The following is a 72,089-nucleotide window of genomic DNA, read 5'->3' as shown; positions in this document are numbered from 1 at the left end:
ATTAATGGGTATGACTGTGATCCAGTGAAACTTATTTTACAAAAACAGGCAGCAGGCTAAATGTGAGCTGAGGGCCATAGTTTACTGATTGCTGGTATGGACTATTTATATTTGTTTTAACTATTGGTATGGTTGGATTTAAACCTAACATCTTACTTTTCATATCCTATTTGTCCCATTTATTCTTTATTCTTTTTTTCTGGCTTCTTTGGAGTAGCAGTATTTTTATTCATCCAGTTTATCTCCATTATTGTCTTGTTATTCATGACTTTTTAAGTGGTTACTCTAAGGTTTATAATATACATCCTAAGCTCATTATACTCTACCTTGAAATAGCATACCAATTCATGTTTAGTTGAAGATCCTTGCAACAGTACACCTCAATTTCCTCTCCTAGCCTTTGTGCTGTTGTTGTCATATATTTTTAAAATAAATTTATTTATTTTATTTATTTATTTTTGGCTGCATTGGGTTTTTGTTGCTGTGCGTGGGCTTTCTCTAGTTGCGGAGAGCGGGGGCTACTCTTCATTGTGGTGTGCGGGCTTCTCATTGCCGAGCACGGGCTCTAGGCATGCAGGCATCAGTAGTTGTGAAACTCGGGCTCAGTAGTTGTGGCTTGCGGGCTCTAGAGTGCAGGCTCAGTAGTTGTGGCGCACGGGCTTAGCTGCTCCGTGGCATGTGGGATATTCCCAGACCAGGGCTCGAACCCATGTCCCCTGCATTGGTAGGCAGGTTCTTAACCACTGTGCCACCAGGGAAGCCCTGTTATATATTTTAATTCTACATGTTATAATTCCCATAATACATTGTTACTATTTGTACTTAGTAAATTTTCTTTTAAATAGATATTATATAAAATAATAATAAGTTATTATAAATATAAAAAGGAAAATGTCTTTTATATTTACCTTCATTTTATCCATTAATCTTCATTTGCGTATGTCCAAATTTCCACTAGTATACTCTCTCTGCCAAAGGACTTCCTTTAACATTTTGTGTAATACAGGTTTATTAGCAATTAATTTGTTCAATTTTTGTCTGAAAAAGTCCATATCATTTTCATTTTTAGCAGATATTTATATTGAGTATAGAATTCTAGGTTGACTTTTTCCCTTCTGCACTTAAAAACTGCCCTCCCATTCTCTTCTGTTTTGAACAGTTGTTGATAAGAAGTTTGCTGTATTCTTATCTTTCTTCTTCTGTATGTTATTACTCTTTTTCTCTGGCTGCCTTTGAGATTTTCTTTCAAAAAAGGGAAATCTTTAGTTTTCAGCAAATTGACTATTAGCATATAGGCATACTTCAGAGATATTGTGGGTTTGATCCAGACCACCACAATAAAGTGAATATTGCAATACAGCTAGTCACACGAATTTTTTGATTTCCCAGTGCATATAAAAGTTATGCTTTGGAAGATGGCGGAAGAGTTAGACACGGAGATCACCTTCCTCCCCACAGATACATCAGAAATACATCTACATGTGGAACAACACCTACAGAACACCCACTGAACGCTGACAGAAGACCTCAGACCTCCCAAAAGGCAAGAAACTCCCCACGTACCTGGGTTAGGGCAAAAGAAAAAAGAAAAAACAGAGACAAAAGAGTACGGACGGGACCTGCACCTCTGGGAGGGAGCTGTGAAGGAGGAAAGGTTTCCACACACTAGAAGCCCCTTTGCTGGTGGAGACGGGGGTGTGGCGGAGGGGGAAGCTTCGGAGCCACGGAGGAGAGCGCAGCAACAGGGGTGCGGAGGGCAAAGCGGAGAGATTCCCGCACAGAGGATCAGTGCCAACCAGCACTCACCAGCCCGAGAGGCTTGACTGCTCACCCGCCGGGATGGGTGGGGACTGGGAGCTGAGGCTCGGGCTTCGGTCTGATCCCACGGAGAGAACTGGGGTTGGCGGCGTGAACACAGCATGAAGGGGCCAGGGCACCACAGCTAGCCGGGAGGGAATCTGGGGAAAGTGTGGAGCTGCCGAAGAGACAAGAGACTTTCTTCCCTCTTTATTTCCTGGTGCACGAGGGGATTAAGAGTGCCGCCTAAAGGAGCTCCAGAGACGGGCGCGAGCCGCGGATATCAGCGCGGACCCCAGAGACAGGCATGAGACGCTAAGGCTGCTGCTGCCGCCACCAAGAAGCCTGTGCGCAAGCACAGGTCACTATCCCCACCTCCCCTCCTGGGAGCCTGTGCAGCCTGCCACTGCCAGGGTCCCGCGATCCAGGGACAACTTCCCCGGGAGAATGCACGGCGTGCCTTGGGCTGGTGTAACGTCATGCTGGCTTCTGCCGCCAAAGGTTCGCCCCGCACTCCGTGTCCCTCCCTCCCCCTGGCCTGCGTGAGCCAGAGTCCCCGAATCAGCTGCTCCTTTAACCCCGTCCTGTCTGAGCGAAGAACAGACGCCCTCCGGCGACCTACATGCAGAGACGGGGCCAAATCCAAAGCTGAACCCCGGGAGCTGTGGGAACAAAGAAGAGAAAGAGAAATTTCTCCCAGCAGCCTCAGGAGCAGCGGATTAAATCTCCACAATCAACCTGATGTACCCGGCATCTGTGGAATACATGAATAGACAACGAAATATCCCAAATTGAGGAGGTGGACTTTGAGAGCAAGATATATTATTTTTTCCCCTTTTCCTCTTTTTGTGAGTGTGTATGTGTATGCTTCTGTGTGAGATTTTGTCTGTATAGCTTTGCTTTCACCATTTTTCCTAGGGTTCTGTCCATCCGGGTTTTTTTGCTTGTTTTTTACTTAAAAAATTTTTTTTTCTTAATAATTATTTTTTATTTAATAACTATATTTTATTTTATCTTACTTTATTTTATTTTATCCTCTTTCTTTCTTTCAACTTTTTCTCCCTTTTATTCTGAGCCATGTGGATGAAAGGCTCTTGGTGCTGCAGCCAGGAGTCAGTGCTATGCCTCTGAGATGGGAGAGCCAACTTAAGGACACTGGTCCACAATAGACCTCACAGCTCCATGTAATATCAAACGGCGAAAATCTCCCAGAAATCTCCATCTCAACACCAACACCCAGCTTTACTCAACGACCAGCAAGCTACAGTGCTGGACACCCTATGCCAAACAACTAGCAAGACAGGAACACAACACCACCCATTAGCAGAGAGGCTGCCTAAAATCATAATAAGGCCATAGACACCCCAAAACACAACACCAGACGTGGACCTGCCCACCAGAAAGACAAGATCCAGCCTCATCTACCAGAACACAGGCGCTAGTCCCCTCCACCAGGAAGCCTACGCAACCCACTGAACCAAATTTAGCCACTGGGGACAGACACCAAAAACAATGGGAACTACGAACCTGCAGCCTGCAAAAAGGAGACCCCAAACACAGTAAGATAAGCAAAATGAGAAGACAGAAAAACACACAGCAGGAGAAGGAGCAAGATAAAAACCTACCAGACCTAACCAATGAAGAGGAAATAGGCAGTCTACCTGAAAAAGAATTCAGAATAATGATAGTAAAGATGATCCAAAATCTTGGAAATACAATACAGAAAATGCAAGAAACATTTAACAAGGAACTAGACGAACGAAAGAGGAAACAAGCAATGATGAACAACACAATAAGTGAAATTAAAAATACTCTAGAAGGGATCAATAGCAGAATAACTGAGGCAGAAGAACGGATAAGTGGCCTGGAGATAAAATAGTGGAAATAACTACTGCAGAGCAGAAGAAAGAAAACAGAATGAAAAGAACTGAGGACAGTCTCAGAGACCTCTAGGACAACATTAAGCGCACCAACATTCAAATTATAGGGGTCCCAGAAGAAGAAGAGAAAAAGAAAGGGACTGAGAAAATATTTGAAGAGATTATACTTGAAAAATTCCCTAATATGGGAAAGGAAATAGTTAATAAAGTCCAGGAAGCACAGAGAGTCCCATACAGGATAAATCCAAGGAGAAACATGCCAAGACACATATTAAGCAAAGTATCAAAAATTAAATACAAAGAAAACATATTAAAAGCAGCAAAGGAAAAACAACAAATAACGCACAAGGGAATCCCCATCAGGTTAACAGCTGATCTTTCAGCAGAAACTCTGCAAGCCAGAAGGGAGTGACAGGACATATTTAAAGTGATAAAGGAGAAAAACCTACAAGCAAGATTACTCTACTCAGCAAGGATCTCATTCAGATTTGATGGAGAAGTTAAAACCTTTACAGACAAGTAAAAGCTGAGAGAGTTCAGCACCACCAAACCAGCTTTACAACAAATGCTAAAGGAACTTCTTTACGCAAGAAACACAAGAGAAGGAAAAGACCTACAATAACAAACCCAAAACAGTTAAGAAAATGGGAATAGGAACATACGTATCGATAATTACGTTAAATGTAAATGGATTAAATGCTCCCACCAAAAGACACAGACTGTCTGAATGGATACAAAAACAAGACCCATATATATGCTGTCTACAAGAGACCCACTTCAGACCTAGGGGCACATACAGACTGAAAGTGAGGGGATGGAAAAATATATTCCATGCAAATGGAAATCAAAAGAAAGCTTGAGTAGCAATTCCCATATCAGACAAAATAGACTTTAAAATAAAGGCTATTACAAGAGACAAAGAAGGACATTGCATAATGATCAAGGGATCGATCCAAGAAGAAGAAATAACAATTGTAAATATTTATGCACCCAACATAGGAGCACCTCAATACATAAGGCAAATACTAACAGCCATAAAAGGGGAAATCGACAGTAACACATTCATAGTAGGGGAATTTAACACCCCACTTTCACCAATGGACAAATCATCCAAAATGAAAATAAGTAAGGAAACACAAGCTTTAAATGATACACTAAACAAGATGGACTTAATTGATATTTATAGGACATTCCATCCAAAAACAACAGAATACACATTTTTCTCAAGTGCTCATGGAACATTCTCCAGGATAGATCATATCTTGGGTCACAAATCAAGCCATGGTAAATTTAAGAAAATTGAAATTTTATCAAGTATCTTTTCCAACCACAATGCTATGAGACTAGATATTAATTACAGGAAAAGATCTGTAAAAAATACAAACACATGGAGGCTAAACAATACACTACTTAATAACAAAGTGATCACTGAAGAAATCAAAGAGTAAATCAAAAAATACCTAGAAACAAATGACAATGGAGACACGACAACCCAAAACCTATGGGATGCAGCAAAAGCAGTTCTAAGAGGGAAGTTTATAGCAATACAATCCCACCTTAAGAAACAGGAAACATCTTGAATAAACAACCTAACCTTGCACCTAAAGCAATTAGAGAAAGAAGAACAAAAAAATAAACCCCAAAGTTAGAAGAAGGAAAGAAATCATAAAAATCAGATCAGAAATAAATGAAAAAGAAATGAAGGAAAAGATAGCAAAGATCAATAAAACTAAAAGTCAGTTCTTTGAGAAGATAAACAAAATTGATAAACCATTAGCCAGACTCATCAAGAAAAAAAGGGAGAAGACTCAAATCAATAGAATTAGAAATGAAAAAGGAGAAGTAACAACTGACACTGCAGAAATACAAAAGATCATGAGAGATTACTACAAGCAACTCTATGCCAATAAAATGGACAACCTGGAAGAAATGGACAAATTCTTAGAAATGCACAACCTGCCAAGACTGAATCAGGAAGAAATAGAAAATATGAACAGACCAATCACAAGCACTGAAATTGAAACTGTGATTAAAAATCTTCCAACAAACAAAAGCCCAGGACCAGATGGCTTCACAGGCAAATTCTATCAAACATTTAGAGAAGAGCTAACACCTATCCTTCTCAAACTCTTCCAAAATATAGCAGAGGGAGGAACACTCCCAAATTCATTCTATGAGGCCACCATCACCCTGATACCAAAACCAGACAAAGATGTCACAAAGAAAGAAAACTACAGGCCAATATCACTGATGAACATAGATGCAAAAATCCTCAACAAAATACTAGCAAACAGAATCCAACAGCACATTGAAAGGATCATACAACATGATCAAGTGGGGTTTATTCCAGGAATGCAAGGATTCCTCAATATACACAAATCAATCAACGAGATACACCATATTAACAAATCGAAGAATAAAAACCATATAATCATCTCAATAGATGCAGAGACAGCTTTCGACAAAATTCAATACTCATTTATGATAAAAACCCTGCAGAGTGTAGGCATAGAGGGAACTTTCCTCAACATAATAAAGGCCATATATGACAAACCCACAGCTAACATCGTCCTCAATGGTGAAAAATTGAAACCATTTCCACTAAGATCAAGGACAAGAAAAGGTGGCCCACCATCACCACTATTATTCAACATAGTTTTGGAAGTTTTAGCCATGGCAGTCAGAGAAGAAAAGGAAATAAAAGGAATCCACATCGGGAAAGAAGAAGTAAAGCTGTCACTGTTTGCAGATGACATGATACTATACATAGAGAATCCTAAAGATGCTACCAGAAAACTGCTAGAGCTAATCAATGAATTTGGTAAAGTACCAGGATACAAAATTAATGCACAGAAATCTCTGGCATTCCTGTACACTAATGATGAAAAATCTGAAAGTGAAATCAAGGAAACACTCCCATTTACCATTGCAACAAAAAGAATAAAATATCTAGGAATAAACCTACCTAAGGAGACAAAAGACCTGTATGCAGAAAATTATAAGACATGATGAAAGAAATTAAAGATGATACAAATAGATGGAGAGATATACCATGTTCTTGGATTGGAAGAATCAATATTGTGAAAATGACTCTACTACCCAAAGCAATCTACAGATTCAATGCAATCCCTATCAAACTACCACTGGCATTTTTCACAGAACTAGAACAAAAAGTTTCACCATTTGTATGGAAACACAAAAACCCCGAATAGCCAAACAATCTTGAGAACAAAAACGGAGCTGGGGGAATCAGGCTCCCTGACTTCAGACTATACAACAAAGCTACAGTAAGCAAGACAGTATGGTACTGGCACAAAAACAGAAATATAGATCAATGGAACAGGATAGAAACCCACGCACATATGGTCCCCTTATCTGTGATAAAGGACGCAGGAATGTACAGTGGAGAAAGGACAGTCTCTTCAATAAGTGGTGCTGAGAAAACTGGACAGTTACATGTAAAAGTATGAGATTACAACACTCCCTAACACCATACACAAAAATAAGCTTTAAATGGATTAAAGACCTAAATGTAAGGCCAGAAGCTATCAAACTCTTAGAGGAAAACATAGGCAGAACACTCTATGACATAAATCACAGCAAGATCCTTTTGGACCCACCTCCTAGAGAAACGGAAATTAAAACTAAAATAAACAAATGGGACCTAATGAAACTTCAAAGCTTTTGCACAGCAAAGGAAGCCATAAACAAGACCAAAATAAACCCTCAGAGTGGGAGAAAATATTTGCAAATGAAGCAACTGACAAAGGATTAATGTCCAAAATTTACAAGCAGCTCATGCAGCTCAATAACAAAAAAGCGAACAACCCAATCCAAAAATGGGCAGAAGACCTAAATAGACATTTCTCCAAAGAAGATATACAGATTGCCAACAAACACATGAAAGAATGCTGAACATCATTAATCATTAGAGAAATGCAAATCAAAACTACAATGAGATATCATCTCACACCAGTCAGAATGGCCATCATCAAAAAATCTAGAAACAATAAATGCTGGATAGGGTGTGGAGAAAAGGGAACACTCTTGCACTGCTGGTGGGAATGTGAATTGGTACAGCCACTATGGAGAACAGTATGGAGGTTCCTTAAAAAACTACAAATAGAACTACCATATGACCCAGCAATCCCACTACTAGGCATATACCCTGAGAAAACCATAATTCAAAAAGAGACATGTACCAAAATGTTCATTGCAGATCTATTTACAATAGCCAAGAGATGGAAGCAACCTAAGTTTCCATCATCGGATGAATGGATAAAGAAGATGTGGCACATATATACAATGGAATATTACTCAGCCATAAAAGGAAACGAAATTGAGTTATTTGTAGTGAGGTGGATGGACCTAGAGTCTGTCATACAGAGTGAAGTAAGTCAGAAAGAGAAAGACAAATACCGTATGCTAACACATATATATGGAATTTAAGAAAAAAAAAGTCATGAAGAACCTAGGGGTCAGATGGGAATAAAGCTACAGACCTACTAGAGAATGGAGTTGAGGATATGGGGAGGGGGAAGGGTAAGCTGTGACAAAGTGAGAGAGTGGCATGGACATATATACACTACCAAATGTAAAATAGATAGCTAGTGGGAAGCAGCCGCATAGCACAGGGAGATCAGCTCGGTGCTTTGTGACTGCCTGGAGGGGTGGGATAGGGAGGGTGGGAGGGAGGGAGACACAAGAGGGAAGAGATATGGGAACATATGTATATGTATAACTGATTCACTTTGTTATAAAGCAGAAACTAACACACCATTGTAAAGCAATTATACTCCAATAAAGATGTTTAAAAAAAAGTTATGCTTACACTATACTGTAGTCTATTAAGTGTGCAATAGCATCATGTCTTATAAACAATATATGTACCTTAATTTAAAAATACTGTATTGCTAAAAAATGTTAACCATCATCTGAACCTTTCACGAGTTGTAGTAGTAACATCAAAGATCACTGATCAGAGATCACTATAACAAATATAATTTGTTTGAAGCAAGTTTGAAACATTGTGATAATTACCAAAATGTGACACAGAAACATGAAGTGAGCAAATGCTATTGGCAAAATTGCACTGGTGGACTTGCTTAATGTAGGGCTGCCACAAAATTTTAATTTATAAAAACTGCAGTATCTGCAAAGCACATACAAAATGACATATGACTGTATAGGTAGATTTTATTTTGATTTTGTTTTGGTTTGGCTGTTTTTATGCTGCTTGAGATTCTCTGTGCCTCTTGGATCTGCAGTTTGTTGTATTTCATTACTTTTGGAAAATTCTTGGCCATTATATCTTTAAATATTTCTACTGCCCTATTCTCTATCTTCTCCTTGATATTGTCCTACCATTTCAGTATTTTGGGCTTTTTTTTTTTTTTTTTTTTTTTGGCCATGCCACACAGCTTGAAGGATCTTAATTCCCTGACCAGAGATTGAACCCAGGTCCAGCAGTGAAAGCACTGAATCCTAACCACTGGACAGCCAGGGAATTCCCTGTCCCACAGTTTTAAAATTTTCCTTTTTGTACCCTTCTCCCCCACTTTTTCCTCCTTGTGTTTCATTTTGGATAATTTCTAATGTACTATCTTCAAGTTATCTAGTCTGTTTATGATTCTATTACAAGAATTCTTTTTTTTTTTTTTTTTTTTTTTTTTCTTTTTGCGGTATGCGGGCCTCTCACTGTTGTGGCCTCTCCCGTTGCGGAGCACAGGCTCCGGACGCGCAGGCCCAGCGGCCATGGCTCACGGGCCCAGCCGCTCCGCGGCATATGGGATCCTCCCAGACCGGGGCACGAACCCGTATCCCCTGCATCGGCAGGCGGACTCTTAACCACTGCGCCACCAGGGAGGCCCTACAAGAATTCTTTATCTTTGATATTGTATATTTTTATCTCTCACATTTACTTTTTATAGTTTCCATCTATCTGCATAACTTTCCAAATGTGCATACATGTTTTCTGCCTTTTTCCACTAGGTCTTTTAACACATTTTTGACAAGAGTCGTATTATGGCCACAGGCGTTAGTGTCTGCAAACTCCCCCAGTCAATATGTGTTAATATATTAGTCATAGTTATTTAGAAGTTTCTGTCTGATAGACACTGCTGAGATCTGGTTCTGTTGATTGCTTTATCTCTTGATGATAAGCCTTCCCCTCTTTCTCTCTCTCACCATTTCCTTTTTGTATTGTCATAATTTTTTATTGAATGCTGGACATTATGTGTAGAAGCCAATAGCGTCTTAGGTAAACAGTATTTATGCCTGGAAAGAATCATGCTTCTTCTGTTAAGCAACTAGTGTGCTGATTGAGTTGATCTAGTCAGTAGTTAGGCTGGTTTGAGTTTAGTTGTTGCTATCATTACCCTTGGTGCACCAGCAAGTGTCATTACCTTGTGCTTAGTGTGGGATATGGATTGCTGCAGGATTTTCTCTCACAGTTTTGTCTCGCCCTCAGCAATAGGCTGCTGTTGCTTGCTGCTTATTGCTAGACTGTGGTGGAGGCAGGTGGTGGTTATTGATTCTCCTGGTACAATCTCAGTCTCAGATAAGGCCTGTGCATCTGGGCCTGGGGAGTGGGACCTTCTTAATGTTCCTACCCTCCTTCCCTTACTTCCCCCATGGTAGCCAAACTCTGCCTTGTATCTTTGGTGGGACTTGGCAGGAGAGAAGTACCTGTTTCTCTCCCAGTGGTAGTCTACCTCTGCTTTATACTGGTGTAGGTTCTTGGACCCAAGAGGTTCCCATGATTTCTCCCCCCTTCTCCCGCTCTGCCGCAGGAGCAAACATCTTTTATTTCTACCCTTCCTCCTGAAGCAACAGATGTCCGCTGGGCTCCAGGGAGTGAGAAATGGTTTCCTGCCCTCCCCATATGCAGACAGATTTTGCTTCCACCCCTCCCCTGGTCACTCTGGGGGCAGGTGGGTCTACAGCCCCTCCCCTGGTGGCTTAAAGCTTTTTTTGCTTTAATAAAGTAGGGCCAGATGATATGGTGGTGGTTTGTGCCTAACCCAAGCAGCAGCCAGTCACCTCTACAAACCTACACCACCAAGGGAGGCTCTCTCTGGTCTCCTGTCCTGCCCCCAGTCTTTCTCTGGAGCACCCATTAGACACCCACAGAAAAGACCTTGCAAGTGAACATAAACTCCCCTTGTGTCTGGGACTCTGTGCTAGTCAGGGTTCTCCAGAGAAACAGAACCAGTATAAATACTTATAGATACAAATGTATATCTATATCTATCTGTCTATACATCTAAGAGAGAGAAAGATTTATTTTAAGGAATTGGCTGTCACAATTATGGAGGCTGGCAAGTCCAAAATCTGCAGTGTAAGCTGGCAGGCTAGAGCCCCAGAGAAGAGCTGATGTTATAACTCTGGTCTAAAGGCTGTCTGCTGGCAGAATTCCCTCTTCCTCGGGGGACCTCAGTCTTTTTCTCTTAAGATCTTCAACTGATTGGATAAGGCCCACCCACATGATGGAGGGCAATCTGCTTTATTCAAAGCCTACTGATTTAAATGTTACTCTCATTAAAAAACAAAACAAAACAGGGACTTCCCTAGCAGTCCAGTGGTTAAGACTCTATACTGCCACTGCAGGGGGTGCAGGTTCGATCCCTGGTCTGGGAACTAAGATCCCATAAGCCGCACAATGCAGCCAGAAAAACAAAACAAAACAAAACCTTTTCAGAGACATCCAGAATAGTGTTTGACCAAATATCTGGATACCGTGCCTAGTGAAGTTGACACATAAAATTAACCAACACAGGTTCCCGGTTATTCTAAACTGATCTGCTAGCCGAAACTCAGTATTTAGGAATTAGTGAAAATTGTAGCTGATTACTTCTTACCCACTTCTATGGCAGTCACTTTTTCTTCAGTAATCTGCTAAACATGAAACAGTTTGCATGTCTCTTCTCTCTGCAGTAGAGCTTGTCATTTCTTGGAATTTGGTTATTTGGTTGCCTTGTGATCTCAGCTCTCTGAAGGATTCAAGAAAACATGATTCTGTAGACTATTCATTTTTTCTTATTGTTAGGATGTGAGTGATGTCCTTTGCTGCTTCTTACATCCTAAATGGAAGCAGAACTTCCACTAATGTTTGTTGTTTTTACCATGGGTATGATCTTGATTATTTAAAAACTGTGAAAGACAGGAATTATATTTGCAGAGTGTAGTACAGGGGTTGCAAACTAGTGGCCTGTAGATTTCACATGAAAACCCAGGTTTCTAGATTATTTTGAGAAATGTGACCATATGACACACTTGAACCACTTTTACTGGCCTTTTTATGGGGCACAAGCTCTCCAACTGACCATTGTGCCCAGAGTGACACAGGTACCTCCCAACACTGATTCCTCCTCTGTCCCCTTGGGGTGGACCATCCCGGGACCTACGCTGGCTCCTCAGAGTTCCTCGGAGCTAGTTCTGTGGCAAAGCATTGTTCTATGCAAATCCCAAGCCAGAAGCAGAACACAGCATATAACAACCAAATGCCCTAGGCTCACAAGTGGTAAAGAAGCTTTTAGATCTCCCTGGGAGGAGACATTATACATTCTTTCTACCACAGGTAAGAGTCTTACGTGGCTCTCAGAAGTGGCCACAGAACTGTACATGTGGGAATGCCAATCCCATCAGGTATGCAACCAGCATGCCAATTTCTTTGTTTCACCAGCAAGCAGTGTAGCCTGTAATGGTCCCAAAGATATCCTGGGAGGTAGGTATTACTCCCCTGGGAGGGGCTGCAAGTATGGTTGATGTCTTTGGGCCCAGGTCAAGTACTTCAACTCTGTCCTAAGCTGGAGGAGGGCAAGGGTCAGCTCTCCACTCAGAGGCTAACGTGCTCCTTCCCTGGCACATTCCACCGCCAGGTAGAACAACATCAAATTGTTATCAGAACTGCAGAGAATTATCACTGCATGGGGCCTGTGGATCTGTGGGTTCACTGCCTCAGGAGCAGTTCCATTTCTGGGGGCTCAGGGAAGAGACCCAGGACTGGACTGGATTGGGCAGAATTATTTCCTTAAACATCTAGAAGTGCATGTCATTTAGGGAATGAAGGTAAATGAAGCTGAGGAAGAGAGCCAAGGCCCAAATCCCAGAAGCAATGTCATGAGACAGGTCTGAGGGGAGGGTGCTGGGCTCTGAGCAGGAAACCAGGCTGAGAGCCGAGGGTCAGGGGATGAAGAGCTAATTGGTGTGAGACTGAAGGAGAGGAAGGATTCAGCATGAAGGCGGGGAGACAGGGTCCAGAGGGTTTTAGCTCAGAGAGGGCCAGTCTGCTTAATACCCAAATACCCAACTAATTGCTGGGGAAGGGAGGCTGGGGGGAGGGGACTGACCAAGCACAGGGGCACCTAAGACACTAACTAGCCCTAAGCCAGCCACACTTAGCTATCTGGGACTCCCACTGACTCTGTAGGGACTAAAAGATTTTTAGAACACATACAGGGTTAAAAAGAAGACATCCAACAAATGGAAGTTCACAAGAGCACTCCTAACTTCATGAAAAATAAGATTAATCAGTGAAAGTAGGAACTTTTAAAGAAAAGAATTAGAACTTCTTCTCTTACAAACAAAGCTTGAACCTCTTAGCAATCAGAACTCTGATTGCAAGGATCTTACTCAAGTGCCTGGAGAGTCTTTTACTGCCAAGAATGGGAGAGCTATAGCACTTCAGAGGGCAGAATTACACGGAATTCAGCTCGGCTCTAAATCAGCCCAGACAAAGACCAGAGATAATTTTCAGGCTGAAGTCAGAATCAGGTTTTTTGTTTCTTAGGGGGAGAATTTTTTTTATTAAGATATAAAATTAATTCATAGTCCCTGAAGCAAATTTGAAAAATGTACAAAGTGTAAAGAATAAAACAAATGTCTCCATTCCATAATCCTAAGATGGTTTACATTTTAAATATTTTTTTGTCAATTTTTTTTTGTGTGTGTGGATACCTATGTTTTTCCCCACACAAATCAGGATTCTATTAAATAAAAAATTCTTTCCAGCTCTTCCCTTTACTCCATCAGGAACAGTTAGTTCTCCATTACCTTAATTATTCCTTGAAACATATTTTTTAATGGTTCCATAAAATTACTCATTATGGATATGTCATCATTTATTTTAATCATTTTTAAACTAATGTTCAATTAGTCTGTTTCAATTTTTCATCATTTTAAATAAGATTCCAATAAATACCTGTGTGTGTAATCTTTGTGCATCTCCCTGATTATTTCCTCAGGAAGAATCCTCAGCATATTAAAATTTGAGGGCCCACTCTTGCATTATTTTTCACTTCTTTTCACACTAACAATGTATAAGCATGCTTGTTTCATGAATCATTAGCCAACACTTAGCATTATCATTAAAAAAAGAGAGAAAACCCTTTTCTATTCATTAGTTGAAAAATGGGATCTAGTTGTTTCATTTTGTGTTTCTTTCCTTATTAGTCAGACATTTCTTCATAAGTTTATCACATGCTTTTCTTCTATGAATTATCATTTTGCGCCATTTACGTACTTTTCATATTGGCGATAAGAACTTTGCTTTAATTTTGATGCAGTTTTACTATAGCAGGACCCAAAAGGAATCCTGAAGAGAAACTCATGATGTTGAAAGCCTTTTGACTTATAGCTTTAAGCTTTCCAAGGATTCCACTGAGGTAAAATATGAAGGAAATGGGAGGCTCTTCTAGTCTCTCAAGGTGTGGCCCTTGGATCCTATGCATCAGAATCACAGGTGGCAGCTGGGGAAGTTGCATTTAAATTACAGATTCCTAAATTCCCACCCCAGACACAAAGAGTCAGCATCTTTGACAATTGGACCCAAGAAGCCACATTTCTATAATATCTCTGATTGCTTTATATGCAGCCCAAATTTGACAATCACAATGACTACTGAGGCAAAGAAACCTGATATTCCCATAGGCTCTGGAACAAAAGGCAGTCAACCATAGAGAGAAGTGAGTCCCAACATTGATAAATGGAAGTTGAACTTCCAGCTCATTGGGCTGTTGGGTCTTGTACTTTCTGCTCTTTTTTTTTTTTTTTTTTTTGCGGTATGCGGGCCTCTCACTGTTGTGGCCTCCCCCGTTGCGGAGCACAGGCTCCGGACGCGCAGGCTCAGCGGCCATGGCTCACGGGCCCAGCCGCTCCGCGGCATATGGGATCCTCCCAGACCGGGGCACGAACCCGTATCCCCTGCATCGGCAGGCGGACTCTCAACCACTTGCGCCACCAGGGAGGCCCCTGTTCTTTTGATTTCTTGACCTCCATTGTACTTTAACTTGATTAATGCATTATCACTCATCTATTCAGTCCCCGAGTTAGAAAAATTATAACCATCCTTGGCGTCTTCCTATTCCTTGCATTCCTTACCTCTTCTCATATATATAACAAATGTTCTTTTTACCTCCAAATGTCTTTAAATCTCTTTACCTGTTTCTCACCACCCCTTAGTTTCGTCCCTATTGTCTCCCTCTCTGCTTTCCTTTCTCCTGTTTATACTACCTATAATCTGTATCATCACCCCACTCCAACTCTGCACCAGGTAAGCATACATTCTAAGTCGTAATGTGTCTAGAAGCCCTGGTTGCTATGCAAAGCCTTCTAAATATCCCCCCCACACCCCACCCCTTCTAATTTTCTGCAGTCTCTAAACTCTTCCTTATTCTAGTGGAGGGGAGCGGAACTGGGAATTGCAGAGAGTTGAAGGATTGGAGAACACAGGGGAGTTAAAACAAAAATCAGGAGGCGTGAACTTGCCAAGAGACAGCTGTGATCCTTGAGGGCAAGCGGCTCTGAGTGACAACACGATTCAAGATTTGACCTGAAGGGTGAGTTTCTGAGGAGTCTGAGAGGACAAGGGCATGTCAGGCCATGTTGTTGAATGGGTCATCTGCACAGACCCTGAAGCAGCTCAGATGTATGCAATTATTCACAAGCAGAGAGCCAGCCACTATGAACAGCTCAGGGTAACCTTTCTCCATTCCTGGAAAAACAACTTAGAGCAAAGGGCAAAGGGTTACTGTATTGTTCCTCCCATGTAAAAGGAAATAATAATTTTGATGGATTTGGCGGGACATTTTGGAGCCAAGTCAAATTGTGTGTGCGATTGTTTTGTAAAGGTGCTAGGACTTAATTTTCAGATCTGGAATAAGAACAGGTGGTGGGTGATGGCAGGAGTCACAATGGTTTCCATGACAACGGGACTGGGTCTTAGTCATCCTCCCATCCTCCCATCCTCCACAAAACCTACTGCAGCTTTTCTCATAAGGTGCTTATTAAATATTTGTTAAATGAATGATGAATCACAGAATGATGTGTGTGCTTTGCAATTAAGGCTGCCGTTCTGTTGCTAGCTAAAAGCTTTTAAAGCAACAATAATTACTGTATTTCCACATGATATTTTGCATAATTTGCATACTAACTTAACCTGAAAATAATAAACTACAGATTCTCATCCCTGCTGAACAACCATATCCCATATCTATCCCCTGTTGTGTAAGAAGTATCCAGATGTTTGGCTAAAACGGCCTTAAAGGGGGATGGCCCTGCGCGGTATTTGTGCTTCCACATTAGCTAGAAACACTTGTTTTTTTCCACACTTTCGAGCCCCTCCCCCCTCGAGCTCTCCGCAGCCGCCCACGCGCAGTCGGCAGCCTGCCCCTCCCCCCCACCCCCGCGCCCCTCTTCCCGCGCTGAAGCTGGCGTCTTCAGGCCCAGCGGAGAGCCCAAAGGGCCGGCGTCCCGCGTTGCCCTTGGCAACCATTGAGTGGCGTCTCACTCTCCCTTAACCCCTCAATAAGAGAGTAAACAGGGCATCCATTGGCTGGCAGGGGAAGGCAGGCCAATCGGAGAAGAGGTTGTAGGGAGGCGCCTGAGCTGGGGTGTGGGAGTAGGAAGCTAGGGTTAGAGGTTACCGGTGAGGCTAGAACCCCGAGCGTGGTCGGTTGGAGCAAATATGTCTGTCCGGAGGCACATTGGGAATCCTGAGGTGAGGGCCAGGTCCGGATCGGAGAATCGGAGGGGGCGGTCGTACCGGTAAAGGCTCCACGTGGGCAGGGAACAGTAACCTGCCACTTCCGCCCTCCGGAAGCCGGGAAGCGGCGGCGTGAGGAGGGGTCTGGAGGGGGGAGGGGGGAGGGGGGAGGGGGGAGGGAGGCGGGGCGGGCCTGGGGCACTCGGAGCTTGGGTAGCCTGCACACCATCCCGCGCAGGTTTACTGTATTTGTCGCTCAAAGGAGCGAAGTGCATGAAGACACAAGTCCCTTCCCTCAAAGGGCTTACAGTCTAGGAGTGGCAGTTACAAAATATAAGTAATATCTGGATGAAGCCCAAAACGCTAAAGGAACGGAACCAAAGGAGCCATCATTTCTGATTATTGGGGTACAGAAAGAGGAGGAATAAGCAGACCAAGCCATTTGGAAAGGACGCAAAATATGACATTAGTTTTACCCTCTGCTCGATTAAGACGTTTTACTTTTTTGTCTGCTTCACCTCCAGTGCCCTGCTGCATATGTGGTCATTTCATCTCAACAAATGTTTACTGGATTCCTAAGGTGCAGGGAGTGCTAGAAGTACAAAAAGATAAGACAAGGCCTTTTAGTCCTTTAATAAGTTCAGTCTAGTGAGGAAGACTTATAAACAAAATTTGAGTTCAATGTGGTTGGGAAACAGGATGTTAGGGGAGCACAGAAGAAAGCTAGGACTCAACTGAGGGAGTGAGAGAAGGGTCCTGGAGATGGTCTGAAATCCGAAGTTACTAACCAGGTGAAGAAGCATCCCAGGTAGAGAGAACATCTTGAGCCAAGTTTAGGAGCTGGGAACCATGTAAGTGGATAGTTCCTTGTAGAGAGGCAGGAGTCAAGTCTGGAAAGGCCTTCTGTGCCTTGCCAGCGTTCTTGGCCTTTATAGTGAACAGGAGTTGCAACGTGTCTCATCTCAGGATGGATGCCTGTGAGCTTTGCTGAGAAAGTTGTGGGGCTGAGTTTAGGCTCTGTAGGGGAGTGCCATGATGGATTATAATGTCTACCGTGGATGTCGGGGAGGTATGTGTGGAGAGTAGTGGTTTGACCACTGTGTATTTATTTTGCCTGCTGGTCAGAATTTGAGAAGCTTTGGAGTTTTAAGTAGCCGAGTTGCATGGTCAGATGTGCATTTTAGGCAGTGGTTGTAGCCACATTGTGGAGAATGGATTTGAGGAGTCCAGAACTGGGGATAGGGAGATTGGTTAGGTGGTTATTATGATATGGACCTAAAGTAAGGCCATGGAACTAGGGACAGAGAGAAATACTTAGGGGATAAAATCATCATGACTTAATAATGAGCTTTGAGAAATGAGAGTGTGATGGATGACTTAGGTTTCCAGCTTGGGTTACTCATTGGTGCTGATGCCATTACTGAGATCAGAAATATGGGAGAAAAAGGAGGAATAGTCTTAGGAGTGTAGGGGTAGAAGAGCCAGGTTGCCCTGTGCGGTTGTCCATTTGTGCTCTGGATAAAGATGTTCAGCTCACTCTCTTGTTTTCATGGGGCACAATTACCGGTAGTTTCTTGAGAAAGAGTGCATAAGAAATAAATATTTTAAATTTATGTCTACGACATTAGGCATGTCTAAAAATGTTATTATCCTACCTTCATATTTATTTGCCTGAGAGTTTGGTTAAGTATAGAATTCTTGGTTGGAAATCATCAGCATATTGAAAACATTGCATTGTGGTCTTCTACTATTCAGTTTTTGTTGTGGAGAAGTTCAAAGCCATTGTGTTCCATTGTATGCGACTTGATTGTTCCTTTCTGGAAGCTTGTAGAATTTTCTGTGTCACCAGTGTTATGATGTTTCACAAAAAATTCCTTGTTATGTGTCTATTTTCACTTATCTTTGTGGGCGCCAGAAACTCATGTCCTTTCTATTCTGCAAAATTTTTAAAAATTGTTTGTTGTTGACTTTCTTCCTCAATTTTCTCCATCCTCTCTTTCTTGAATTCATTATTCTGATGTTGCTTCTATATGACTGGTTCCCTAATTTTCTTAAATTTTATCTCCTGTTTTCCAGATCTTTGTCTTTTTGTTCTCTTTGTGAGATTTAACTTTATCTTCCAATCCCTCTATTGGTTTTTAATTTCTGCCATCACGTTTTTAATTCTTAAGAACTGTGTTTTGGACTCTAACGTCCTTTTAAAAAACCTTTATTTTGAAATATATATAAATTCACAGGAAGTTGCAAAAATAGTACAAAGTGGCCCCATGTACCCTTCACCCAGTGACTATATTTTATGTAAATATAGTACAATATAAAAACCAGGAATATGACATTTGTACAGTGTGTGTATAGTTTGAGGCTATTTTATCACATGTGTAGATTTGATATAATCAAGATTTGCAAGTGTGTCAATTTACAACTAAGAGAACTATTCCTTCACCGCAAATATCTCCCTCAGGCTACCCCTTACTAGTCACATCCACTTTCCTCCCCCTCACCATCCTAACCCGTGGCAACCATTAATGTGTCCTCTTATTTCTGTAATTTTGTCATTTTGAAAATGTTACATAAATGGAATCATACAGTATGTGACCTTCTGAGACTGGCTTCTTTCACTCCGATAATGTCCTTAAGATGCATCCAAGTTGTTGCCTGTAGCAATAGTTCATTCCTTTTTATTGCTGATTAGTATTCTGTGGTATGGATGTATAAGAGTTTGTTTAACCATTCAACTATTGTAGGATATTTTGGGTGTTTTCTGTTTGGGGCATTACAAATAGAGATTTGAACTTTGGAGTACAGTTCTTTGTATGGACATTAATTTTCATTTCTCTGGGATAGATGCCCAGGAGTGCAGTTGCTGTGTTGTATGGTAAGCTTATATTTAGTTTTTTAAGAAACTGTCAAACCATTTTTCAGAGTGGCTATACCATTTTACATTCCCAGCACCAGTGTATGAGAGATCCAGTGTTTGCACATTCTTGGCAACATTTAGTACTGTAAATAATTTTTATTTTAGTTGTTTTAATAGATGTGTAGTGACATCTCATCATGGTCTTAATTTGCATTTTCCTAGTTGATACTGAGGTTGAACATCTTACATCTTCTTATGTGCTTATTTACCCTCCGTATATCCTCTTTGGTAAAATATCTCATTATGTCTTCTGCCTAATTTCTAATTGGATTTTTTTTTCACAGTTGAGTTTTTCCTATGACTGTAAATATTGATTACTGCCAGAGCAGTGATCAGTAGGGTTACATTTTCTTTCTTATTGTTTGTTGTTTTTCCTGGAGTTTATATCTTTATTTTTATTCTCTACTATTTATAAAATTTTATAAATAATGTCTATATCATTATTTATCATTTTTTGCATAGTTATCTTTTCCAAAACTTTATCTATGCATTTGCATATGTGTGTATATATATATAGAAAGAGTTCTATTTGGGGGTTTTGTTTTACACAAATGTTATAACATTGTTTATATGGTTCTTTAACTTGCTTTTTTCACTTAATATGTCTCGGACATCTTTCTGTGTCAGAAAAATATACCTCAACTTAATTATTTTCTTTTAACTCTTACCTAAGTACTTGGTATAATTGTAGAGCAAAATTTTTTATATCTTTTTACTTGTTTTATATATGTATTTATTTATTTTTGATAATGGCATGACAGAAATAATTCACACAGCATAAATCCACCTGTTTAAAGTGTGCAATTCAGTGGTTTTAGTATATTCACAGAGTTGTGCAGTCATCACTAAAATCAATTTTAGAACATTTTCATCAGCCCCAAAAGAAATCTTGTAACCTCTAGCCATCACTCCCCAGTCCTCTCATGTCTCTTCCATTCCCCCACCCCTCAGTCTTGGCAACCATTAATCTACTTTTTGTCTCTGTGGATTTGCCTGTTCTCTACATTTCATGTAAATTGAATTATGCAAAATCTGGTCTTATGTGACTGGCATCTTTCATAATGGTTTAAAGGTTCATGCATGTTGTATTATGCTTCAGTATTTCACTCCTTTTATTACTGAATAATATTCCTTTGCGTGGATATACCACATTTTACTTGTGCATTCTTTTATTGATGGACATGTGGGTTATTTCCACTTTGGGGCTATTATGAAAGATGCTACTGTGAGTATTCATACAGGCATACCTAGTTTTATTGCATTTTGCAGATACTGCATTTTTCACAAATTGAAGGTTTGTGCAACTCTGTATCAAGCAAGTCTGTTGGCACCATTTTCCCAACAACATTTGCTCACTTTGTGTCTCTGTGTCACATTTTGGTAATTACCACAATATTTCAAACTGTTCAATTATTATTATATTTGTTATGATGATCAGTGATCTTTGATGTTACTACTATGACTTGCTGAAAGCTCAGATGATGTTTAGCATATTTTAGTAAGAAAGTATTTTTTAATTAAGATACATACATGTATTTTTTAGACATAATGCTATTGCACACAATAGACTACAGTTTAGTATAAACATAACTTTTATATGCACTGGGAAACCAAAAGATTTCTGTGACTCAGTTTATCACAAAAATCACTTTATTGGGGTGGTCTGGAACAGAACCCACGATATCTCTGAGATATGCCTGTATAAGTTTTTGTGTGGATATGTTCTCTAATGATAATTTTTTAAAATATGTTTTCTCCATACATAGTCTCAGTTTCCTCCATATTGCTATTTTTCTTTTTGTTTTGTTGGTGATGTTTTTATTAGTCAGCTTGGACTGCCATTACAAAATGCCACAGAATGGGTGACTTAAACTACAGAAATTTATTTCTTATAGTTTTGGAAGCTGGGAAGTCCAAGATCAAGGTGCTGGCTGATTTGGTTTCTGGTGAAAACTCTCTCCTGGCTTGTGGATGGCCACTTTCATGCTATGTGTTTGGATGACCTCTTCTTTCAGTGTGCACTTGAGGGAAGAGAATGAGCTCTTTGGTGTCTATTTTTATAGGGACACTAATCCTATGGGATTTGGGCCACACACATCACTTAACCTTAATTACCTCCCAAAGAGGTACAGTCCTATCTCAATACAGTCACATTGAGAGTTAGAGCTTCAACATACAAATTTGGAGGGGACGTAATTCAGTCCATACATAGAAATGTTCTCAGACTTCTTTTAATCTTAAATTGTTAATCTGTGTTTTTGAGTAGGAGACTTAAAAAGGTGATTGAGATCTCTGTATATTTGGGAGGAGTTTGCTGATGTGAGCTTAATTACGAGAAGATCTCAGTGGGCCATGATTTGGGGACTCCCTTTCCCAAATCTGTATCTTCAGCTCTTTCCTCTCAGGCTGGTCATTTTCTCCAGAGGACTCCTCCCCTCTCCTGAGAGTAAAGACCTAGTTGAATTCTTGGAAGAATTAAGGTTAGGGGCTAAATTTCAACATCAGTATGCATCATTCACCTAATACCCCTATTTTCAGTAATGATATCCTTTCCCTGTGTCTGGAGACACCCCCCAGTCCAGAAACCCTTTCCAGGGAATAAATCTATAGATACCTGCTATGGTGGGGAAAGGGCAATCACCTAGGGGCACAGAGGGAGAAGGTTTTGGAGATCCTGTAGCTTCTCATTCAGCCTTCAACCAATCTGCTTATTTCAGTCACTCCTTTTACTCCCACTTCTGGAGGTGCCTGGGGCTGCCAATTCCTGGGCCTTTTAATAATTTTTCTTGGCTTTCCCTTCGATTTTCTTGAGTCCATCAAGTCATTTTCACTTGTTGATGTGCTTTCTAGACTTCAGAAATCACTTGTTATCACTTCTCCCGCTCTTACTCTCTCTTTTTTTGGACTTTGTGTCTGTAAAATAGTATCCTTTTAATGAGGTTTTACTGAGGTTTTGGAAGGAAGTGAAATTAGATGCATTTGTTCAATATGCTGTCTTCACCCAGTAGGCCATGACCTGTAATTATTTTATTTGCTTGTTTATTTTTGGCATACTTACAGGAAGATAAGATAGGACCTTGTCTGTACTGTGCCACTGCCTAGCACACAATAATTGTTCCTTAAATATTTGTTAAATGAGTAAATGAATATATCTGCACTGGGAGAAGTCAAGGCTAGAGTTCACTATTTGGAAATTAGAAGCATGTAAATGGAATTAAACCTAATGGCTGACAGAGAACCTATAGATTAAGAAGATGGAATCCTGGGGAACACAGTGTTTAAGTGACTGACAGAAGAATCATCCGTATGTGATTGGAGCATTAGGAGAGAAAGCTGTTACTGAAGCCAAGTGAAAGCTGAAGGTGGGACTATATAACAGTGTACAGAAAGGTCAGGTAAGTTAGAGACTGAAAAGCAGCCATTATATTTAGCAATTAGGGGATCTCTGACATTGGCTAGCTCCTACAGGAGCCACAGTAGAATGATGGGGACAGTAGCCACATTGCAGTGGATGGAGGAGTAAGTTGCAGTTACTCAGTGTAGTTTTTGTTTTTTTGTTTTCTCCCAAGGAGCTTAGCTAGGGGGACCTCCCTGGCAGTCCAGTGGTTAAGACTCCACGCTCCCACTGCAGGGGGCACAGGTTCGATCCCTGGTGGGGGAACTAAGTTCCCATGTGTCGTGCGGCATGGCCACACACAAAAAAACAAAAACAACAAGCTTAGCTAGGAAGTAAAAAGGGTGGGTTGGCGTTCCAATTATATATTGGTTTCTTATGAGTCTCCCCCATATTTAGTGGCTTTAAACAACAATAGTCATTTATTTATTATCGCTTACAGTTCTGGAGGTTGACTAGGCTCAGCTAGGCAATTACTTGGGCTCTCTCATGTGGTTTTACAGGCAGAAACTCGGTCTAGAGTTATCTTGAAAGTTTCTTCATTCACATTAGGCTGCTGATATAGTCTGCTGGCTGGGAACTCAGCTGGTGCTGTCAGCTGTATCACCTACAAATGGCCTTTTCCATGTGACTTGGCCTTCCTTGTAGCTTGAGCTGGGTTCCAAGAACAAGTGTCCTGAAAGAACCAGGTGGAAGCTGTATTGTCTTTTATGATCTAGACTCGAAGTCATATGGCATCACTTCCATCATTCACAGACCTGTCCAGATTCAAGGGGAGGGAACATAGGCCCCCACCCCTCATTGGGAGGAGTGTCAGCATCACAGTGTGAGTGGTTGGGAAGTTCTGTTGTGGCCATCTTGAAAACTACAGTCAGCCCCAGATGGTAGCTGCTGGCAGAGTAGGGGCTGCTGCACACGCAAACATGGGTCAGGGTTGGTGTTTGAGATTGGTAGGATTGGTCCAGATTAAAACTCCCATAAACAAAAATCCCTTTTAAAGTTGACACCTAGTCCCTTTATATTTTATTGACGTCCTCTTTATACAAATGAGAGAAGTAGAGAAATTTTGAACAAAATATATAATGGAATTTTTTTTAGTCCTTAAATGTAAATCTTACTACATAGGTTGCAATTTCAATGTGAACAACCTTGTGAGTTCCATTTTAAAAGAAGTGGGAAGTCAGAAAAGCTCATTCATTTTTGGATGACTTGTGATTCAGACAATCTCCCTCCTTTTTTTAGTGATTTTCCTTCAGAAAAATCCCACTGTTGACTTCTCATTCTTCTCCCTTTTCTACAACATCCATGTATTCACAAAGCCTGGTCTCACTTTGCATATATTAGTAATCTACCAAAATACTCCTTTGATTGTGTGGCTCATATCTCAGTGTTTCTGATATCTTCCATTGTCTTCAGGGCCTAGTCCAGACCCTCAGCCTAAATTCAGGGATCTCCACCTGGTGCCTACGTATCCATGTCCAACCTTACAGCACAGGATTCCATATACCCACCGTTCTTAAACGTTTTGGGGTTATAGACCCCTTTGAAAATTTGGTGAAAGTCAAGGACCCTTTCCCTAGAAAAATGTACATATACTCAAAGTTTTACATACAGTTTCATGGGACTCATGGACCTCCTAAAGCCCATCAGTAGACCCCATATTCAGAACCCCTGCCTGAATGAGGCTGCACAGTAAAGTGTTTAAGAGTTCAAGCTCTAGAGCCAGACTGCCCAGTTTAATTCCAGGTTCTACCACTCTTACCAGCTAACCTCAGGAAGTCACTCCACCTCTCTATGCCTGCTTCCTAATATATAGAATGAGGATAATACTAGTATATACCTTATTGGTGGTCATGAGGATTAAATGAGATAATGGAGAGAAATGCTTAGCTGAGTGCCTGACAACATAGTTAAGTGCTCAATAAATGTTAGCAGCAATTTCCTTTATTGTTGTTGTTGGATCTTCTCCAGCAAATAGAACAATTTGCCATTCTTTAAACATGCTTTTAAAGTGGCCTTGCTATTATAATTTCCTCCACTTAGAATACTTTTTCCATCCCTTTTCCCCATCTTTTTATCCACAGAAGCTCAACCCTTAAAACACAGCTCCAGTGCCATTTCTTCCACGCAGTCTCCCTTATCACCCGCAGTGTGAGAGCTATCTTTTTGTTTCAGGTTCCTCGAGCCCTCGACGTCTGTGCTGCCCACGGGGCCCTAGCACGCACACTGCGTGTTGCTCAGCTCTCAGAACCATTTCCACCCATTTGGTGTACTTATTGTTCTCACACTGGAGCAAGGCCTTGTAGCAGGTACAGAGGTAGAGCCTCTGTCCCAAGTGCAGGCAGTGAGGAGTGTTAATGGTACAAAGTGCTGTGACAGTCCAGGCAGGGAAGAGATTTCTATCTGACTGGGCCCCCCAGAGGAGGAATCTTCCTGGAAGATGTGTTTGTGCTGGGTCTTAAAAGCCAACCAGAGGTTAAAGAGCAGGGATGGGGTGGGTAGACAGGGAGGGCATTATCTTTTGACCCTCCCTAGAGATGTAAGCCCCCAAAGGGCTTCTGTCATTTTTGGTTGCTTTAAAGAGCCTGTACGAGTACCACAAACATGAACTTTCTCAACTTTCTCCCTTCTCCTGTTGAACTTCTTCATGACCACCTATCTTATTTCATTATCTTAAATATACGTCCAAAGCTGCACCTTCCACCTGGGCTCTGGGCCTCATCCTTTCCCACTCCCTTGTTTTCATACCTGCCTGCTTCATTTGCAACCTCTTATCCAGCCCATTAGCTTATAAACATCCTCAAATCTCTCCTTTCTTCAAACAACAAAAACTATTCCTTAGCAACTCTGAAGGGGGAAAAAAAAGACCATCTGGCTACTATCCTCCCTTCTCATAACACTCAACCTGCTGTTTTTGCTTCTGCTCCTGTCAATTTACTGTAACTGCATCCAGCAGGGTCATCAGCAGTGTCCTGGTGTGTTCAATCCAAATTCACTTTTCTGTTTTCTCTTCCCTGACCTGCATTCTTGTTCACTTGTTCATATTTGACCTCTTGTTCTCTGACTTGAGAGCACTGATCACTGTTGACCATTTTCTTCTTCCTGAAACTCTTCTTTAATTCTCATGACCCACTTTCTTCTGGCCTCTTGCAAGTTTCACCCACAGTGCTTTTCTCCACCTGACCGTAAATGTTGTTGTTTTTTTTTTTCTCAGCCTATACACTCTCCAATGGTGATTGTGTCCATTCCCATGGCTTCCCCCAAATCTTGTTTTTTCTAGTCCAGAAATCTCTCCTGATCTCCAGACCCCCCAGATAGCCAGCTTACCACTTCCGTTTTGGATAACCCACAGATACCTTATATTCAAAATGCCCCAAACAGAACACATCATGTTTTTCAATATATGCTTCCTCCATAAGTGCCTTTTTTGGGGAATGGTATCACTGTCCTTCCCCTGTTACACTAGTCAGTTTTAAAGATTTTATATCTTAAAGACTTCTTAAAACTGTCTCCCTCTCCTCATCTCTACTGCTGCTTTCTTAGGACCACAGATCCTCCGAGCACAACCTCTTACCTGATCTTTGTGCCTCCATTCTTAACTATGATCCTGTTAGTTCTCCAGAGTGCTGCCAGAGTGGTCTTTCTAAAATGGAAATAGAATCCCATCCCTTCTCCCTAACCTTCTTCAGTGACTCCCATCATCTACACCAGGGTTCCTCAACTTCAGCACTATTGACATTTGGGGCCAGCTAATTCTTTTTTGGGAGTTGGGGGTCTTCCTGACATTGTAGAATGTTTAGCAACATCCCTGGCCTCTACTTACTTGATGTTGGTAGCACACCCACCACCCAGTTCTGACAACCTAAAATGTCTCCAGACATTGACAGGTGTCCCCATGAGTTGGGGGAGCAAAATTGCCCCTGTTTGATCCACAGGATAAAATCTAGGTTTCTTAGCATGGATACAAGGCCCTCTGTGTTCTGCCCCCGCCTGTCTCTTCAGCCTCATTTGACCCCATATTGCCCACTGTCCTCCAGGTCTATCAGTTACCAGGAACCGTGTAGCTCCCAGCCAGCACTCCCTTAACTTGACTAACTTTCTCAGCCCTCGGATTTCAGCTCAGAAGTCACCCCTCAGGAAACAGTTCCTGACTCTTTTAGTCTGGATTAGGTGCCAATCTTACATGCTCCTGTTGCACCCCCTGCTTCCCTCTGCTTGTTCATCATGCAGTGTGACGTCTGTTCACTTGTCTCTCTTCCCAGCATCAGCGAGAGCTGGATGGGAAGGACTGTATTTTGTTACCTCTGTGTCCTTAGCACGGTGGCTTACTCCTAGTAGGCATCCAGTAAATGTCGACTGAATGAATTGTTGGTGCTCAATAAGGCTTTGTTGAGTGAATGAATAGTCCTCCTTGAAACAGCTGCTTTTCTCAGCTCTTTCACTTTCCACCATTCCATCCTGTTTATGTAATTGAAAAAAAGCTAGTTGGTCAGTAGGTCAAGAAACAGTCACCCCCAAAGCAAGGATTTTAAGGAAAAAAGTCTGGCAGTTCCATAAACTCTGTGGTGCACTGCGTAGAGTGGAACACAAATAGTTTTACGTTATGGTTGGTACCAGAAAGTCAGGAACAAGAATTTGGACCAAAATGGGAAAATGGGAAAGAAACACTACATTTTTGTACTGTAGCATATGGATTTCTCATTAGTCTATGTAAGGGAAAACCGGGGGTGGGAAGGGCTCAGCGACTGCAGCTGTCCACACTCTCTCCCCCCATCATTCTGCTGCCACCACACCTGGTCCCCAGAGACACCCTCACTTCTTAGCTATGTTGGCTGAGGTATGGACAAATCCCCTTGGTTCAGCAGAGACTAGCCTGGAATCTTTCAAAGGAGCTTTGCTAGGAAACTAGTGGGAAAAACAAAGCAAAAGTAAAAACAGGAAACAGCATATAGAAACTACAAAAATACAGAGGGGAATTATAAAAATACAAAGGAAGGAAGGAAAATGAAAGAGAAAAAAGAAAATCCCTTAGCTTAAGATAACTAAATTCTAGTTTTAGCTTTCCTAAATTTACCAGGCACACGTTTTCCCCTGGGTTTTTTGTTTTTGTTTTGCCACAATATTGCCTCCCTCTGAAGAACTCATCCTACAGTCCCCCTTTTCAGTCTTTTGAGTATTTTCCTTTTCTCACTTAAGAATCTTCTCTTTCTTCATCTAAGAGGGAGTTGGAATTGGCATTGGTCACTTTCTCTTACCGATGGCGGATTACTGATCAGAAGGAGAAAGGAGCTTTCCAGCCTTTCTCTGAGGATAAAGAAGCTCAGGGGTTCTACTTCTGAGGACCAATGCTAAGCGTCCATGACAAAGGTTTTACTTGCCTGGGGTGAAATGAAAAACACAGACAATATCAATGAGTTTTTTAGTAGCACTAAATGACTGACCTTTTTATTCTGGGTTTTTTTTTCTTTATTACTTTGTAAGTATTAAAATAGCAGATGGTAGTTGTGAGGTTTTGCTTTGTTTTTGATGTCCTTGTCAAAATTAAATGTTGATAATTCTCTGTAGGTACCCCAGTTTTAAGAAATTCTTCCTGGTCTCTGAAATCCAGAACTCTGACCAATAGATATTCTGTAAGACATTGAAGTGTACCCTATTTTTTTTTTATGCTTTGTGGGTCATTTGAAAAGGTATTTTAATATGTAAATTTATTTTTCAGTCCTCCAAAAGGAGGTGCTGTAGTTAACTATGTTTTCAAGGGCAAGTGATACAGGTTTTAAAGTTTGATGTTCTGTTCTAAGGAACTATGTAGTTGCTGTAATATAATCCTCATTCTGGATATTCATTTATTGGTTGAATATCAATAAATGTGCCCACCATGTGCTAGGTACTGGGTGAAAACAAATTTGAGTAAGTTATTGTCCCTGACTTCAAGGAAATTCTAGACTATGGAAGAAGGTCGAGGTGTGAACAATAGTACAAGATGTCAGTACTCTAGGAACCAGAGAGAAAGTACCTAATTCCACCTTGGACAGCTTTATAGAGGAAGCGAAGTGTTACCCATGAACAAGTTGAGGAAAGGCATTCTAGGCAGACATTTGCTATGACTGGAACCTGAGTGAGTGTGGCATATTTAGGGAACATTTGGGCAGCTTCAACTTGGGAACATGTGGGAGAGTGGCAGAAGATGAAGCTGGAAGGCTTTGCCCAGTTTTAATTTCCTTTTCCACAGCTACCTGTTACTGAACATATACTTTTCATACTTGTAGTCCAGAAAAAAGCCTGAGCCAGAAAACTGTATTTTGTAATGTTTTTATTCATTAGCCTTCCCTCACTTAATGCCTTTTGAAAATACCACTGAAATTTAATATGGGTAAATGCCTCATACTGGGATTCAGAGTTTACTCCCAGAGTGTAGGACAGGGGAGACCTGACATAGCATTTTGCTGACCATAAACTTTCCTTGAGCCAATGATACGCCCCAGCTGCCCCGAGAGCAGATGCCATCGTGGTGACTTCTGTGGAGCATCAGACTCAAGGCAAGCAGCGGGTCCTGGCCTGGCAACATCTGGGCACTGTGCTCAGGTCTGCGTGCCACTTTTTAGGGCATGTGTGGATAAAATCTAGAGGGTATCCGAGAAGATGGCCTACAAACCATCATGTAAAGAGTAAAATTAAAAAGAACAAGAGAGCTGCCTTTAGTTATTTTAATGGATTGCTTAAGGCAGGATGGAATGGCTTATTCTGGGTTGTACCAGTGGACTGGATGGAAAGTAGATCAATTTTGACTCAGTGTTGGAAATAATTTTTAAGAGCTTTTTTTCCTAATTACATAGCGCTATGAGATTATTTTGACAAAACATGGAAATGTTTTGACAGAAACATGATAACCATCTTCACCTGTGGAGATACTGTAGTGTGAAGTGTCCTATTTGAAGGAATGGTTGGACCTCTAGAGCTCCTTCCATCTTTAAATTCAATGAAATGTTAGCATTTGTTCTAATTTTTAAAGTATCTTATCTCTTTCCCAGCTTTGCCACCCTTACCCTTACATTAACCCAATTATTTGTGAATTTTCTTATTTTTTAGTATCTGACCAAAAGGATACCACAAAACCCAAGATATCAGCATATCAAGTCAAGACTAGACACTGGTAAGTAAAGACAAGAAAATAAAAACTTAAAAAAAAATCTAATAGCCGATTATTGACAAAAAACATCATGTCATGCCTGGTATAAATCATAGCTAAAAGTTTCTTACTGTCTTGGCTGATGTTTTTCTGAGCTCAGGACTTATCTTTGAAAGCTATTTTTCAGATTATCATTAAAAATCTCCATTCACATAATTGAGCTTACTATAAATTGAGAAACTGATAAAAACAGTGTTTAATAAGTTCCAGGACTGAGGCTAATAAATATCAGGACGTCAGCCTCTATTTTGGAACACCTTAAGTATCTTCCTTAAAACTGGGATCAGTAGATTATACTTGCACATGTTTGTTCAATTCCATATTTGCACAGTGCAACTACATGCAAAGTTATGGGCTACAGGACATGTAACGATGAGTGTGAATTGTGATTTTTGTAATCAACGAGCTTAGATTCAAGTGGAGTCAGACAGACTTGAATGAGTAACTAAAATACCAGGCAAAATTAAATTAGTGCTGCAATTCAGGTAAAATGAAATTTAAGAGTGCATTACTGCTTATTTCCATGCTGTTGACATTTTTCAGTGTCATGATGAAAACCACTCCCCAGATCCCTGGTGGATTTTCAGTCTTGTGAGATTTTGGTTGGTTGTTTAGTTTTTTTCAACATCTTAAAGTCTGCTGTGGAAAATCCATCCTATTAAGATGGTTTTGCTAGTGGATGGGGTACCACATGCCTTTAGCAATACTGAATTTTCTACCAGTAACCTCAAGACAACTGAGAAAATAAACTGGGATGTTGACTTTGTTTAAATCTCATTCATTTTGTCTTTCTCTTTCTCCAGCCTCCTTCAAAATTACAGTCTTCTGTTATGCATGTTTCCCCAAATAAAATAGACTTAAATGTTTTAAATGAACCACATTTACAGATACTATTTCTTGGGACCTTTCTTTCAAACATTTTTGTGCTGTACAGATATTTATCCTTGCAAATATCCTGTTTGATGGGAGGTAAAAAATGTTATCTCTGTCTTTGAGGAGGAGGAAATTTTAGTCCAGAGACTATGTGATTTACCTGAAGTTCAGTAAAGGAGATAGAACTAGGATTTGTGTGCAGGATGAGGAAGTCGATGTTAGAGACCTGGTGTGAAGTCCTGGGTACTGTCACTTCGGCCACGCTGTCCCAGTGCTTCCTCCAGCCTCATTTCTTCTATCACAAATGCCTTCAGCTCCTGCCTCTCTGCCTATCTCCCTTTGTTTGCAACTGTGACCCACCTTTCTGGAATAAGTTATTCTGAGAGGGAAGTACTTTGATTAAAAATACCATATTTTCTCTGAGCAGTACGGACAACGTTTTAAAGACTGCTTAATGCATTTCTTTTGGAACCTTCTTAAAATTAAAATTTGTAAGAGCTGAAGTCTTTTTCAGATATATAGATTTGTCTATAGCTTCATTTTTTTTTTCTCCTGGAAGTTGAATTGAGTTTTGTGAGTGAAAACTGATTTCTTTCCCTTCAATTCCTCAGTTCATAACCAAAGTTTGACTCAATAATGGTACCTGAAATTAATTTCAATTTTTTGGAAATTGAGATATTTCTATTTGCTTTTTATAATACAAAGTAATTGCCTATCTCCTTTTATATTTTGAGGTTTTTAATCTAGTATTTTTGCTAATTAAACTTTTTATTTTGAGGTAATTGTAGATTCACATGGAATTGTAAGAAATAAAACAGAGATTCCTTGTACCCTTTACCCAGTTTCCTATAGTAACATCTTGCAAAACTGTGCTGCGCTATCCCAACCATGATATTGACATTGATAAATACAGTCTGGCTACAGAACATTTCCATGACCACAAGGATCCCTCATATCCACTTTCCACCCTCACCTGTGCCTTAACCTGTGGCTACCACCAATCTGTTCTCCATTTCTATAGTTTTGTCTTTCACAAATGCTATATAAATGGAATCATACAATATATAAGTTTATGGGTTGGATTTTTCCATCAGCAAATTCTCTGGAGATTCTTCCAGGTTGTTGCACGTATTAGTAGTTCATTCCTTTTTATTCCTGAGTAGTATTTCATGGTGCATTCCATACATGCACCACAGTTTAACCATTTTCCTGTTGAAGGACATTTGAATTGTTTCCCCTTTTTGATTATTACAAGTAAAGGTGCTATAAACATTTGTGTACAGATTTTTGTGTGAAAATAAGTCTTCATTTCTCTGGGATTAGTGCCCAGAAGTGCAATTTCTAGATTGTATGGCAGTTGCATTTGTAGTTTTTTAAGAAACTGCCAAACTGTTTTCCAGAGTGGCTGGACCATTTTACATTCTCACCAGCAGTGTATGAGTGATCCAGTTTCTCTACATCCTCACCAGCATTTGATGCTGTTGCCATTTTTAATTTTAGCCATTCCGATAGGTGTGTAGTAGCATATTATTGCCCTCGTGATTTGCATTTTCCTAATGACTTACGATGTTGAATATCTCTTCCTGTGCTTGTTTGCCATTTGTGTATCTGTATACCTTCTTCAGTGAAATGTCTGTTCATGTTTTTTGCCTGTGTTCCAATTGGATTGTTTGCTTTTTAATTGTTGAATTTTGAGTGTTCTTTATATATCCTAGCTACTAGTCCTTTGTTGGATACATGGTTTGCAAATAGTTTCTGCCAGTCTGTAGCCTGTCTTTTCATCCTCCTAACAGGGTCTTTCAAAGAGCAAAAGGTTTCAATTTGGGTGAAGTCCAGTATATCAGTGTTTCCTTTTATGGATCAAGCTTTTGTTGTCAAGTCTAAGAACTCTTTGCCTAGCCTAGGTATCAAAGATTTTCTATGTGCTTTTTTCTAAAGGTTTTATATTTTAGGTTTTACATTTAAGTCCATGATACATTTTGGTTTAGGTTTTACATTTAAGTCCATGATACATTTTGGTTTAGGTTTTACATTTAAGTCCATGATACATTTCTGTATAAGATGTGCAACTTAGATTGAGATTAATTTTTTGATTGTGGATGTCCAATTGCTCTAGCACCATTTGTTAAAAAGGTTACCTTTCCTCCATTGAATTGGTGTGTTCACCTTTGTCAGAAACAAGTTGGGCATACTTACGTGCATCTATTTCTGGGTTCTGTATTCTGTTCCATTGATTTATGTGTCTATCCCTCTGCCAATACCACAGTCTTGATTACTGTAGCTATATAATAAATTGGATACTTAAAATTGGTTAGACTGATTAGTCCCACTTTATTTTTCTTTACAAAATTATTTTAGCTACTCTAATTCCTTTGCCTTTCCATGTAAATTTTAGAATAAACTTGTTTACATTTACAAAGAAATATTGCTGTACTTTTTTTGTATTTATTTTATTTATCATTTATTTTTGGCTGCATTGGGTCTTTGTTGCTGCGCATGGGCTTTCTCTAGTTGTTTCTTTCATCAGCATTGTATAGTTTTCAGCATATAAATCCTATACATGTTTTGTTAGATTTACACATAAGTATTTACTTTTTTTGAGCAATTATAAATGGTATTGTATTTTTAATTTTGGTGTCCATGTGTTCATTGCTAGCATATAGAAATATAGCTTATTTTTTATATTTATCTTGTATCCTGAGACCTTGCTAACTCATTTATTAGGTAAAGGAGAAATTTTTTTGGTAGATTCCTTGGGCTTTTCTATGCAGACAATCATGTCATATAAAAAAAGGCAGTTTTATTTCTTCCTTTCCACTCTGTATATGTTTATTTCTTTTTTGTTTGTTTGTTTGTTTGTTTTTTGCAGTACGTGGGCCTCTCACTGTTGTGGCCTCTCCCGTTGCAGAACACAGGCTCCGGATGCGCAGGCTCAGTGGCCATGGCTCACGGGCCCAGCCGCTCCGCGGCATGTGGGATCTTCCCGGACGGGGGCATGAACCCATGTCCCCTGCATCGGCAGGCAGACTTTCAACCACTGCGCCCCCAGGGAAGCCTGTTTCCATTTTATTGATCCTTTCAAAGAACCAGCTTTTGGTTTCATCAATTTTCTCTTTGTTTTTCTGTTTTAAATTTTATTGTTTTGCTCTTATCTTTATTTTCTTCCTTCTGCTTATTTTGCTCTTGTTTCTAGATTCTTGATGTAGGAGTTTAGATTATTGATTTAAGAGCTTTTCTCTTTTTTCATGCATGTAGTTAGTGCTGTAAATTTCTCTCAGCACTGATTTAGCTGTGTCTCACAAATTTTGATATGTTGAGTTTTCATTTTCATTTAGTTCAGTGTATCTTTTTATCTCCCTTAAGACTTCCTCTTTGATTCATGGATTATTTAGACATGTGTTGTTGTTGTTTATTTATTTATTTATTTATTTATTTATTTATTTATTTTTGGCTGCGTTGGGTCTTCGTTGCTGCGCACTGGCTTTTCTCTAGTTGCGGTGAGCGGGGGCTACTCTTTTTTGTGGTGTCCAGGCTTCTCATTGTGGTGGCTTCTCTTGTTGTGGAGCACGGGCTCTAGGCACGTGGGCTTCAGTAGTTGCGGCACACGGGCTCAGTAGTTGTGGCTCACGGGCTCTAGAGCGCAGGCTCAGTAGTTGTGGTGCATGGACTTAGTTGCTCTGTGGCATGTGGGATCTTCCCGGACCAGGACTGAACCTGTGTCCCCTGCATTGGTAGGTGGATTCTTAACCATTGCGCCACCAGGGAAGTCCCGTGTGTTGTTTAGTTACAAGTGTTTGGAGATTTTCCTGTCATCTTTCTGTTATTGACTTCCAGTTTGATTCCATTGTGGTTGGAGAATGTACTCTGTATATCTTAACTTTTTAAAATGTATTGATGTTCATTTTATTGCCCAGGATATGGTCTATCTTGGTATATGTCCCATGGGCACTTGAAAAGAAGCATAGGTTTGCTTAGTGTGTTCTTTGTTTTGTCCTGATAGTCCGAGACTCCTTTTATCTTTTCCTTTCTAATTAGAGAACTTCCTTTAGCCATTCTTTAGGATAGGTCTGCTGGTGACAAATTCTCTTAGTTTTCATTCATCTGAGAACATTTTGATTTCCTTTCATTCCTGAAGAGTATCTTCTCTAGGTATAGGATTCCAGGTTGGCAGTTCTTTTCTTTCAGCACTTGAAAAATATTGTGCCACTTTCTTCTGGCCACCTGATTTCTGATGAGAAATCTCCTGTTATTCAAACTGTTTTTCCCATATGGGTAAGGTGTCATTTATCTCTTGCTGCTTTCAAGATTTTTTTTTCTTTAGTTTTCAGAAGTTTAACCATGATATATCTTGGTGTGGATTTCTTTGGGTCTGTCCTGTTTGGCGTTTACTCAGCTTCTATATAAATCTGAAGTTCATGTCACTTGCCAAATTTGAAAAGTTTTCAGCAATTATATTTTGAGTACATTTTCAGCTCCAGCCTCTTTCTGGTACTTTGATGACATCTCATCACAGTCCAGCAAGGATGGAAATCAAGGCTCCCCATCTGGCCTTTGCTGGCAGTTAAGGGTAGGACATAGCTTTTCTGTGGAATGTGGCTGGAAAAAGGCAGTTATTATCTAATAGTTTTCTGTCTTGCTGTCCTTTGGCTGGAGACAGCAGTCTTTTGTTAGGGATATTTTTGGTCTATTCGTTGGTATTTCTGGGTTTCTGGCTTCTTCAGCTCCAAGTCTAGTGTATATGAGGCAAAAAACAAACAAACAGACAACACCCAGGTAACTCAGCCATTACGTCATTCCTCGGGTCCTGAGGTCCCTAACCAGTCTGCCTTCCTCTCTCTACCTATTAGAGTCTTCTTATGTTTGTTTTATGTATAATGTACAGGATTTTTTTAAATTGGAGTATTGTTGATTTATAATGTTGTGTTAGTTTCTGGTATACAGCAAAGTGACTCTGTTTTATATATATATACATATATATATATATATATATATATATATATATATATATATATATATATATATATACTATATATTCTTTTTCAGATTCTTTTCCATTATAGGTTATGACAAGATATTGAATATAGTTCCCTGTGCAATACAGTAGGACCTTGTTGTTTATCTATTTTATATATAGTGGTGTGTATCTGATAATACCAAACACTTAATTTATCCCATCTAGGATTTTTTTTTTATTCAATCTTTTTTTCTAATTGGTGTGTTTTCTTAAATTGAGATATAATTTACATATCATAAAATTCAACCTCTAAAAATGTACAATTCAGACATTTTTAGTACATTCACAAGGTTGTGAAACCATCACCATTATCTAATTGCAGAATTTGTCATCCCATAAAGAAATCCCATACCCAAAGTAATCATTTCCCATTCCTTACTTTTACCAGTTCGTGGTAATCACTAATCTATTTTTTGTATCTATGAGTTTGCCTCTTCTGAACATTTCATATAAATGGAATCATACAATATGTGACCTTTGTGTCTGGCTTCTTTCACTTAGCATAATGTTTTCAAGGCTCATCATTGTTGTAGCATGTATCAATACTTTATTCCATTTTATTGCCAAACAATATTCTTTTATACAGCTATTTCACATTTTGTTTATCTACTTATCATTTGGTAGATGTTTGGTTTGTTTACGCTTTTTGGCCATAATGCTGTTAAAACATTAGTGTACAAGTTTCTGTGTGAACATACGTTTTCAGTTCTCTTGGTTGATGTACCTAGGAGTTGAACTGTTGGTCAGACGTTAACTCTGTGTTTAATTTTTTGAGGAACTGCCAAACTGTGTTCCAAAGTAGCTGCACTTTACATTCCCACCAGCAGTGTAGGAGGGCTCTTTTTTTCTCCACATCCTCAACAATGCTTGTTATTGTCCATCATTTTGATTATAGTCATCTTCGTGGGTGTGAAGTGGTATCTCATTGTGGTTTTCATTTGCATTTTCCTAATGAGTAATGATGTTGAGCACCTTTTAATGTGCTTATTGGCATTTATATATCTCCTGTGGAGAAATGGCTATTCATATCATTGGTTTTTTACTTGGGTTATTTGTCTTTCTATTATTGAGTTATAAGAGTTCTTTTATATACTCTGGATAGTAGACACTTATCAGGAGTATAATTTGCAAATATTTTCTCCCATTTTGGGGGTTGTCCAGGGATTTTGTTGTACTTAGCTGGAGGAGTAGAGAAAAGTACATCTACCTCATATTCCTGGAAGCAGAAGTCTCCCAAACTAGTTTTATAATACCTTTGGAAGGGCCAGAGTATGCTTCATTGCTTAAAACTCAACATATTTTATTTTATTTTATTTTTTTTTTTTTTTTTTTTTTATTTATTTTTTTTTTCTTTTTGCGGTACGCGGGCCTCTCACTGTTGTGGCCTCCCCCGTTGCGGAGCACAGGCTCCGGACGCGCAGGCTCCGGACGCGCAGGCTCAGCGGCCAGGGCTCACGGGCCCAGCCGCTCCGCGGCATATGGGATCCTCCCAGACCGGGGCACGAACCCGTATCCCCTGCATCGGCAGGCGGACTCTCAACCACTTGCGCCACCAGGGAGGCCCTCAACATATTTTAAAGTCAGTGTGTGAGAAATCTAATTCTAGTTTCGATTTTTTGTTTGTTTCAGATTTAGAAATTATTTTAAAGTCAGTTTAAGGGAAAGATTTTAATTTTTTTTCTATTTATTTTTGTGACTTTCCTCCCTGTGTATTCAGTACAGTGGCCTATGGGTTATGAGCCAGGATACAGATCCCTTTAACCCTCTGGAGAGCCATCAGGGCTTGAGACAGCTGAAACCTCAGCATTTTGTCCAAATATTATCACTTATATATGTCTGCCATGAGGTGAAAAGTGTGAGGAGTCCTGGTTATGAAAACACCAGAGTGACTTTAAAGGTCAAGTAAAAGTAAGAAACTCCTGTCTATGGTATGATTTTAAGCTCTGCAGTCAGAGCAGTGGAAATAGGCACGGTAATGAGTGAGCATTTCTCATTTCTAGGCTAAATAGATGGGTCTTTAATCTTTTCTTACCAAACAGTGAGCAATTCAGAGTTAATCACAAGAAATCAAGAATTTCGTGGCATCTCCTGTCTTCACCCAAATCACCTTCTACTGAGCTCTTCAAAGACTGATATCTTCTTCCTGGGTAAAGATAATTTTTTATTTCTATCCTTCTGATGCTACTTCTCTTATAAACTCAAACACCAGTGTATAGCCATGGCTAGAAATATCAGAATTATTTTGAACTTCAAATATTTCTTTTGTTCCATAGGTGCCTGATTGTATCTTACCAGCTCCCCAGCATTGCCAGACTGTGCCATGAATGGATTATGCTTCCGATGAAATCCCTGACGGCGTTTTGTTCAGTCTCCACTTCAGGGCTCTTGTGTATTCTCAAGCACCCTCTCTGGGTTTCTGCTCTGTAGCACTGCAGGCTGATTAAGGGACACTTTCCAAACCACAGGGCTCTCCCTTTGTTAGTCTCCTACACTCTTTCATTGCTGGCATTATTCTCTCATTTCAATCTATATTCAATCTAATTTCAGATTTCTTTAGCTTTCTAAAATTCTGTAGACTATCTCCATTCAGTCTTTTCTAGCCTTTTTTTATTTTTTAGAAATTCACCTTAGTTTTCTTATCTCCATACAAACTAGTCATTTCCTTTTTTCTTCTTAGTCTTTACTTTTCCTGAATATCTGCTAATAGCCTTGATCTTAAGCACTCAAACTCATTATAGACTAGGTACTCTTCATTTTTATTTGGTATTTAATTCTGTTTCTTATGTCAAAGGAAGAAATGTATGTGAAAGCCTTTTACAAACCAGAAAGCACTAAGCACTCGTATAACTTATTGAGATTAACAAAGGACCACTGTGCCTCTTTTCAAGCTTTCTGCTCCTTCTGAGCCAAAAGAACTTCTCCGTAGAGGAGGGAAATATTGAAGAAAAATAAAGCAATGGAATTGTCTCTTAGCAACTGAGTTCGTGCCTTATAAATCTTACCCACTTTAGATTACTGCTGCTCAAAATCACTTGCTTTTCTTACTGGCTCAGTTCAAATAATGTTATTAAATTATAGGAAAACAAAGGAAAAAATCTAATGAATGAGTCACTCAGTTCGTCGATTGTGCTCTATCTTTGCTTAGCACTATTGATATAGTTGAGTTGTCTCTTTCTCTTGATTCCAGTTGTAAAACTTTTTTATATATCTTTTGTTGCAACTTAAGTTATAAACTAAGTAGAAGCTAAATACCATCTTATACATTTCTAGGTTACCTGAGTCCTGAAATATAGGTCATTTAAGTAGTATGTAACATATATGTACTATATATAAATCAGGTTGGGCATAGCTTAGAGAAAATCAGGTACCCAAAAACTCAAACCAAATTGGGGTGTGATTATTTACATTATAATATAATTCATTATAAGGATTCTTCAGCTAGTAGATCTTCATAGTATTTTTCATTTAGCAAACATTTTTGAGTGCCTCCTACGCTAGACAATGGAAAGGATAAAGATATTGTGTGTGTGTGTGTGTGTGTGTGTGTGTGTGTGTGTGTGTGTGTAAATAGTTGTTTTGGGCTGTCAGTATAATAAGATAGATGAGACTTGCGCACAAATAAGGCAGTACAATGATAAATGCCTTGTGAGTGGTAAGCCGAGTGCTGTAGAAGTTCAGAGGAGGGAAAGGTCACTTCCAGCTGGGTGAGCTATTATGATTACATGGGCAAGGTGACATGTTAGAGAACCAAAGACTAACAGAGAGTTTGTCAAGTTTAGTAATTAAGGCAAGATTGAAGAGGTAGGTAAGATGTTGGTGCCTTCACGAGAAGAGCAAGGAGTTTAAACTTCAGTCAGTAAGTGATGGGGAGCCGCTGACTTTTTTTAATCAAAGTATTGTCTAGGAAAATTTATCTGGCAGTAATGTGTAATTTTAATTTTAAAAAATTAGTCTGTTGATAGTCTTTTAGGTGCCTTACTTTTGTGTAAAACAAAAATGTGTTTATAAATAAGTCAATTATAGAATTGATTCATTTGTATTCTTTTTAAAAGGTAGTCAAAAAACTATACTCAGATGAAATTAGATCCAGTAAGATGAGCTGCTTAGTTAAGATATAAGCAGTATATGAAGTGGGATAAAATACTACTTTTCATACTTTCTAAACTCATTTTTAGAGATTTTTTTGTGTCAATTAGTCATTTCTCCATTTGAAGCAATGCAGAAATCCTCCATATTCTTTTTCCCCGCCTCTACTTGGATAGAATGAATGGCTGTAATGAAAAGGGCTTCTTATCAATAGCCCTCTTAGATTTATTCTTAATTTAGCCAAGTATTTGTACACCTCTGCAAAAGATTTTGTTTCTCTGCCTTCTCCTTTAGTGGGAAAAATAATCAGTAGGAATGACAACCTACCTCACAGGGTCGTTGTGAGGCTCCGCTGGTATGAAGATGAAGTGTTGTGTAAATACTCCGAAAATGTTGATAACTGACTGAGAAATGGATTTTAGACATGTTGTTAGTGGAAACTGCTATAGATTGGAAATGCAGTGTTTTAATAATAAAGACTATATAATAAGGTTGGCTGTTGTTTTCCGTGCACAGTATGCCTTAGGGAATTTAGAGCATAAAATGGTTCCCACCCAATACTCTAAAGGAAGTAACACTTCCTACATATTTACCTCACAGTGAAATCATGTTTTTAAAACAGCACAGCCAGAGAATGATATGTTTTTGTGAGCCATATGAGAAACCAGGAGGTTGGGAGTACTAATCTTGACTTAGTTACTAACTTGCTGTGTCACTGGACAAGTCAGTGATCCTTTTTGTACCTCAGTTTTTGGACGATTCTGGAAGGAGGCATAAAGCTTCTCCAGCCAAAAGAAACTGACTGCCACATCAACAGCCTGGCACTGTAAGGGACTCAGGAACATATAACCAGAAGCTCCTATGTAAAATAGTTTAAGAATAAGACTGTAGGACGCTGAACAGCACACCGTTTGCCCTATCTTCTAACCCCAGTACTGACCAGTTGAGTTCCCGCCCAAGTGCAGAGATGCAGGGAAGAGGATGTGAGTCTGGGAAGGATTCATGGTTTCCACTGTGGAGATCTGGTCACATCTCAGGTCCATTATAGCCTGAAGAACCTAGAAAAGATCATATTTTGTTCTAATCTTGGTCTTTAGTGCTATTTGGACTTCTTCTGAGATGTTCTCAGTGTCTGTCTTGAGGAGTCTCAGCTTCTGAGCAGCCCTGACTAGTGTCATGTCTCTCTGAGCTTTTGGAAGGATACGGTCTGGGTCCAGGACTACACTGAGTCCTGCTTTTTGGTTCTGATCTGGGGACTGTGTGTCTTCAGACGAAAAAAAAATTTTAACTCAGTAGAATTTTATTCTATAATGAATTCATGACAAGGACTTAATAATAACAAATGATATAAGTTGTTTTTTGAAAATGTACTTTGGGTTTCAGAGCAAGGGTTTTCTTTCTCTGCTTCTGACCTAAACATGAAGAAAAGTTCAGAATAGTGCTTGAAAACATCAGTTCATGCCATTAATTGGAAGCATTTCTTTTACCTGAAGTTGTGACTGAAACTGACTAGCTCCTCTCAAGGCTTAAAAGTTAGGAGCACAATTTTAGAAATGAGATATTATTCTGAATGTTTTCCTCTTTTGCTGTACCTTTCAGGTGCCAGTTAGAGCTTGCTGTGCTGAATTGAATCAAACTGAAGCATGCCTAGTAAAAAATAATAGCCCCTGGCTTGAGAACCAGACTTTAGTTCATTCGGAAACCAGAAGGATCCTGGCCCAGTTTTAATGCATGAAAACTCTCCAAACCACCTTGGCTAGAGCCTAGTGTTGTAGAACCAGGCCATAAAACATGAGGGTTGAGGACTCTCCACAGTGGTGGGAATCTGCTGTTATTTCTCAGCAAATCAAATCCACAGTGAATACTGGTGTACAGACTGTGTGGTCTAGTTCAGGCTGCAACATCAGCATGAATAGTGGAAGACCAAGTTCAGGAAAGAGAAGGAAACCACAAAGATTAAGTGAAGAGGAAAGGGTTGCTTGGGTAGGCACAACGGCACACTTTAGACATTCAGAGGTCATTGCTTCTTTCTCTTCCTCTGCATATCTTCCCCACAAAAAGCTTATGGGGGGATAAATGGAAGAGGAAAGGCTTAACTCAAAAGAAAAAAAATTACATGAAGTGATCATTCGTACTGCCTGAGGGGACTTAATGTTTATTGGGTGTGCACCTCAGCTTAACACATTTGACCAGAACATTTCCCTGGATTCCTTACCTTTTAATAATGCTGTATAATCCAAAGGACTATTTACTATGTCTGATCCATTTGTCTACTGTAATTCTGTAAAAGCAGAATGGGAAGGCTTAGGGAATACTTGTACTCCATTCGCAGTGTTACTCATTTTCTTCCATGAAAAGCACAGCTAAAATCCTCCTTCTCTTTTTAGGTAACAGTATGACTAAATACATTGAGAAGCTAGAAGAGATCAAAAAAAGTGAGTAACACTACTGATGGTTTGGGATAATGGAACCCTGTAGTTGCTCTACAAGTTGGTTATTAACAAGCCTAACCACACTCTACAGCTGACACACACACAGAGCAATGGGAGTCAGGTGAGTGTGGCAGGTGCCTAGAAGGATGTGGGAAACACTGTGTGCCATTCTGGTCAGCTGCTAAGATTGTGGTCTTTGAGTCTGAGTTCTACCTGACAGATCCCATAGGAGATATTAATGTTGGAATGTGAAATAACCTCTAGTGAAGCACTGAGAACCCAAATTTCTAGTTTCATTGTACTGCAGTCTTTATGACCTTTATTCAAGGTACTTAATCTTTCCTATTTTATTATTTTCTCTATACCTGGGATAGGAGTAATAATAACTTATAACATTCTTTTGAGTATAAATTCGACAGTATTCATGAAAGACTTAGCGGTGTAAGAAAGAGAGAGCTTATTCTTAAAGTGGTGTTATACATTATAAATTCATTGCAGTTGGCTTTCTTTTAATTAAAAATCATATTTCATGCACATCCTTTTAAAAAACTAATCTTCAGCAAAGATATGCTTCTAGTCATTGAGTGCACTGCCCTCGCACAATATCATAATTTTTCAATCTGTGTCCAAAACAGATGTAAAATGTACACATCAAGTCTAGAATTAGAGAAGTAGGAACATCTATTTTCTAAGATGGATTTGTTCACAGCTTCAGTAGGAGAACCCAGTGCAGGGCAATATTGAGCTAATGGCAGCGAAGAGGTACTCTGATTGATAGCAGTTCAGGACTTGGCTCTGGTAATATATATCTTCTGGGAAGAGAATATTACGAATCCAAAATTCACCAGAACTTTTGTTTTTACACAGCAGGCCTTTTAATTTAAATGATAATGTTCCTGTTCCTTTTGAATTGCTGCAGTATTGAGAAACCCCAGACAATAGATCTGGACTCAGGAGCAGCTTCTTGCTGACTCTGTTAATTGCCACATTCAACTACGAGGACTGATGCTATAGACATTTGTTTTTTAATGTGTGATGGCGCAGTATCCTTTTCTTCTTATATATTTTATATTTTAAACATTTTATGCTATATATTTTAAATGTTATATATCTGTAAAATACTCTACTTTAAGTATATATGTTTTAAGTGTATATTAAAATTTTAAACTATGGAAAAAAATCTTGTTTACTCACCTAAACTTCATTGTTGTCGTCCTTAATTCATCCACGGCAAGCAAAATTCAACTGGCCTGCTTCTGTCTTGGTTTGTAGCCTCCTTCACTTCCTAAGCAGTTGTAGCTGAGTGTAAGCTCACCTGTTCACACCAAAATTTGTCCCATAAAAATTGTCCCATTCCACCCAGATTGCTGAAACCCTGTTTAAAACAGTTCTTAAAAGCACAACGTGGTTTCTTTAATATCTAAACTTTAAATGGAGCTTATCTCCCAAAAGAAATACCTGTGGATTAGAGTCCTTGAAAATGCTTACTTCATCTTCCTTCTTTAGAAGTTGTGGGCTTCCTTTTAGTAAGACAGCAGGTTCCTCTCACCTTTTACACGCTTTGTGCTGATTCCCTGAGTAGAATTACTTCAGATTCTGGTTTGGGATCTATATTTTGGAAGGTGTTTCCTTCTCTTTTCCCATCTTCTGTTGTAGGTGTTCTTTTGGGTCAGAAGGGAGGAGAATATTGCCTTGTTTCATGACACCCTAAACCCGTCACTTTTCTCGGATTACCTTAGATGCCATGTCTTTCTGTGAAATCACAAACCTTGTGCTGTTACTTCCTTTGATTTGTCTTCCACTGTGAGCCCAACTTCCCTTTGCTAATAATGTGTTTTAACAGAACCCTGAAAACGCAGAATTCCTTTGTAATCTGAATATTCTTTCAACTCTGCCTGGGGAAAATAGACACACTGTGTCTATTGACCATTCACAAAGCCCATTCTTGGCTTCTAGTGGTTAGATGACACTAGTTGGGCCCAGTGTGAAACATCCTAGATAGTTAGGTCTCTGTCCTTCCAGTAACTCGAGAGAGACACACTTAGATTCCAGACTTACCAGAGAAGCAAAACTTGATAACATATCTGAAACTAGGATTTTTTGTCTCCATCACAGAGTTTGGGAGAAGCTATAGTAGCAGAAGCTCCATTCTTAAAGCTCTGTTCGCCCTTGCAAGGACAGACTGTCAGAGCTTTCCAAGTTATCCTTTTTATAAAATTTAAAACTTACTGTAAAACGTCTAGCTTGATCTTTTATCTCTGAGTAATAATGTCAGAAAGTCCTAATGATGGCTGTCCTTCTAAACCAGAACCAGGTATGTAGAGTTCAGGCTCAAATGTGCATTGGGATTTCTAGTGCTTATGAGAGGATGCTAGAAACTATGATCATTAGAAAATAGCAGCACCTGTTTTCTCATTTAAGGTGATTTCTATTTAAAGGGGATTTTAATGTGTACCTTTTATACTTAGAATGTGAAGAATTGGAGAAGTATTTCAAACTATGTTACTATACCAAAAGAATATCAGTGGATAAATGCCACAGTGCAAACTACTTTGAAAGCTGTTGACTGTTTTCATTGGCTGATTTATTGCCATTTTGCTTTACGTAAATGACTTTTGGTGGGCAAGTTGGTGGCAATTGAGAGAAATACTATAGTTGTTCACTTGCACTTTTTAAAGCTTCTGCTCAGCTTATTCGGGTCTGCATCCTGGTGGGTTTTAGAAGCTCCTTTGCATCTTGTATCTAGAAGAAGCTGTTTTAAGAATTTTCTGGAAGAAAGGTCAATTTTTAGCCAAATTGCTATCTTTAGGACATTTTGGAACAGAGAAGCTTTAATTCCCATAAGAAAGAGTCTTGTTATATTTACAGAAGGGCTGTTTTTAAGGTAATATCATTTCCCGATTCTGAGTCGCAAGCTATTTGGTAAACCAAGCTAACATTATCCTCCAAAGTAACTATTTGGTCTGTGCTGGTTTTTTGGAAAATTCATGGAAATGATTAGTATCACCAGGTAAATAATCTTAAGTACCTTTAATCCTTTCCTTTGTTGCTAGGAGTCTTGGTTTATGAGACAGTGAAGGCCATCATAATTATCCAGCTAACCTTTAGTAATTCTGAATAATGAGGCAGTATTTAAGGAGTCAAGGACGCCAATATATAAACCTAGAAGAGGAGTGAAGGGAAAGGGTAGGCAGGAGTTCAACGCTGAAAACTCTTCAGAACTGGCAAGTCATCTTCAGAAAAGTTTAGGGAAGCCAACTTTTAATATGCCTCGATGGGACAAATAATAAAGTGAGATTGGCTAAATTTTTAAAAACTGTTTAATATGATATAAAGAATTATTAACACAAACAAATGCAAAAGTACCCCCATTGAGTTATGTCTCAGAATTGTAAAGATAGCACTGAGTAAATATTCATGTTTTCAGTTGATTTTTCTTTTTTTTAATTGTGGTTAAAAAAACCCCACATAACAAAATTTACCATCATAACCTTTTTCAGCGTACAGTTCAGTAGTGTTAAGTATATTTACTTTGTTGTACAATAGATCTCCAGAATTTTTTCATATTCAAAACTAAATAGGTTGATTTTTATTGAAGTGGAGTTGAGGGAAAATTGATATAAGAGATTATCAGGACCAATTACAAGTTTGTGCCCAGCATTGTACTCCAGGAAAAAAAAAAAAAGGGTTGGCCTGTGTCTCTAGCATAGTTTGTAACCTCAGGAATAGAACTGTACTCTTTTCAGGGCAGAGATAGAATAGTAAATGTCTTACCAGCTCTTGACCTAGGGCAACTCAGCTTCTCTGGGTCTCTGTCCTCATTTGTAAAATGCAGATGCTTATTCCCTGCTTATTCTGAAAAGGATTTAAAGGGCTTACAAAAATGCATGCAATACAATATGGTCAAAGTAAGACAGCATAGTAAGGAAAATGGTACACAAATAAAGGGGAGGGGTAAAATCATTAGACCCAAAAAGGTGGCTTATAAATTCAGCTTGAGGCTTCTTACTGGCCAAAGCAAAGGAATAAATTAAAAGGTGATATAATACCTGCCATGCTTAATTCTGAGGATATCATGAGGATCAAATGAGATAAAAGAGTGTAAATAACTTGAAATATATACCATATAACTTGAAGACTAGAAAGAATTAATATCTCTAAGAAAGCAAAATAAGCCTGGAAAAAATGTTTGTCCTGTTCTGCTTTTCAGATTATAGATACAAAAAAGATGAGCTTTTTAAGAGACTAAAAGTTACAACTTTTGCCCAGCTGGTAAGTTTAATGATCTTCCATTGGAATAAAGACTTTCTAATTTGTGCTGCTTTATGTGAGTATTTCTAAATTCAACTCTAGGTAATGTTTGCAGAGGGTTTTCTTCTGATTCTTTATATTTCACCTATGAGAGGACTAATTGGTATGAAATTTTCTTTTTTCTTCGATAAGAATTTTATAAAGTAAAATGTACATTCTCCTTTTTGATCATCAAATTTGTAGTTTAGGTTTTATTTTTCCTTGCCCATTTATCTTAATATTGATAATCTAGAATTCTGGATTCTTTATTGCTTGGACATTTTTCTCTGTGGAAAGCAGGTGATCTCCCATCTATGACTGGGTTCTTTTTCCAAGTCTTTCTGCCATGGTCTATTTTGTTACTTTAGGAAAGTCGCTTTCTTCTTTCATTTGAAAATTATGGACAAAGTGTCTCTCTGACCCCCAAATAAGGGTTCCAGTGATGTAACTTAAGGTGGATGTTGGGTCTTATGAGCTAAGTCGTGAGAAGTGATTTATTATTTTTTTAATTTGAATTCTACCAAACATTTAAAAAAATTTTTTATTGGAGTATAGTTGATTTACAATGTTGTGTTACTTTCAGGTGTACAGCACAGTGAATCAGTTTTATATATATATATCCATTCTTTTTCAGATTCTTTTCCCATTACAGGTTATTACAGAGTATTGGTTAGAGTTCTCTGTGCTATACAGTAGGTCCTTGTTAGTTATGTATTTTATATATAGTGGTATGTACATGTTACTCCCAATCTCCTAATTTATCACTTCCCCCCAGGCAAAAGTGCTTTAAAAACTGTATGTTGGGTATATAACATTGTAATCAATATATTCATAATTACATTTATTTCTTCATTGCATGAAGAATTTCTGATACAATGCTGTTATTTTAAGTATTGCATTTTCAAGAAATAGCATGTTATGTTGGGACTAGAATATGTATAAATGCAGTTTTAAACTCTTACTTATGTTTCGTGTCCAAAATTATCCTTTTGGTCTTTTAAGTTTATTGTGTAATGTTTTAAAGAAATCTTTTCTTCCGGAATGATCATCTGCAATGTAATTACCACCCCCAAAGTAAGAAGACCTGAGATTTAGTCTCCAGCTGGGGACACTGACAGTTTCTTAAAACAGGAGATCTTTGATGTTTGATATTTCCTCATCTTTTGTTAAAAACAGAATTGCCTCTGTTTAAAGACAAACAAACATACACACTTCTACACATTTCATTCTTTTTTCTATCAGGTCATCCAAGTTGCTTCCCTATCTGATCAAACACTGGAAGTGACAGCTGAGGAGATTAAAAGGCTAGAAGGTAATGAGAAGTGAGGATATGGGGAAAATAACAAATTGACCATTTGACTGTGCTATTGTGTTCACAGGGACTTTGATGTATCTATTTGTAATTAGATTGTTACTCTCTGAGAATTGCTATCTGGTGCTTTGCTAATTCTTATCTCTTTAAAAAAGCCATCTGGTTTTCTGGCTGTAACATTTGTAGTCTTAAATGTTTTAAACGTGTTTAATATACTAATTACCTTTTTTCAGCAAATATTTTTAGTGCCTTCTATATAAGTACAGGTCACAGAATTAGGTGCTATGAGACTACAAAGATGAATAAAACACAGCTCTGCTTACATGGAGTTTGTAGCTACGAGTGTGCACTGCACATATGTATGTGTATTGGGTGAGGAAAATGATAACAGAAACACAGAATTACTAATATGACAGAAATTCACAGAGGACTAGAAGGAAACCATCGTTTGATGAATATATATTGCTAGGTACCTCACATGAGTTTTCTTATTTAATCTTCTCAAAAACTCTAGAAGGAAGGTACACTGTACAGATGAGAAGCCCAAGCCTCAGAGGTTAAACTTCTTGCTCAAAGTGAACAGCCAATAAGGAATGGACATAGGATACAAATCTGCATGTCTCTGGTAGCAGCCAGTGTCTTCTCACTGCCTTTATTGCATCCTTATGGGGTCTTGGAATGTGCCTTTCGAGAGATGCAGGGTGCTGTGAGAGCTCTGTATTTTCCAGCTAGGAAACTGAGGTAGGCTTCTTCCAGGCTTTTGAACTGGGTCTCTGCCCCCTTTAGGGGTAGAATCTCAACAGGTGCAAGTTAAGGGTGAGGCTGTCTCAGGCTGAGGAGCAGCCTGAATAAAGGCACAGAGAAGTCCAAGCGTGTTTGGGGAATCTCATAATCCAGTCTGGCTGTGGTCTGAGGGAGGGGTAGGTGCGGGGGTAGGAGATAAGGCTAGAAAGATAGATAGGCGCCAGATTTACTTTCTTAAATACCAAGTTGAAAAGAAAACCTCTTAGGTGTTCTGTCATGAAAAGAATTCACAGAGTGAAGGTCTTTATTTTATCCTGAAGTCCTCAGCTGTCAATGTGTGGCTGTTTATTGAAGGGGAATGTGTTTTGTTAAGGTTGATGTAGGCCAGGAATTTGACTTCTGATTTCAAGACAAGTTTCTCAGGAAGTCTGAACACTGGGTTTGTACAACTCGACTGTCATTTCCCTGGGCTTGTTTTTGTTAGGGAGGATAAAAAGAATCTGTAAAAGACAGGAATTTATCTATGACAGATGCCTCTAACACAGCAGAGAAATAAGGGCTCTTTGTAATAGAGATAATTGAGTCTCCTCATACGAGTACTCCCAATTTTAACCTGGTTATATAAGTACCTGGATTTTGTCCTTTAATTCATTGTTGAGATTACAGCACCAGAACATATGGGCACATGCAATTTTCTCTTCTGAGATAAATTTGCAGGCTTTTGTAAAGTAGGACACCATAATGTGTGAGTAATATTAGTGTTTTCTAGTGCTCTATACAGAATAATAACTCGGGAATGCCTGTAGAACAGATTGTATCTGTATGCGTATTGGCCAACTTTGAAGGAATAAAAAAACTCCTTTTATAATGTTTATTGTTTTTTCCTGACTTAAAAGTATATTTCTAGAAAATTAGAAAACTGTAAAAAACATATAAAGAAGAAAATTAAAATAATAAACCCTATTAACATTTTGGTCTGTTTTCCCCACCCACATCCATACTCTTTGTATGTAGTTTTGTATTATGCTGTTTTCAATTAACATTTTATCATGCACACTTTCCTATGTCATTAAATAGACTTCAAAAGCTTAATTGTAGAGGTTGTGTTGTCATATAATGTCTATCCTTTGTATATGCCACATATTTAATTATTCTCCTATTGTTGGCCATTAACATTTTTCTAATTTTTCATTTTTATAAGATAATGCTGCAGTGTAAATCCATAAATGTTTGTATGGTTCTGATTTATTTCCTGAAGATAAATTGCTGCAGATTGTCAAAGGGTGGAACCATTTTAAGATGCTCGGTGCTGATTCCACATTATCTCCAGAAAGGTTCTACTTGTTTGCATTCCCACCGAGTAAATGAGAAGACCCATTTCTCCCCATCCTAGCCAATGATGAATAATTCTCATTTTTGTAAATGTTTGCCAATTTGATGGATGAAAAATGGTACCTAATATTTTTATTTTGAATTTCTTTGATAGTGTGATTGAGCTTTGCGTATGTCTGTGTTTGTTGGTCATACGTATTTCTTCTTTTGAGGACATTATATGTCCTTTCCCATTTTTTTTCTAATGGAATGTTCATCTTTTACTTATTGATTTGTAAAATCTTTATATAATTATGATATCTTTATTCATTGGAAACCAATATAGCCTTGAAAATAAATGAGAAAAATCTTTATTTGATGATTTGGAACAATACCCAAGCTGTATTATTAAGTAAAAAATAAATAAATAAATAACAAAATAAACAACAAATCAAAGTGTAGAGCAGTATGAATAGCATCCTCCTAGATATGTAAAAAGGAGAGGAAATAAAATATATACAAAATATGTAGTTGTTTCATTTCTGGAAGGAGACAAATATTTGAAGGTAGTTCCCTTGGGGGTGGAGGACTGAGGGCCTGCAGGTCTGGAGTGAAAAGAAGACTTCCTTTCCATATTAGCAACTTTATCTTGTTTGCATTTTTACCTTGTGCACATGATCTCTTTTCTATTAACGAACTAGTTTTAAAACTCCTAATAAAGTGTATTAACCTTTTCTCACTTATATATGTCACGAATACTTTTCCTAATTTGTTATTGACCTTTTAATTTTCTTTGTGTTGTTTTTTGACATATATGAGATTTGCGTTTTTACATGATTAAATCTATTAGCCTTTCATATTGTGTTTTCGTTTAGTGCTTTAGATTCATAAAATCCAAAATAAGATATTCACCTATATTTTCATCTGTTAGCTTGCTTGGTTGCTTTGGGTTTTTTCCTACATCAATCCATCTGTTATATATTTTGGTATATGATATGAAGGGATTATCTAAATTTGATTTTTTTGGATAGTTGACAGATTATCCCAGCACCATTTATTTAATAGTTCTCCTTTTACCCACTGATTTTTGGTGTTACCTTTAACATACATTAGATTTTTGTATATATTCTAGGATTTGTTTCTGAGTTCTTTGTTATTTTCCATTGTTCTGGTGCATTATTTTCATCATTTACCTTTTCAGTATATGTTACTTTTTGAAAAGGCAGGTTCTCCAAATTACTTTTCTCTCTCTCTCTCTCTCTCTCTCTCTCTCTCTCTCTATATATATATATATATATATATACATACATACATCCTTTTTCTTCTCTTCTCCTCTTTAAAATTCTTTTAAGCTTTTTTTAAGCCCATTGGGATTTGTATTAAGGCTAAAAATTTGGAAATTTGGAAGGGATTAACATCATTTCACTTTTATTTTTATTTTTTTTTCTTTTTGCGGTATGCGGGCCTCTCACTGTTGTGGCCTCTCCCATTGCGGAGCACAGGCTCCGGATGCGCAGGCCCAGCGGCCATGGCTCACGGGCCCAGCCGCTCCGCGGCATATGGGATCCTCCCAGACCGGGGCACGAACCCGTATCCCCTGCATCGGCAGGCGGACTCTCAACCACTGCGCCACCAGGGAGGCCCGTATATATATATATATATATATATATATATATATATATATATATATATATATATATATATATATATACATACATACATACATCCTTTTTCTTCTCTTCTCCTCTTTAAAATTCTTTTAAGCTTTTTTAAAGCCCATTGGGATTTGTATTAAGGCTAAAAATTTGGAAATTTGGAAGGGATTAACATCATTTCACTTTTAGTCACCAAGTCAGGAATATGCAAGGTATGTCACTCTCTCTTCATTCAGGTCTTCTTTAATGTCCCTAAGTAAAATTTTTATAAGACCTATAAAGGACTTATAAGTTTTTATACGGCCTTTACATTTCTTAATAGGTTTATTTTCTAAGAGAGTATATTTTGTATCTGCAGTTGTTACTGTAAATGAGAGGTTCTTCGTGTTATTTTCTAATTGGTATATAGGAAAAATATTTTGATTGTCCGTATCTTCTTTAATCCAACTTATTTATTTTATAAATAGGTTATTTTTATAATTAACCTTAAAACCTAGATTATTTTTATAATCTAACATATTTATTTCCCTTATTCTCATAGGATTCTCTTAAAGTTTCTAGGTATATTATATCATATGCAAATTAAAACTTAATATGCTCTTTAACAACTAGGCCTCTTATTTCTATGTCTTCTCTCATTATATTGGTTAGAACAGCAAATTCTCAAACCTTTTGGTATCAGTCTCCCTCCACACTTAATTTTTGAGGACCTCAAAGAGTTTTGGTTTTTGTGAATTATATCTATTAATATTTAGGGTATTAAAATTTTTTTTTTCTTTTTGCGGTACGTGGGCCTCTCACCGTTGTGGCCTCTCCCATTGCGGAGCACAGGCTCTGGACGCGCAGGCCCAGCGGCCATGGCTCACGGTCCCAGCCGCTCCGTGGCATGTGGGATCCTCCCAGACCAGGGCACAAACCCGTATCCTCTGCATCGGCAGGCGGATTCTCAACCACTGCACCACCAGGGAAGCCCGGGTATTAAAATTTTAAACCAAGAATTAAAAAAATACTTGCTATTTACCTTAAGAAACAATACTAAACCCATTACAAACATAAATAACATATTTTTATGCAAAATATCTATGTTACCAAAACAAAAATATATATGGAGAATGACATTGTTTTACACTTTTTTGTAAGTCTTGTTAATGTCTGATTTAATAGAAGACAGATGATTCTCATACCTTCTGCATTCAGTCTGTTGCAGTTTGCTCTTTGGGCTAAAGTACCTGAAGAAAATCTGGCCTCACACAGATCTGTAATTGAAAAAAGGAAGAATATTTTAATAGCCCTTTCAGATAATTGTGGATATTTTTCTTTGACACTACATCAGAACTTGATAGCTGGTACCTTCTTAAAGGTTAGTTATAGTGTGGAATCTGAAACCATATCAATGAACTTTTCATACCCTGTTACATTGAACCCATTGGTCTCTTTTGCACTCTGAATGTATCTTTTACTCATACATGATTTTATAACATCATTCATTGGTCATTTGGAAAATACTGGTTCACTGAGTTATGAAGATCTTCCAAATGTTGACAAATTTCATTACACAATATCAAAAAAGTCACATTTATTAACCACAACACGTGTCTTATCAGAAAAGTCATTAAGATGGTAAAGAAGTCAAGCTCTTGATGGCAAATAGTTTCCAAAATTCTGATTTTTGTTCAAAATTTAATCACTGCAACAAATACCATCAGTTGTTTTCCTTGAAATGAGAAATTCACTTAGGTCATTTTTGAGAAAATAGCTGCCAAATGCACAAGTCTAAATAACCATAGTTTTCCTGTCAGTTTTTCTTCCAAGTAAAAGTGGTGTTCAAGGCAAAAGCAGCACAAATCACACACATACTTTTCCTTGAGACAACAATGGGACGTTGGTATGTAGCAAACTTGCTGTATGTGGATTCCCCCATTTCATCACACAGAATATTTTAAAAGTGTGTACTTAAGGGTGAGATTTAATAAAATTATTATTACTGCTTCATCAGGGACTTTTAAAAATGTGACTGCCATATTTATTAACTGTGAGTGTGTGCATGTTGATGAAAAATACAATGACTACTAATAAAGCTCTATACCTCTGCCCTGATTCTTGCTAAGGGGCCAGGAGTTTTATCCACCACTTCTTTTCCACCATCAGTGCAAATATCAACATGGTAAAAAAGACAAATAACATCTTAGTATTATGAAAATAGTTTTCGCCTTTCAGGTCCCTGAAAGGGTCTTGGGGGCTCCTGGGGTCCACAGACTACAGTTTGAGAGCCTATATGTTAGAACTCTTAGAACAATTTACTAATGGTAATATGAGTTCCTTTTCTTGACCTAATTTCAGTGGAACTGCCTAACAAGTAAATACAAATTCTGAGGTTAAATTTATTTATTTATTCACTTGCAAATTTTAGACAATGATTCTGCAACCTCAGACCCTGATGCTGAAATCACTGCCAAGACCAACGGGAAAGGGAGCCCTGGGGAGCAGTCGCCAAGCCCTGTCCAGTTCATAAACAGTGAGGGAGCCGGGGACTCCAGCCGCTCGACCCTTCAGAGGTGCTCTCATCAGATTCATGTTTTCACTGCATTTTTCCTTCATTAATCTAGATACCAATGTCAGCGATTTAATGACCTTAGAAACAGGTTGGCGTAGTGAAGTCCCACATTTTCATCTCAGCCATTCTATTTTCTCTTTATATCAATGCCACCTCCTGGATCTTGTCACAGCATTCTTAGTTAATGTAAGAATATATTGATAGGAGAGCATTAATTTTCACTTCTCAACCCCATTCTTCTCAGTCTTCCTATATGCAAGTTTGCTATTAGGACTTAGCTTCACAACCACTATCTTTTGACTCAGGGAGTATGATTTCCCCCCCTCTCCTTTTCTGTCTGCTGCAGCTTATAATTACCCTGTCTAGAATCAGAAGAAAAATAGAGTGCCACACATAGTGCTCTGATATTAAATAGGCACAAAGGAGAGTGAAAGCAGCCTTGGTGTCAACTCTCAAATGCACATGGCAGTTTCAAGATGCAGCACTTCCTCACAGATATTCACTGTTGATTATAAGACGGTGCTGATTTTCTGCACATATCCATCCCTTCTACTGGTAAAATAGTTCTACTAGAGAAGCTAGTTCTACTAGAGAAAGAATTGCTATTGTCGATTGCACTATTATTATTTTTATAACTACTTCTGTGCAAGGACCCTAAAATTGCATTCAAAACAAGATAGACCAACAAGGCTTCCAATGAGCACGTAATTTCACATAAAATAGAGTTTCTTCTCCTTTGGTTCAACAAAATATGCACTATAGGGCATATAGTTGTAGTGATCATCGGATTTAAAGGCAGAATTTGACTTGCTGTGATGGGAGAGGAACTATTGCTAGACTAATCTGTGGTTTGGCATGTGTGTCTTCATATTTGCCTGGAAGAGTGATCATCTTCTTATCCCAATACAGATATTTCACTACTCGCCACTTTGATCATAACACCTATCCTTTTTTCTCTGATTCATGTTTTTGCCACATTTTGCCTATATTAACCTGGCGACCAATTTCAGTGATTTTATGACCTCAGAAACAGGTCAGAAACAGACCTCCCTCGTTTTAATCCTAGCTTTTCCACTGTCTCATTACATGAATGCTGCCAAATCTAAAAGCCTCTTCAGCCTCAACACTGTAACCTATAAAATGGAAGTGACTACAGATAACTATTGAAAACATTAAGGTTCAAAATCCATACTGGATGAGTCACTGTATATGAAATATATGAAAACACTGTTGTTACTTTATGTTACATATGATATACATAGAAACGCCTTCAGTTTTCCTGCCCTGTCAACCATATTCTTTCCTCTTTTGCTCTGCTTTCTCACACTCATCAAAATTCCGTTGGAGTAACTGTTTGCCTCTTTCTTTCTCTGAATGCTGCCCTTGCTTCTGGAGGCAGCTTGTGCTTACAGTTTCTGCCCCTCTGCGTGCTAATGACCTAACGTGCATTCTCTGAAGGTTAGTATGGACAGTGGATCCCCTCCTTCGGGTCCAGGGTGAGAGAACAGGAATCCATCCGTAGGATCTTGCATTCAGAGGCAGAACTGAGACACCACATCCATTTTCCTTTTTCTTTGGAGTGTCTTTTGAAGAGACATTGAGCACCCTCTCGCCATTCTGAAGAAACGCATTGGACCTTTAAGCCACCAATCCCTGACTAGTGTCTACTGACCTACTTTTTCACTTGCAGCGTCATCAGTGGCGTTGGGGAACTGGATCTAGACAAAGGGCTTGTGAAGAAAGTAGAGCCCAGTACCAAAGACAAACCTTATCCCGACTGCCCCTTCCTGCTGCTAGATGTGAGAGATAGAGATTCTTACCAGCAGTGCCACATTGTTGGAGGTAAGAGGGAGAAGGCCTTACAGTGTCTCACTCCTGAGAACACAGCCCGGTACTGAGCCCAGGCAGGCTCAAACCACAGCCTGTGGTCAGCAGTTGGGGGAACCCTATGTTAGCCAGATGTGTTCTGGGAACCTGTAAGTTGGCTCTACCACATGCTCTGAGAGAGACTGGTGACTCAGGGGGCTCAGGGGTCCAGTGCTAAATATCAGAAACAGTGAAGTGACACTTCTTATTTGTTCATAGTGTCCTGTTTCTTTTCTTTCACAAAAGTATTTAGGTTTATAGCTAGTTGATTTTGAAAATATGTTGCTTTTAACTCTTAGACTTTAAACCAGCTGAGAATTGGAGCCAAGTTGTACCGAGAGCTACAAACTTCCTAAGCTTTTTTTTCTCTTTGCAGCTTACAGTTACCCAATTGCAACTCTGTCTAGAACAATGAACCCTTATTCAAATGATATTCTTGAATATGTATCCTTTGTTGCATTTTAAGGAGTTGGATGGTATAAAGACTGAAGACTCAAACTTATCATGAATCATGCTCCTAGTAAGAAAACCCTATGAAGGACTTTTGATATTAATTAATTTACTTAGCATATTTTAGAATTTCGATCCTTAGCTGTTGCTGAGAATGCTTCCAAGCCATCCTGCAGTAGGACAAAAAACATTAGGTTAAAGGTTATGATCCGTTGAGAGTCAGTCCTAGGACTGTTTTCCCCAGAAAGTTTTCCCAAGTAAAATGTAAGGAGTGAATTTTTTTCCTTCTATTTTAATTTTTTTTGCTTCTTGAAATTTTAATTTTTTTGCTCATAAAAATCATACAAATAGAAAATAATTTAAATACTGAAAAGTATAAAAAAGAAAATTGAAATCTCCAATAACCACACAATTGAACAACAAACTCTTACTACATTTTTTGTGTATTTTATTCCAGACTGTCTTCTTTGTCTTTTTAACAAAGTAAAAATTATACTGTATATATAATTTAGTATGTTGCTTTTCCCCACTTTATTTTACAGTGTATTTCCCCACACTAACACAAGCTCTTTATAAACTCTATTTTTTTTTTTTTTTTTGGCGGTATGCAGGCCTCTCACTGTTGTGGCCTCCCCCGTTGCGGAGCACAGGCTCCGGACGCGCAGGCTCAGCGGCCATGGCTCACGGGCCCAGCCGCTCCGCGGCATATGGGATCCTCCCAGACCGGGGCACGAACCCGTATCCCCTGCATCGGCAGGCGGACTCTCAACCACTTGCGCCACCAGGGAGGCCCTAAACTCTATTTTTGATGCAGTATAAGATCTCATCTTTAGATTTACTGTAATTTACTAAATCATTCCTCTTTGAAGGAATGGACTTTTAGGTGGTTTCCATTTTTTTACTATTATAAATAAGACTGCAGTGGACACGTTGGGCATAAAAGTTTTTCTGTTTCCTCATCTGTAAAATGGAGGTTGTAATACTTACTCTCCAGGATTGTACAGATGAAAGAGCCAAAGAGTGTACAGTGTGTAACTAGTGCCGTCTTGGACATGGTGATACTAGTTCATAGAAGAAAAGGATACCAGCTTGTGTGGTTTCCACGACAGGAAAAAGTCCTGTACCCCCTGAAGAGGGGTCATCTGATGCTCCTTGAACTCAGAGAGGTAAACCTTGACAGCTCTTCTTCCTCAGGGGTTTCTGTATAGTCTAGGAGCATTAGCTCAGTGTGGTCGAACCTTAACTCATCTGCTTCTTAGAAAAATGCCCATGGCAAGATCATCATTCTGTATGACGACGATGAGAGGCTGGCCAGCCAGGCAGCTACCACCATGTGCGAGCGGGGATTTGAGAACCTCTTCATGCTTTCTGGAGGTGAGGGGCTGTGTTCTGCTTAGGACTTAAAAGGCGAATTCTTGGGCTCACACTCCTTCAGCTCCACCCCTATCGCCTTTTCCCTCCCAGAGCTCAGAACTTAGTATTCTGGAAACAGAAACAACCATGCTGGCAGAAAGGAGTCAGGATACGTGAAAATTCCGTTAGCTCCATCAGCACGTGTTTTTAATTCCTGAAATAATGATGTTACTTTATGGCTCTGTAAGAAAGCCTTAATGCTGAAGACTTGAGCTAAACGATTTCTGGTGGAATTCTCAGAATCCCACATAACAACTGACATTTTCTGGTGTAATTTACTTAATGGTGAAGCAGTTAAGAAAGATTTCCTGTCCTTGTGTTGAGGAGACATGTGGGCTCCTTTCCAGGTTGCCTTGGCCTCACCGTGCTAACACGGCTTTTTCTGATGATCTTCCACACCTAGGTCTAAAAGTCTTAGCTCAGAAATTCCCAGAAGGACTGATTACGGGTTCCCTGCCAGCATCTTGCCAGCAGACCCTTCCTCCTGCTTCTGCCCGAAAACGATCTGGCCCGAAAGTGCCGCCCCCAGCAGCTGAGAATAAATGGAGATTTACCTCAGAAGACCTAAAGAAGATAGAATATTACCTGGAAGAGGACCAGGGTCCTGCAGACAGTACTAGTAAGATATTTTGACCTTTAGAAATAATGTTTTCTGTAGAACTTGAGATTTGCAGCTTTGAACATCAACCTCATCGTATGAGAAGCTTGATCTGTTATATTCAGATTCTTCAAATATTTGCAAGAGAAGGGAGGTGATCCCAGATTATGGTAAGAATTAGGCATTGCACACAGACATAGAAAGAGAAGAGAGGGTATCAGTCAAAGTGTGCATCTCAGGCAGAGTTGAGAGGCTAAGCTAAGGCTTTCAGATTCCTTCTCGGAAAGCTTTGCTTCCTTCTGCTGCTTCTGGGTACCTTTAAACTACTTCTGGCCTTTCCTTTGGCACACTGCTTTCTCTTTTTCCTCCAACCATTCCTGTACCCTTCTCTACTGAGAAGGAATGAAAGACAGATGAGGTTGACTGGGATAATGGAGAGGAAGGAAAGAAAAGCTATCTGGGTTTCCCTTCATTCCTGCCCCCTTCCCCACCTTCTAATTGATCTCAAGGATGAAGAGTAGGTTTTAGCCTAAAGTAGATGCTGAATAGGACTTCACTAGCTTAAAAGTGGTTTGTAGCATAAGACTTCATTAGTTTAAAAGTGTACTTGGCAGGTTGTCCCTGGAATCATTTTTGCAGCTCTGCTCCCTGCTTTCTTGCTCCCTTCAGGCCGGCTGAGCCAAGGTAATGCTTCTGGAAGAGACTCCAAGGTTCCAGGCTCCCGCAGCGGTCAGAACCTGCCTGCCGGGGGCCCTGCCGGCCACCAGAACCCCCGCTCACTGGGCAGTGGCCACCTGCAAGGCAAACCCTGGAAGTAAAGACTTTGTCTGTCTTAGTCAAATAAATGTTTTCTCTCCTTTCGGAACCCCTGAGCAGTTCCCAAGTTGGTCATTTTAAGAAGCTGCTGCAGAGGAAAGACCTCAACGTGTGTCAGGCCCTCTTCCCTCTTCCTGTCTCCAGCTCCTCTCCCACATCCAACCCGGGAAGGATTTTTACAAAAACCAGAGGCATGACAGGCTCTAGTGTCCTCCCTGTTGTTTACAGAATATTTAAGTCTCTGAAACTGAGTAGGAAAAAAGTCTAACTTTTTTAGACTTTCATTTTTTTTTTTTTTAATAAGGTCCAGTTTGTTTTGGTCTATATCCTGCGTTGTTTTGTAAATACTTCAGGCGCATCTGGTGCGTCCTTCCCAGCCAGTTCTTTTTCACTCACTCTTCTTGGTTTCATGAAGGCTCTCTATGTAGGCTTTTCAGCCTGAGAAGCTGTCCCTGGGGGTGCAGACGATTCGTAGCTTTCAGCCCCCACCAGCTGTGGACCCGCTGGCTGAGGAGCTCTTCACCCAGCAGCCGACGCAGGCTCCATCTTCAGTTTGGAAGCCGGTACCTGTGAGCATCACTCAGTTAAGATTTAGTAGTAGCTCTCACATGTGCTCAGCACTCCTCCTCACTAGATGCTTTCCTGGAACCAGCACAGGTGATGATGTGTGCTCAGCTGCCTGCACGGGCAAGTCCTGCCCACTGTTCAGGGCCGGGTTGAGAGCCACTGAAGCCCCCTGGAGCCATCCCTCATTTGCGGTTGTTTTATTAGTTGTAAACTCCCATTACCCAGCTCAGGCCCATCCATCTTAGATGGGTAGAAATTATGGCCACTTGAAAACATTGGCTTTGGTTGGGCCACTGCCGGCACACAAGGTGAGGACAACTCCACAGTCCTTTGTCAGAGCTGACAACCCTTTAAACCCTTGCTTTAAAATACAGTATTAGTCTAATTGAGTAATTAGTGCAATTACCTGCTTACTTCTCATTCTCATGACTGAGCTGTGATTAGGAGGTTTTGATTATAGATTCTTGTTTGGGCCAGAATTTTGAATCAGCGTTAATTGAATTGCTAGATGACTGACATTCATTCCATTTAATTGGGGGAACAAAAGACCTCAGGTAAGGATGAGGAACTCTGAAATCATCAGGAAAAGGAAAAAGAGCCTTGTTAATTTTTATGGTCTGTGATCTGTAGCTGTGATAAGGGACTAAGGAATAAATTGTGCTCTTTGTCATGGCAACCAGCTTCTGAAAAGCCAGCTGAAAATTGCCTATCCTTAGGTGGTTATTGCTGCTGGGTAAGATTTGTCTTAACAGGACTATTTTTCTCACCACCAAAAAAAAAAAAAGTATCACAGTATTTCCAGCATGGGGGGCTGTGTTTGTAGGAGAAATAAAGGTAATAAATATCTTATAGAGACATATGGAAAAATAACTGTTCTGTTTTAGTGTGTTTATTCTTCTCTACTTGATTTCCAAAGTGCAACATTTTCCGATGCTTTAGAAATCAAACAAACCAGGGACATTGTTCAGATGTCAAGCTGTGCCCAATTTTCCACAAGATTCAAGAATCTTGTATAAAATTCAGCCAACGTACACATAGCTTTAAAGAGGAGCCTGTCATGTTTCCCCATAAATTTATTGCCTGAGAACTAAGTTCAGCCTTTTGCTAATGCCAAAATGCTCTGGCTTTTTATTTTCTTTACAGCATAGATTTTTAAAAATGCAAATTTTTCCACACTCAACTTTCCCCTAGCATGGACAAGATTTTCAGCCATTTTGGATACATATGCATTTTTAAGAAAAAAAATTTTTTTCTCTGTGACAAAGTTCTGGTTATGCCATTTTCAAGTCAACTAGTCAGGAGTTTAGATTTCCCCACTCGATTCTATTTTGAAAGTAAATGGTAGTCCCCCTTTGTTCCTATTCTGCATTCCCATCACCACACAACACTAGAGTGTTAGAAACTACTATGTGTATGTGCAAAGTCAGTATAGCTGAACCTATTAGAATTGCAGTGCATTTAGTTGAGAGATCTGGCAGGTTGACTATATTCATGTGTGTTTCTCCATAGCGCTTTGCCTGTTGGTAAGGATTTTAAACAACTACTCCTCAAAGACCTGTTCTGGTTCTGCACTTTGTGTGTTAAATGTCACTTGCAGTTTTTACATGCTCAAGGTATTGCTTTGAATGTTCTACTTTACTAGTTTCTTCGTTAGATTAACTGACATGTATTATCTAAGCGATCTGTGATACTCTGTGCAATTATGAATGTTGAAGATTAAAGTACATAGTTCTTAATTTGTTGTTTGCTGTTAATATGCTGAGATCTGCCAACTTCTCTCTTCCTCTCTGTTGAGATGATTTGTGGGGAGTCACATGAGACTGGGGTGATCTGAAAGAGTACTTCTTTTTGCTCTATCTCCCAGTAATGCATATTTTCTTTGTATAAATGAATCAGGAAATCATTCCAATTAGGGCAGGGGACCTTAGCTCTCTAGTCAGAAGGGTTTCTCCTCATGCCCAGCAGGGACTGATTGCCACCTTAAACTCATTACAGCGGGACTTTCTTGTCAGTGTTGGGGGTTGATGAGCTTCCCTTGCCTGGGAACTTATGACCCCCTAGATGGAAAATGCTTTATCAATGTACAACTGCTGCTCCATCTGAGCAATGGTGATGGCCAGAGTCTAAATAATAAGTTCAGTACTTTATCTACTGTATTTAAGAAAGAAAAGAGGGAAGGAAGGAGAGAAGCAAGGAAACAAGAAGTGTGGAGGGAGGAAGGGGAAGGCAACATTACTCATTTGAGTACAAAAAGAACATCTCAGGCTGTTACAATGTCAGGTTTAATCTATTGAAAGGCATAGAATGGGGACCTCCCTGGCAGTCCAGTGGTTAAGACTTTGTCTTCCAATGCAGAGGGTGTGGGTTCGATCCCTGGTTGGGGAGCTAAGAATCCCACATGCCTCATAGCCAAACAAACAAACAAACAAAAAACCCCCATAAAACAGAAGCAGTATTGTAACAAATTCAATAAAGACTTTAAAAAGGGTCCACATCAAAAAAAAAAACTTTATAAAAAAAGTAAAAAGAAAGGCATAGAATGAATCAAATGAACTAAAAGTCATTTTATTTTTTACCTTTAGCAGAAAACCAGAACTAGCACAATCATATTGGACTTGGGGTGTAAATCAGAATTAAAAGAGAACAAATAGTGTTCATTAGTTGCTGAGGGATTTTTCCTGTGATGCTATTGAGATTATACAAAAATTCATAAGACTTTAGGCTACTCACCAAGAACACAGAACAAAACAAAACCTTCTTTTCTCTAATTCCCTTGTGGAATATAAGTGAAATCAAAGTCCTAGGCTAGGAAGAAATATGTAGGCAATTTTTCTTGTGTTGGTTTTGGTTTCTGTCATGTTATAAATTGGTTGTAGATTCTGTCTTTTATGTTATCCGACATTTTTAGGGGGGATAATTAATTTCTGTCCACCTGGATTTAAATCCATGACTCCCTTCCTGCTCTACTCTGAAGATAATCATTAAGAACCTTTCTTTCCCCAGTTCCAAAATATTCCCAGTGTCTCTAATGTGCATTTATTTTTTCACATTTCTTTCAAAGTTTTAACTCCCATACTACTTTCCTTTTTCTTTTTCAAGAAACATCAGAAATGTGGATATTATTTCAGTTTATGTGAGCATGATGACATGCTTATCTACTGTTCAATTAATTTTTTGATTAAAATATATTTTTCTATAAAAAACAATAAATAGGACACATTGTGCTTCCAAAGTGTTCAGAAGACATTTGGGTAGTAATACTTTCCTAAAGTTGTGGTAATTATTGAAATTGCTATTGCCACGTCCTTTATTGGCACACAGGTCAGTTATAGCATAAAATAGGTAATGGTGGCAATTTGTCAGCATTGAATTCTGACAGGACAGGATTCAGTGCATGATTTTATGTGTTTACAAAACTATATTGCCCCCCTCCCCCCCATCTCCTTACAGTCTCACTCTCTGATGCTTATCCTCTTTGTTCCAAATGCAGACGCAGATTCTCTTCACCTGCATAACATCCTGAGGCACCTGGTGAAATGTGTGGCAAACAGAGGTCACTTATTAAATACTATTGACTGATGGACTACATTTTAAAAAAATTATTTAAAATTATTTTTGACTATAACCTCCCAGAGGGTGAAAATCACCAACTACATGACAGTGGCCCTTAATAAGGGTGTGTGAATAAATGAACTGAACCTGTCAAGACTGAAGTCTGGGATGTAAAGCCCATTGTGGTGGCCACTCAGCGCTGGTCTGCCATTCTGGAGACCTGGAAAGTTTGTTATCCCTTGTCCTCTTGTACATCCTACTTTTGTATGTGAGACATTCTTCACTCTGAGATTTTTAGATTACCCTCTGCAGGAGGTACCCAGGAAGCTGTTAGGGCCGTTATTATTAGCCTGGTTGTCTGCAGTCTGCCTGTTTCCATGGTCCCCTCAAGCTCAAAGTAGCCTTCAGAATTCAACTGCACCATCCCCATCTGAGAGTGGGTTTTATTTTCTCTTTTGTTTCAAATCTTGAAGATTTCCAGGTAATAATGTTAGCAAACATTTATGGGGAGCTTCCTATGTGTTAGGCAGTATTCCTAGATTCTTCATTTTACGTTTTGACTCATTTGACTATCAGAACATCCCTACGAGGTAGGCACCCCCATTTTCAGGTGAGGAGACTGAGGGTCAAATGGAAATTAAGCAACTTGCCCTGTGTCACTGAGCTGGAAGGTTGAGAAACCATTCTGCTCTGTGCTTGTCCACTCTGGGTGGGTACAGCCACTCTCTCACTGGCTATGCCTCCAATTCACTAACAAAAATGTAACTTTCCCTTGGCTGTTGGCTTCCCTTCCTTCCTCATCACCTGAGATTCCACTGAAAGCTTTCCTCCTCTGCCTGCACAAAAGGCGAGGAATTCAGGGACTGAAACATCTGCTCCTGGGACCATTCCACTGTCTGTGTCTGGTGACCTATCTCGAAGACAGGTGCTCCAGGGTTTCTGAGATTTGTTTCTTAATGAGGTATCACTTAAGGAATGGGAGTTACAAAGTTTTCATTAGATTGTAGGGAAAAAGTAGGCTGTTTTCCTGATGGTTGAACTATCCAGTAAAACCATATTGATATGATTTGTGTCTGAATTTCTCTTTCCTTTGCGGTGATGTTTCTGATTTAGGCTGAAACATAAATTGTGTGAATTGGCTCATGGCCGCAAGCCTGGGCTTCATGGGAGGAAGCAGCAGCAAACCTCTGTGCCTCAGTCCATGTTAGCAGAGCTCTCATTCCACCGCACTCTTCTAAAAAAAATGTAGCCGAACACACCACTGTAGTTAAGCAGAAGACTTCTAATTTTCTTCTTTTAGTATGGCAGTAAACATTTGTCAGTCTTCACCTCTGGGGTCGTTAGATGATGCTCACAGTTTGAGTTGCCAAATTAACGTGGATCCTGAAAGCTTTGGGGAGAATTCATTACCCTTTGACAGTTTTTCAGATTTGACGGGTGCTCTGTGCTTCTTTCTCAGAGCTCTTCCTTCATCTGGCCAATTTGAATGTTTTGGTTGGTCATATCAGTTTCCTGTAAGGAGCATCTGGTTCGTAGTGTGTTCACAGAATGATGTTTCTGTCCTTAGAGCCCTTAGAGCAAGAATCCGTCCGCATCTTCAAATCCACCTAGTCCCACTTGCCCTTGCAAAACAATTGCTGAGATGATGAATAGCCCTGTACTGGATGAGGGACCAGTGAGGTCATATCTGGATTGTATTCAATGACATTTCAATTTTAACTTCAGGCCAAAGCCAGAAAGCTAGACATGCATATCTTAGTGTTAATTCAAAAGACCACCAAAGGATTCTTATGGACCACGAATGGCCCACGGGCCACACTGAGAACCATAGATAATGCTCTAGGAACAAAGTAAAATGAGTTCATTTAAAAATAAAGATTTTTGAAAAGTCCTAGAGAATAGGCATTAGCATAATCAATTCCCCAGATTGCTGTGGGAACTGAAAGCAGCAAGGGCTCTTGGGAGTTGTCATCTGAGCTACCACAGAGTGCTTAGGGAATGGCCCCCAACCAGGAGACATTAGTACCCTGCCCTTGGTAGAAACACTTGCTTCCAGCTCTATCTGGAGTATAAACTTTTCCAAAAATAAGACCTTGTTCTGGGCAACAGCAGAAGAAATGAGTTGAGACAAATTATGAAAAAGAATCTGGGCACAAATTGAGATGGTCATTTAGATGTTTGATTTTGATAATAAGTTGATCTTAGAAAACTTTACCCACAGGTAATCTGGTGTGTTTCAAATAGCTTTTTTTAACCCCCCTGATTATACAAACTCATTGCAAGAAATTCAGAAAAGTATAAAGAGGAAAACCACCACCACTGCCTGGGGTAACCACAATTATTATTATTGGGGAATATTTACTTTCAGGCATAGTGGGTGTGCGTTTTTCAAACAAAAATGAGATTCATACTCAATATACTATGTTGTAGCCTGCTTTTTAAAAAATAACTATGGAAATATAAATTACATGCCATAAAATTCACCCATTTTAAGGATACAATTCAGTGATTTTTAGTAAATTTACCGAGTTGAGAAAGCATCACCACAATCCTGTTTTAGAATATTTCCATCTTGTGACCAGCTTCTTTTGCCCAGTATATTGTGACCATTTTTCCATATCAACACAGACTACAATGGCTTCCTGATATTCCATTGTGTAAATGGGTAATACCCATATCAATACTGGTATCTATCTAGGTTCTTTTCCTTTTAATTTAACTTTTTATTATTACAACCTTGTACATATGTTTATTTGAACTTCTCAAAATATTTTTGTAAAATAAATTCCTCCAAGTGGACTTACTGGGTCAAAGTGTCAATACGTTGAAATTTTTTATTTATATTGCCAAATTCCCCTCCAGGAAGGTGGTGTAAATTTATCCTCCCACCAGCAGTATATGGCAGGTCTTATTTCTTCATACTCTTGATAATACTGAGTTGTCAGTCTTTTTATTCTTTGTCAATCTGATGGGAGAAAAATAATATATTTTTCTTTAATGTACAAAAAAAAATCACTCAGAGAATCAGTATCTTTCATTTATTGACTTTTTGTTTTTCTTTTGGGAATTGCCTATTTTTCTTTTGAAATGTTAGTCTTTTTTTTAAACCCCTTTTACTTATAAGAGCTTTTTTCCCCTCAAGGTTATTAATACTTTTTCATATACACCACATTATTTTCTAAAATTTTTGTTTCTTTTAGCTTTATGATTTTATTTATAAAATAAAATTTTTTTACCCATAGATTTGTAAAAATATGTATCTGCAAACTGGAAAGTTCTTCCTGTAGTTGAAAATAGAAAAAGAAATGTTAATGACTTCCATGTCTCCATTTAACAAGCATTTATTAAGTGCCTACTATGTGTCATGTACTTGGCCAACCAATAGAAATTGAGTGTTGAGCAAAACAGCACAATCCCTGCCCTCATGGAATTTTCATTCTGGTGCTTTACTCCTGTCTTTTCAGCTTTCTTAAGACTCTTACTTGTTCAGAGCCTTAAAACTACAACTCAGGGAAATTCAAAATGACTTGCAAGCCTACAAAATAAAGATTATAAAATTTGTAAGTTCTCTAGTATACGTGGAGAACATTCATTCAACAAATATTTATTGGGTATCTGTATGTCAAGTACTGTTGATGGTTTTGGAGATTGAATGCCAAATCAAGTGGTCTCTGCTATCAGGGAGTACAGTTTATTTTAAATTAAGCAATTCTACCCTTGAAGCCTAAGTAATCCAATTTCGTAAAATGATATATTGTCTTGCTAACTTAATATTTTTTCACTTATCAGTCTTTATTAAATAGTAAGATCAGTTTCATTTTTTTTTACTTGCCCAAACTGAGCCATTACAGTGGGTTTCAGCTTATCTACATAAATTGAAGGGAAATGGTTCCCAAAAGATAACTTGAAAGAAGTGTCATAAAATCTTTAGATCATCCTTCTGTAAAGACTGAAACACCATTTAACCTTGCCTCATAAACTTATATATGTATAACTTTATGTGTACTATATGTATAGTCGGCCTCATTCTTTTTGTTTTTTAGAATGTTTGGTAGCAAAAAAAAATTAAAATAAAAAAATGAATGGAGTATAATGTATAAAAATTTTGAATCACTATGTTGTACACGTGAAACTAATATATACTGTAAGTCAACTATACCTCAATTTTAGAAAATTAAAAATTATAAAAAACCTCCAAGATGAAAATTCCCCAATGGGCCCTTAAAAAAAGAAAAAAAGAAAAAATTGTTTGGTCTTCAGGCTATTTTATGTGAAAAAGACACAGATTTTAAGTCAGTGGAGATGGATGCATTGTGATACTTCATCTGACTGATACAGGGAGAGGCTGCCATCCTTACCCCAGCCCCCCTATTTGGGAAGCTACCAAGCCACCCCCCATCCACTTCCCAGCAACTTCAGTGGGAGGAACCCCCTGCTTGACAGTTACACCTTAAGAGATTTGGAAGAAACGGAATGTAGATTCTTGCTTTGAAAAAAAGTTGAGATATATGCTATGTGCTGTGGTGCTAGCCACTAAGTGTGATATCACAGCCACCAGAATCACCAAGCCAAGGGAGGGAAGCCAAATTCTAGGAGCTGTGGAGGGTATGGGGAAGGAGAGGAGAGCCTTATGTTTGAGAAATTTTGCTAACGATAATGAGTGGTGGTGAGTGGAAGAGGAGACAATGTAGCAGGAGATGCTAGAAAGGATGGGGCAGTGAGAAGTAAACTACTTCTGTCTCTAAAGGCAAAGTCTTCCTGATACACTTCAATTAATAAAATGCCCTGGGATTGGTGTTTGTTCTTTATCTTCAGTAAATGATTCCATTTAACCCAATTGTTTTCTTCCAATTTAATTAGGAGTAGGAGACCATACTTTGCTCTACAGAAATTTGCTTTACCTGGCTGCAACATTGATTTGGGACAACATTGGCCACCAGGATTATTCTAGTTTGTACTCAGGGTTATTGCTTTTGTAGATGAATGGATCCAACCAGCTACACTATTGTACAAGCTGAATTCCTCACCACTGCAGGGTGCCAGGCATTTGGTTAGCAGCTGTGGTTGCTGCTTGCTCCTAAGGTATGAACAAATCACCCCACTGACGAGCTGAGCTCAGGGTGGTCTAATTAAAACAGACGCCACTTGGATACAACTTCACAGGACCTTGGAATGCAGGGGAGTTTAAGGGTCATCTAGTCCAACTACCCACACGTTTCCAGTGAGACCTGCAGGAACTAAATCACTTCTGCCACAGCTTGAAAAGGCAGACATGCCACATGCATTCCCACACATGAGCCCCATTCTGGTCCATGTACACTCAAACTTTATTTGGCTGCCTGGGTGGGGACGGAGAGGAGGAGGAAGACAGCGCTGAAGGGCCAGGTCAGTAGGGGTGATTCAGTGTGTGCTCCATGATGGTCAGAAGCGCCAGCCATGTCTCCTGGGCCGTGGGGATGATCTGGGAGGCCGGCAGCAGGAAGCCATAGCGCCCGGTGTCCCGGAGCTCGAAGGTGAAGGAGTACTTGATGCCCTGGTTGTAGGTCCAGTCAATGCTGCCTCCACTGGCTTGGTCTGGGGCAGGAGCAGACCGGCAGAACAAAGGTCACTCACTTGAAAACATTTGCCTGGGCTGGGCTAATGGTCCAAAGCCCAGAGCTTCGTGCAGTGTTGACTGGAGTCAGCATCTGCTAAGTTCCTACTGTTGACCAAGCAGCCTGGCTTCCTCCCAAGAAGCTCCCCTGAAGGGTCTTAGTCCAAGAGGCCCAGAGAGGCGGACCAGCAATGGTTCTCCTCTCACTGGGTCATGCAAGGAAGCTCCCACGATTTTGAAAGCCGCCTCCATCTAACAGCCACTTGGGTCAAGCCCCCAAATATACCAGAGTTGCCCACTTGGGTAACCGGGACTGTCCCCCGGATGCTGGTCTGCAGGGGGAAAGTGCAAGGGTCAGAGTCAAAGCAAAAGACCCTCGTCTGTCTTTTGCAGACAGATTTGCAGTAAGTATCAAAGCAGCTGCAGAATCGGGCAGGGGAGAGGGAGGTGGCTGCATATCAGAATTTAACTCCACAATATTGAACAAAGCAAAAACCTTTTGACTCAGGGTTAAAACCAAAGAAGGCCTGGAGTCCAAAAGTAAGGCCAGCCCCAGGTGAGACTCTGACTCACTCACCCCCCAGAACTGGGCACTCGGGGCAGGAAGTCTGAGGTGTGTCCCTGTCCCCTGCTTCTTCAGTACTCTCAGCCACAAGCTTGCTGTGTCTCCTCAGGGCTCAATGGGATCTGAACACCGCAACCTCAACCCCCGCTGCCATCCCCGCCACCTGTCTCTGCTGCAGCCACTGGGTCTCTGTGCTCTTCCTGCCGTTCCCACACACGCCAGGTCAGGGCACACGGGAAGGCCTTTGTTCTAGAAGATTCCTCTGCCTGGAAGGCTCTTCCTCAAATAGCCTCTTAGTTCCATCCCTCCTTTCCTTCAATACTTATCCAAATTTCACTCTCTCAATGAGGCCTATGCTTCAGTCCACCTGCCCTGCTTCCACCCCCAGTACTCCTGAGTCCCCTCACCCTGTCCTAGTAGTTCTTTTTCTCCCAGCACTTATCACCTAACACATGGTATCATTTCCTTATCCATGTTTTTTGTCATGGCTGGCTAGAATGGACGTTTCCTGATCTTTGCTTATTTTTATTCTCAACTGTATCCCAAGCACACAAAACAAGGCCTGGTGTATCATAGGTGTTCAATAAACATTTGTTGACTTAATTCCATGTTGATGTAGCAGTCCTCGTCTCAGGGGCATTGCATGGATAAGTAAGCTGGGAAAAGATAGGATATATTCTCTAACTGAAGAGCATTGGAGGAAGAGTATTTTTTAAGTTGAATTTCTTAGGGATCTACAATACAAAGGCCAGCAGAACTCTCTACCCACTCCATGCATGAAGCTGAACTTAACCCCAAGATAAGAGTTCTCAGAGGAACCGAAGGGTTTGTCTGAAGGTATCGAGGAAGGCAGAGTTCACATGAGGAAAGGGCCCCACTGCCCACCAAGCCAGCAGTAGTCAGGCGTGGCCAGGGCTGTTCTCCTCGCCCATGCTCCCAGGTTGGGGAACCCTTGGCTACCTCCTCCAGGAGGGACACTCCCTCTGGCAGGGAAAGCCAGCTGAGCTTCCTCCCAGACCACCCACAGAGACAATGCACCTACTTACAAATTGTTTTGATGATGCTGCCATACTTGAACGTGGTCCCATACAGAGAGGTCAGGGCCTCAACAGCAGACTTAGCCACCTGATCCTGGAGAAAACGCCAAGCAAGACTGCTTGTCATGGCCAGCAATGCCAGACCCCCAGAACCGCAGGGCCAGGGTAACCTGGGGGCTGGCAGGATGACCCAGGAGCATATACCCTGCAGAAGCTGGCCCCCAGCAGAGAGCAAGGAACCTGTTGGGCCCTGCAGGGTCAGCCCCGGGAACTCAGCAGGATGTGACCTTGTGGGATGTCTGGCTGCTACTTCACTGCCCTTTGGTCACCCTGCAGCTCCAAGTTTAAACTTGTGGTACAAGCTCAAAGTCCACCCCTACCCCTTCCTCTGTCATGTGACAGAAGTGACTCAACCACTCTGTGCCTTAGCTTTCCAGACAGAAAGCCTAGTCTGCCCTGCTGGTCTTCTCAAGCCATCAGGGGTCCATGGGAGAAAGGGGTGCTAGGCACAGTGTAGGGCCTCGTGCCTTAAGCAGGTTTGATGGATAAACCCAGGCCCGCCCAAAGCTGCCTTTGGGATGAGAGGGCAAGCAGGGATCAGCACATACCAGCTCATCCTTGTTTGCAGGTGGTTCTGCTTTGTAGCCAAAGGGATACAAGAAGAGCTGGGAGTAGCTGTGGATGGAGATGAAGGCCTTGATGTTCCTGTGGTCTTTCACAAAGTCCACGATGGACTTGACCTCCACTTCGGAATTGGCAAACTTGCCATGGTAAGTTTCCGAGCAGGGGTTGCTGCTGGATCCTGCCTCTGTGGGAGGGGAGAGTTGGCATTCCTTACACACAAGCAATGTGGCTTCCATGGCTTCTGGTCTTTGCATGAGTTGAGATGCAAGAGGGCTCACCCCCACCCCGGATAAGGAAAGGGCAGAAGCCTTTTATAAGCTGGGGGTCCTGCCTCCCTCCCCAACCAAACTTGGACAAAGCTGATGGACATGCCCAGAGAGGTAAGAAGGGCTCCTCAAGTGACACCAGTTCCTGCAGTGAAGTGACCACAGAAGGAAGGAGCTGAAGTTACGCTAGACAACCCATAGATTGGTTTCAGACCTCAGTTCCATTGGGAAGGACTTTACAGGCAAGGGACAAGCAGATCTCAGAGGGCCACCTTCCTCACTGTGCACCTTGGAGGAGAGGCCAACGTTACCCAC

At 39.7% G+C, this 72,089-nt stretch overlaps 2 protein-coding genes across 7 annotated transcripts in view; one reads left to right on the top strand and one right to left on the bottom strand.

Annotated features, from left to right (window-relative positions):
• The first annotated feature begins 16,558 nt into the window (after window positions 1–16,558).
• Window positions 16,559–64,898, top strand: CEP41 (centrosomal protein 41). Of its 6 annotated transcripts, none has more exons than XM_060107856.1 (13): window positions 16,648–16,674; window positions 30,057–30,120; window positions 38,083–38,190; window positions 38,317–38,786; window positions 42,517–42,564; window positions 46,772–46,833; window positions 48,094–48,163; window positions 54,284–54,428; window positions 56,118–56,269; window positions 56,670–56,737; window positions 58,003–58,117; window positions 58,560–58,775; window positions 59,424–61,873. In XM_060107856.1, exons 5-13 carry the CDS (start codon window positions 42,525–42,527, stop codon window positions 59,570–59,572), a joined length of 1,017 nt encoding a protein of 338 aa, XP_059963839.1. In that variant the 5' UTR covers window positions 16,648–16,674; window positions 30,057–30,120; window positions 38,083–38,190; window positions 38,317–38,786; window positions 42,517–42,524; the 3' UTR covers window positions 59,573–61,873. The 6 variants fall into 6 exon arrangements, 5 of the variants coding, with proteins under 5 accessions (XP_059963836.1, XP_059963835.1, XP_059963839.1 ...); XM_060107855.1 differs by having other exon boundaries at window positions 38,317–39,201; XM_060107854.1 differs by having other exon boundaries at window positions 38,317–42,112.
• Window positions 64,899–69,075: 4,177 nt separating this feature from the next.
• The window catches only part of CPA1 (carboxypeptidase A1), a 6,414-nt gene continuing 3,400 nt past the window's right edge, over window positions 69,076–72,089 (bottom strand). Inside the window, exons 8-10 of the mRNA XM_060108115.1 lie at window positions 71,493–71,692; window positions 70,894–70,978; window positions 69,076–69,263 (exon numbers count right to left, since the gene is read on the bottom strand). Of these exons, the coding sequence (XP_059964098.1) occupies window positions 69,076–69,263; window positions 70,894–70,978; window positions 71,493–71,692 (473 nt within the window). The remainder of the gene's footprint in view (window positions 69,264–70,893; window positions 70,979–71,492; window positions 71,693–72,089) is intronic.

The sequence above is a fragment of the Mesoplodon densirostris genome, chromosome 9, assembly GCF_025265405.1.
Source record: "Mesoplodon densirostris isolate mMesDen1 chromosome 9, mMesDen1 primary haplotype, whole genome shotgun sequence".
NCBI lineage: Eukaryota > Metazoa > Chordata > Mammalia > Artiodactyla > Ziphiidae > Mesoplodon > Mesoplodon densirostris.
Note: the sequence above shows the minus strand (reverse complement) of the source record. Positions and strands in the feature narration are given on the sequence as shown.

Excerpts from the sequence above, each read along its gene's own strand:
- CEP41 (XM_060107852.1), top strand. The coding sequence starts at position 16,642 with ATGTCTGTCCGGAGGCACATTGGGAATCCTGAG. Across the intron at positions 30,121-42,516 it reads CAAGTCAAGACTAGACACTG|GTAACAGTATGACTAAATAC; the intron begins GTAAGTAAAGAC and ends TTCTCTTTTTAG. Across the intron at positions 54,429-56,117 it reads AGCCGCTCGACCCTTCAGAG|CGTCATCAGTGGCGTTGGGG; the intron begins GTGCTCTCATCA and ends TTTCACTTGCAG.